General features: G+C 43.4%; 1 protein-coding gene, 1 non-coding gene and 1 pseudogene across 2 annotated transcripts; 2 read left to right on the forward strand and 1 right to left on the reverse strand.

Annotated features, from left to right (window-relative positions):
* Positions 1-14822: 14822 nt before the first annotated feature.
* On the reverse strand, positions 14823-16145 carry GCNT3 (glucosaminyl (N-acetyl) transferase 3, mucin type). Its single transcript, XM_056130732.1, has one exon. It carries the CDS (start codon positions 16143-16145, stop codon positions 14823-14825), a length of 1323 nt encoding a protein of 440 aa, XP_055986707.1.
* A 2741-nt stretch (positions 16146-18886) lies between these two features.
* On the forward strand, positions 18887-18988 carry LOC130039034 (small nucleolar RNA U13). The gene has a single exon (XR_008794830.1). It is a non-coding gene; the product is annotated as a small nucleolar RNA U13 (small nucleolar RNA).
* Positions 18989-29238: 10250 nt separating this feature from the next.
* On the forward strand, positions 29239-29745 carry LOC130038894 (RNA-binding protein 3-like; annotated as a pseudogene).
* Positions 29746-72089: the final 42344 nt, after the last annotated feature.

The raw sequence follows: 72089 nt of genomic DNA on the forward strand, positions 1-72089 counted from the left end.
AATTAAAAGAGCTTGTATTGGAATAAAGACAGATGCTCAGGTCAATGGAACACTGGTGGATAACACAGGGTTGTCCTTGGTCCTCCCGCAGGAGACCTAGGTTTATTGAACTACTTCCACAACAGTGCCCCTGAGGCATATCCAATTCCATCAAGCACTAATAATCCATATTGCCTTTCTCTTTCCTTTTTGTCATTTGCATGGTTTAGCAATGTTATTTTTGTGTAGACACAGGAAGACAGTTGATGCTGTGCTTTTGTAACATAGGAGTTCATTGACTCCAACTAATATTTACTCCTGGGCATCGATCATATTTACCTGACTTAAGCCTCAGTTGCCCTTGTTTCCTAACATCCCCAAAAGGTGTGTTTCCAAACACCTTGACAAAGGGACTGTATGGACCCAGGGCAAGCTGTAAGCTACCCTGGCATTGAAAGGGGACAAGCTAAGCACCATAAGTATAATAAGTTAAGAGCATGGTCACGGAACAAACTCTGTCGTGACCCAAAAAGAAGTAACTGAATAAGGACTCTGCTGGGGTTAGGAAAGACTAACCTGGCATGAGGACTGTGGTCTGGAATATATAGTGTGATGTCCCCAGGAAGAGCCAATCTTTAATCTTAATGTATCTTTCACTGTGTTCATACAAAATAACTAGAAATATTATAAGAAATAAATTCACTATGATTTTTTAAATGGATTACTAGCTGAGGAAAGGAGAAAGCAATACACCCTGGAAGGAATCCCACCCTTGAGCGGATCTCCTAGTAATCTGAAGTGTTGAAACCTCAGATGAGTTTTATCCTTCAGTTAATCTCCTAGAACTTCCCCTGAAGGAGTGGCTTTACATCTGTTTGTTGTTATGACAATGTTCAACCCCACCAATGTGTACCCCCACCCTTCATAATTTCTACATAACTATGCTGTAAGGGGAGAGTGGGGACTATGAAGAAGATGAGGACTAGACTACAACTATGATAAGGACTATGGAGATGAGGATGATGGAACTATGATGACTGGGACTATGATCAAAACTATGACTACAATTGTGCTATGAGGGGAGAGATTGAACTACGCTGGGGAAGAGAGAAAAACAAACTGACTATGGACCAGCCTGGGGCCTTGTTTCTCTTTTCCCCTGGTCCTTCATCGTCCCTCACTGTGGGCTGGGCAGGGGAAAGGTTCTCGACCACCAAACGCTCAAGGCTTGGGAATGGGAGGAACTAAGAGCGTCTTATCCCTATTATTCTCCTCCTCAACTGTCTTCCCCAAACCTGGAGAATAGAATTAACAGTCTCCCATGTAACCCAGATTTCCATGGGGATCTTAGTCCCTTAGATGCCATGTAGACACTTTCTTTAACTTCTTTCCAAATATTGGTCTCTAAAGTCCCTTCATCTGGGAACCATGGGTTTATTTTATAAACTACTTTAAAGCAGGCCAGGAGTTGGTCTCAGGAAATGCGGTTTTCCAGGTCCCCTATTTTGTGGGAGAGATACTGAATCAAATCAATAAATGGCTTGGCCCATTCAGTCTGACTCTGATACACTGGAAGAGCCTGGGGAGGCCCAGATTCTGTCCCATCTTGGGGGAGAGGGGTTTAGCTAAGATTGTAACTCAAACTCCCAGCACCCTGAAAAATCTCCCACTCCCCTCTGAGTGGGGGGATATAGCTAGGACTTTTAAGTCCCCAGTACCCCGACAAATTGTTCTCCCACTCACCTCTGTAAGTGGGCGTCCACCTATGCAGTCCTTACCTTTAGATGCCCACCAGTTGGTGGTTCAGGCACAGGCACAGGGATGCCAACTGTGAATTTCCAAGAAAGGTGTGGGGGCACATGGGACTTGAGCATTCAGTGGCCGAGAACGATTCCCCTGTGCAGCCCATCGTGATGGGTGGACAAAGGACTGGGAAATGGAGAAACAAGTCCCCAGGATGGTCGGTAATCAGCTTATTTCCCTTTCCTCCCTAGTGTAGTCTGATCTCTCCCCTTACAGCAATCATAGTGGTAGTCGTAGTTTTGATCACAATCCCAGTTTCATCATCCTCGTCTCCATAGTCCTCGACTTCCAGTCACAGTTGTCATCTATTCCGCTTTTACCCCTTGAATATCCTGACACTGACCCTCAAATATATGATCATTTAATCTTGGATAATGGAACAAGTAATATGAAGTGGAGCAAAATAAGCCTCTTCCACAAGTGGTTCTGAGAAAACTGGGCAGCTACATGTAAAAGAAAAAAGAAATGAACTCAGGCCTCTTTCTAATACCATGCACAAAAGTCAGATCAAAAACGATTAAAGATTTCAGTACCATACCTGAATCCATTAGGTACATAAAAGAAAATATAGGCAGCACTCTCTATGACATTGAAGCTACAGGCATCTTCAAAGATGAAATACTCCTGACCAAGCAAGTGGAAGCAAAGATAAATAAATAGAACCACATTAAACTAAGAAGCTTCTGCACCTCGAAAGAAACATGACCAATATACAAATACAATTCACGAAATGAAAAAATTACTTACCCCACACCCATCTGATGAGGGGTTAATACCAAAGATATTTAAGGCACTAATAGAACATTACAAAAAAAAATCCAACCATCAAAAATGTGGAGAAGGAATGAACAGAAACTTCCTCAAAGAAGAAACACAAATCGCCAAAAGGCACATAAACAAAATGCTCCACACCACTAATCATCAGGGAGATGCAAATCAAAACAACAATGAGACATCATCTCACACCACGTTAAAATCAAGAACAACCAGTGCTGGTACAGATGCAGGAAGAAAAGAACTCGCATTCATTGTTGGTGGGAATGCTGACTGATCCAGCCTTTTTGAAAAACAAATATGGTCATTCCTTAAAAACCTAGAAACTGAGCTTCCATACAACCTAGCAATTACTGCTTTTGGAAATAAACCCTAAGGGCCCAAAATACAATGCAAAAAAGCCATCCACACTGCTGTGTTCACTGCAGCACTATTCACAATTACCAGACTCTGTAATCAGCCCACATGCCCAAGAACAGATGAGTGGATAAAGAAACTATGTCACATCTACACAACGGAATACTACATGGCCTTTAGGAAAAATTAAGACATAAAATTTGCTTATACATGGATAGACAGATGGATGGATGGATGAATGGATAGATGGATGGATGGACGGACGGATGAACATGTTGAATGTCATGTTGAGTGACATGAGTCAAGGGGAGAGGGGCAGACATAGAATGATTGCATCGTTTTGGGGATATAATAATAATAATAATAATAATAATGATACCTAAAAACAGTAGAAACAAAGGCTGGGAAGACTGCTCCATGGTTAAAACTTGTCCCAAGTGGAGGGCAGGAAGGGCATTTAGGACAGAGAAGGGACCAATATGACAATGATAGTTGGAAATGATCCCTCTGGACAAGAAGTGAGTGCTGAAAGGAGGTGAAGGATTAACCTTTCTGCCCCTATAGTGCAAACTATAATGCCCAAAAGGATAAACAGAGAGAGAGAGAGAGAGAGAGAGAGAGAGAGAGAGAGAGAGAGAAAAGTATCTGTTATAGAGGCAGACTGGAGGGCAGGGGATAGACTGAGGACATTGAGGGTAGGAAATGTGCACTGTGGAGAGATGAGTGTTGAGATATTGTATGACTGAAACCCAATAATGAACAACTTTGAAACTGTATGCCTCATGTGATTCAGTAAAAATAAATTCATTAAATTAAATTTTAAAAGATGGTGGTTGGTGCAGACAATCAGTTGACATTTTCCTAAGAAGACACATATATCCAAGAAGCACGTGAAACATTACCAACCATCATAGAAATGCAAGTAAAATCACAGTAAGATTTCACCTCACAACTGTTGGAATGGTTCTTGTTAGAAAGACAAGAAATAATAAGTGTTGTTAAGGACGAAGAGAAAGAAAAATGCTTGTGTGTATTGGTCAGAAGGTGATTGATACAACCACCATGAAGATGAAATAAAAATGCCTCAAAAAATTAAAAATACAGTTTTCATATGATCAATATGAAGCAATTCCACTTCTGGCTATTTATCGAAGAAAACAAGAACTAACTCAGAAAAGACATGTGCAACTTCGTGTTCACTGCAGCACTATTTACAAGAGCCAGAATATGGAAACAATCTAGTGTCCATCAATGAATGAAAAACTTACCTCTACATGCATGCACACTCACCCAGAGGCACAGTGAAATATTATTTAGCCATAAAAGGAAAGAAATCTAGGAACCAGAGCAATAATACAGTGGGTAGGCCTTGTACATGGATGACCCAGGTTCAATTTCCAGCATTCCATATGGTCCTCTGAACCCCTAGGCACAGAACCAGGAGTAAGCTCTGTGCACACCAGATGTGCCCCCACTCCCCGAAAAGAAAAAAAAAAGAAACAAACTATTACATCATAAAGTTGTATACCTGGCCTGGATTTGATGTTGTATTCCAGCTGTATGTCAATTTGGAAGGAAGGGAAGGAAGGAGAGAAGGAGGGAGGAAGGGAAAGCAGTCAGGGCCTTTGAAGATCGGCCTTGCAACACATGGTCACAAGTTCAGGCCCTGGTGCCACTACATGTGTGAAGCTTGATGTTGACAGCTCTGTAGTTTGTGTCTGGTAGCTCTGTTGTGTGTGATCTCCAGCACTGCAAAAGAATCCCAGCAGCTCCAGCAGACCTGCAACCAGGTGTGTGCCCCCTGGTGAGCACTGTGCAATACCACAGATAACGGAGAGCAAGCTGTAGCAAGCACTGTGGCTTGCATCAGCGTCTACAGCCCAGGGAAGGGGGAGGTTATGAAAAATAAACATAAGTATGACAGCAAAAGACATTTAAAACTGATTTGGGACTGAATTAAATCAAAAGTAAAGTATGCATGGATCAATAAAGAACTAATATTTTCCAAGAATAAAGTAAAATAAAACTGGCTTCATAATTGATAAAGAAGTTATTGTTTATCTTGTCATATAATATTGCTGGTCATTTTTTATTTATAAAAACAACGAGGATGAAGAAAATAAATGAAACAGTGTGCAGTGATTTAAGGAAATGTTATTTACATCAAAACATAAGAGCAAAAAGCATATTTAATTCATTACCTTCAATACAACTGCTACTGGTTTGTCCTTGATTCTTTTTAAAAAAGTGGACAGAGTAGGGCCAGGGAGATAGTACAGTGGGTAGCTCATTTGCCTTGCAGGTGGCAAATCCACTTATGGCCCCTTGAACTCCACCAGGAGTGATTCCTGAGTACAGAACAGGAGTAAGCCCTTATAATCGCTGGATGTGGCCCCACAAGGAAAATCAATAAGTAAAATAAAAGTGGACATAGAATGTATTTGTGTGAAAATATATATGGAATCATACAAATATAAAAGTGCAACATAAGCATATAAAAGCACATCTAATCCTAAACTCTTTTTGTTGTTGTTGTTTTTTCTTCCATTTTTTATAATTTTATTTATTAAATCACCATGGGAGCAGTTACAAAGCTTTCGGTCTAAGTCTCGGTCATATAATGAAACACCCGTACCTCCACCAGTGCCCATTCTCCACCACCAAAACCCCCATATACGCCCATCCCACACCCTCCCCCTACCTATGGGGCATATGATTTCCACATTACTCTCTATTTTGATCACATTCAATATTTCGACACCAGACCCACCATTATTATTTGAGATTTTACCCCAATACTCAGATCTGCTGAAAAGGCAACAGTAGACAATTTGTGTTCTATTGCTGGTAATGAATAACATGTGATGTCGCGTGGCTGCAGTAGGGCCATGTGATTTTGAAATTCCAAAATTTTAACACTTAAATCTGGAGGGATTTCTGCCAAAAGCCACTGGGTTTCGAGATTTGCTCCTGAGTCTCTGGGATCATGACCATTGAGCAGCTTGATCAGGAGCCAGAGAGGCCGTTCATGGGCGATGACTTGGGGTCTCATTGGGATGGGGAGGCCAGGACTGGCTCCACCCCCATCCTGTGAGGCCGAACAAGTTTCGTCACTGCGGGCCCAGACCTGACTGTCCAGTGGCCTCTGGAGGATGACAGCCACCGAGCCACCAAGGGGGAGCAGGCGGAGTGACAACACCCTTTCCCCCTTGCGTGGCCCAGCAACAGTAACCTATTGCAGGGTCCGGACGCATTTCTGCCAAAAGCCACTGGGTTTCGAGATTTGTTTCTGAGTCTCTGGGATCATGACCATTAAGCAGCTTGATCAGGAGCCAGAGAGGCCGTTCGTGGGCAATGACTTGGGGTCTCGTTGGGGTGGGGAGGACAGGACCGGCTCCACCCCCATCCCGTGAGGCCCAACAAGTTTCGTCACTGCGGGCCCAGACCTGACTGTCCAGTGGCCTCTGAAGGATGACAACCACTGGGCCACCAGGGGGAACAGGCCAAGGCACGAAACCTATTCCCACCTGGGTTGGCCTAGCACCGGTAACCTACTGCAGGGACCAGATGCATTTCTGCCAAAAGCCCCTGGGTTTCAAGATTTGTTTCTGAGTCTCTGGGATCATGGCCATTAAGCAGTTCAATCAGGAACCAGAGAGGCCATGCCTCCAATTATATAGCTGAGCTGGAGGTGATTTGTGGGTGTTTCCTACATACCTAACTTTTGGCTGTTTACTTTATTGGTAAACTTTGCCCCAAGTTTTCAGGGTCTGGCCAAAGGCACAGAAGCAATTTTGGGGTATCTGGAAGTCTGAAGGCACATCACCTGCTGATGCACTCGCCTCACAGGTACAGATTGACCTGCTGGCGGCACCATACCCCCCTAATCCTAAATTCTTAATATAACACTACACTTGAATTTTTGCCCACTCTCATTCCATAGTTGCATGACTTTTCCTCCACAGTGAAAGCTGTGCTCTTAACAATATAGGCATGTGTAACTCACACAGAGTTTCACCATTTTGTTATAACAAAGAAATATATTGAAGAGTTAAAGACTTATTTGCAATTCTAGTAGACTATGGATAGAGTCAAATGTGAAATTCATTATTTCCCCTTCTTTATTACATGGAAGGTAATAAATTATATGCACATTTCCATTCCTGTATTTTGATGTAATAACATGTAAGTCACTACATACTGTTCCATTTATCCTCTCTGTCCTCATTGTTGTGTGTGGGGGGGGGGGGCGGGGGTTATTTTTTTTTAACTGAATCACTGATAGACCCGTACAAAGCTGTTCATGATTAGGCTTCAGTCATATAGTGTTCCAACATCTATTTCTCCACCAGTGTACATTTCCAGCACCAGTGTCCCCCCAGTTTCCCTATCTCCCTCTCTCTCTCCCTTTCTCTCTCCCTCTCTCCCTCTCCCCCCCCCCCTCTCTCCTCACTCCCCCCATACCTTACATTGTGGTTTGCAATACAGATACTGAAAGATATTCCTTTATCTACTTTTAACACTCGGTTCTTGTCCAGCATGATCATTTCCAGCAATTATTGTCATACTGGTCCCTTCTCTATCTTATATACCCTCCACCCCACACACACACTTGTGGTATATTACAACCATTGTGTTGGTCATTTTTTAAATGGTGCCTTTTACCTTTTAGCACACTGAAAAATAAGAAAAAAATTTAAAAATGTATTAATCAAACCAACAATCAAATATCAAGCAAAAAATAAGCAAATGGGACTTACTTCAAAATAGGCTAGGGGGTATGGTGCCACCAGCAGGTCAGTCTGTACCTGTGAGGTAATTGCATCAGCAGCCTGATGGCACCGTCAGACTTTCAGATACCCCAAAATTGATGCTGTGCCTTTTGCCAGACCCCAAAAACTTGGGGCAAAGTTTACCAAGAAAGTAAACGGTCAAAAGTTAGGTATGTGGGAGAAACACCCACAAACCACCTCCAGCTCAGCTACAAAATTAGAGGCACGGCCTCTCTGGTTTCTGATTGAACTGCTTAATGGCCATGATCCCAGAGACTCAGAAACGAATCTCGGAACCCAAAGGCTTTTGGCAGAAATGCGTCCTGTTCCTGCGGTAGGTTACTGGTGCTGGGCCACTCCAGGTGGGAATAGGTTTTGTGCCATGGCCTGTTCCCCCTGGCTGCCCGGTGACTGCCATCCTCCAGAGGCCATTGGACAGTCAGGTTTGGGCCTGCAGTGACGAGACACGCGGTGCCTCACCAGATGGGGGTGGAATTGGCCCTTTCCTCCCCATCCCAACGAGACTCTGAGTTGCCGCCTACAAACAGCTTCTCTGGCTCCTGATCAAGCTGATTAATGGCCATGATCCCAGAGACTCAGAAACAAACCTCGAAACCCAGTGGCTTTTGGCAGAAATGCATCTGGACCGCATACAAGGTGGCTACTGCCTCAGAGCTTATTGGAAAGCCAGGTATGAGCCAGTGGTGACGGGGCAACTGCAGTCTCATGGGAAGGGGGCCATTACTGGCTTGTCCATCATGCCCTACCGAGGTCACGAGTTGCCCCCCACGAGCGGCTCTTCAGCACGGCCATGGCTCCAGAGACAAAAGGACTTAATCCAGAGCCCAGCAGCTTGTGGCAGAAAAGTGAATGGACCATTCATTAAACTATGGCGCCATGCCTCCCCGGGAGGGAAAGGATGTTGCTCCCTTCCGCCTTTTTCTCCTCCAGCAGCAGGGTGCCTGCCGTCTCAGAGTTTATAGGAAAGCCAGGTATGAGCCAGCAGTGACAGGGCAACTGCAGTCTCATGGGAGGGGGTTGGTACCGGCTCATCCTTCACGCCCTACCGAGGTCATGAGTTGCCACTTTAGCAGCTCTCTGGCACAGCCATAACACCAGATGCATAGAAAGCAATCTCATAACTATCTGGCTCTTTGCAGAAATCCAAAATCACGTGGCCACTATTGCAGCTGCGCAACATTATGTGACTCTCATAACCAGCTATAGAAAACAAAGTATTTCACAATGCCTTTAAAGCAATTCTGATTGTTGGTGGGGGGGGGGGGATTCTAAACAATAATGGTGCATCTTTTGTCGAAATAATGAATGTAATCAATGTAGAGAAGAGTTAAGTGGAAATCATCTGCCTCACAGGCATTGGTAGGGGTGGTAGGGGGGTTATATTGTGGTTCTTGGTGGTGAAAAATGAGTACTGGTGAAGAGAAAGGTGTTTGATCATTGTAATACGAGACTTAAGCCTGAAATCTTAGTAATTTTTCCCACAGTGATTCAACAAATAAATATAAGAAGAAAAAAAATAAATACAATTATGAAAAAAAAAAGTAAGGTGGAGTTCATGCCCAATTCAATCAGCTAATCAGTGGGTGAATAAATAGCAGTACTCCTACATAAAAAAAAAAATAGGCTAGTTGGGGTTGCAATGCTTGGGTCTAGCTAAAGCAAATGGGTCAGGAATTGGCCTCATGAGTGCTAGGAGATGGGTGTGGAAGATTGACCTTCTCTCTGCACTGGTACGTGTTCTACATATTAAACTTCTTGTGTAATATCTCTGTTAAAAATCAGATCCTGGGGGCTGGTGTGATAGCACAGCGGGTAGGGCATTTGCCTTGCATACAACCAACCAGGGTTCGATTCCCAGCATCCCATATGGTGCCCCGAGCACCGCCAGGAGTAATTCCTGAGTGCAGAGCCAGGAGTAACCCCTGTGCATTGCCGGTTGTGACCCAAAAAGAAAAAAAAATCAGATCCTGGTTTTCCCCTAGAAACCTCTCACAGCGTTTCCCATCTAGCTTCCAGACAAATCCTTCAAGTCATCCTGAAATCCATGATTCCCTGAATCAGTCAGTAAGTGTTTGCACAAAACCTTCCAGACAACTCCGTAACCCAACCACTTTCCATATGTCCACAGTTGCTGTCCTGATCGCAGCCCCCGGGTCAAGTTTAGTGTTTGGATTTTACCTCCAAAAAAAAAAAAACAGCTGCCTCCCTGCTTCTGCATTCACCTCCCAACACTTTTATTTTGACACAGCAGCTAGAGGCAACTGACAAAGGTGCTGGTGAGATGGTGTCAGTCCTGTGTTCAAAACTTCCCAGAGGTTTGCCATCTCTGAACCACAGGTATGAAGACATGTCCACATAAAGGCTTCCATGGGCCTCCTCAACATACTCTCTTCTCCCAGGTCAGTGCTTGTCTCCCATCTGCTTACACAAGCATCTTGCTTTCCACTGCATGGCAGACATCTATCATATTCTAGGACTTAAAAATCTTTCCCCTTGGCCAGGAGTGCTTTCCCCTCATATCCCTCCTAGATCATGCTTTCACCTCCTTCAATCACATATCAGCTTTACCTGGAAACTCTCCTGATCACGTACCTAAAATTCTATTTCCAATCTTTCCACCCCTCACTCTCCTCAGAACCGTAGCTCTTATCTCAATCTAATATACATAAATATTGTTTATTCACAGTGGCTTCCCACAACGAGGCAAACAACATGAGTAGAGAATTTTGTCCATATGTAGACAGCTATATTCCCAAGCAACAAGAACAATGCCTGGTAAAAGAGTTTACTATGTAGAGAAAGAATGAGTTATTTCATTGTTTACATTTCATGCAAGCGTCACAGAAATAAAGACATCATCATAATCTTTGTAATGAATGACTAAATGGAAGAAAACAGACCAAATCTTCACTTCAATCAGGTTCTGAAGGTAGGCATATATTTCACTGTAACCTCTACTTAATCTCTTACTCCTTGATCTTTCCCCAAATAAATTGTTATCTGTTTCCATACAGAGTTATCAACTACCTTTTTTCCTTTCTTTAAAAGAAATACTTTTACTCAGCTGAGAGAAAATATTACAATGAATTGAGTGTGCAACAACAACAAAAAGAGTTATAAGAATAATACACTCTAATGGTCTACAAAAAAAACTAACCAGGAAATTTAAACTGTAAGAGGTAAAACAAACAAAGTTGCTCAATGCATTCACGCAGTTTTCCTTTTAATAGAAAGGTTAAAGAAAGAGATATGGGGCTGGGGAGATAACTTAAAGGATTGGAGCTCTTACATAACGTGAGGTCCCAAATACTTTGTGTTTCCCTGAGCACCACCAGCTGGGGTATGGTGAACCTCAGTACCTCTTATCTTATAAGTGGGCCCAAGGAGTACCACATTGTTGGGCTGAATATACCTGGGAGTATCCCCAATTCCCCCACTTCTCCAGCACTGCTTGTATGGGTCCTACCCTCCAAGCCTACCCATGTCTCCCTCCCTTCTCCTCCCCACACACACATGCAGAGATTTAACTCCAGGAAAGGAAACTTCAATGAATGTGTTAGTTTAATTGTATGAATTCTAAAATAAACTAATGAGAGAAATTTGAGTCTTACATTATTACTCTGGGGTACTTCCTAGTTACCTCAAAAGATTTCTAGAGAAAATATCAAGATGTCTTCAACTCGTTCCCCCCCCCAAATTACACAACCACATTTTAGCTATTTTTTTTAGTTTCTGTAATTTATTTAGCTTATTCTTTCTATTTTATAAAAATTACTTGTTATTTCACACTAAACTATGTAAAGGAAATTGACTGTGAAGCCAACGCCCCAAAACCTTTGCTCAGAATTTGCACTTTTTCAAATTTTGCACCTTTGCACTCAGGGAAGCTTTCCTGCCTGGCCATAGGTCAGTTTACAATCAATAATGCCGGGAGCAGATCTTCCCGGACTCGGCTGTCCACCATTGCTCATTCATCTCAGGTGCTGGATGCAGTGAGTGGAGCCAAGAGGACTCAGTACTACAAGGCAGGAAAATTGGTGGTGGCCGTGCCCATCTCCATGGTAGTGTGATCGTTTAAACACTTTATTTTATTAAAGCACTGTTATTTATAAAGATAGTCATAATTGCACCAATAGAATAATACAAGAAAAAACCTCCAACCCCATCAAAAACATGGGGAGAAGAAATGAACAGAAACTTCCTAAAAAAAGAAATACAAATGGCCAAACGGCACATGAAAAAAATGCTCCAACATTGCTAGTCATCAGGGAGATGCAGATCAAAACAACAATGAGATATCATTTCACACCTCAGAGACTGGCACACATTCAAAAGAACAAAAGCAACCAGTGCTGGTGTGGATGTGGGAAGAAAGAGACGCTCTTTAATTGTTGGTCGGAATACCAACTGATCCAGCCTTTTTGGAAAACAATATGAACAGTCCTTCAAAAACTAGAAATTGAGCTCTCATACGACCCTGCAATACAACTTCTGGGAATATATCCCTAGGATGCAAAAAAGCACAGCTAGAAATGGCATCTGCACCTGTATGTTTATTGCAGCACTACTCACAATAGCCAGAAACTGGAAACAACCAGAGTGCCTGAGAACAGACGATTGGTTAAAGAAACTTTGGTACATCTACACACTGGAATACTATGCAGCTGTTAGGAGGGATGAAGTCATGAAATTTGCTTATAAGTGGATAGACATGAAGAGTATCATGCTAAGTGAAGTGAGTCAGAAAGAGAGGGCCAGATATAGAAGGACTGCACTCATTTGTGGAGTATAAAATAACACGAGACTGACACCCAAGGACGGTAGATACAAGGACCAGGAAGATTGCTCCATAGCTGTAAGCCTGCCTCAGAGGTGGGGGAAAGGGGGGGAGGGGAAGAAGGCAGCTGAAAGAGAAGGGATTGCTAAGAAAATGATGGCTGGAGGAATCAGTTGGGATGGGAGATGTGTGCTGAAAGTAGATAAAGGAGCAAGCATGATAACCTCTCAGTGTCTGTATTGCAAACCATAATGCCCAAAAGTAGAGAGAGAGTTCGGGGAATATTGTTTGCCATGGAGGCAAGGGGAGGTTGGGAAAGGGGGGGTATACTGGGGACATTGGTGGTGGGGAATGTGCACTGGTGGAGGGATGGGTGTTTGATCATTGTGTGACTGTAACTCAAACATGAAAGCTTGTAACTGTATCTCACAGTGATTCAATAAAAAAATAAATTTTAAAGAAAAGATAGTCATAATTGGGTTTAAGATATATAATGTTCCAGCACCGATCCAGCCACCAGTGTCAACTTCCCTCCACCAGTGTTCCCAAGTTCCCTCTCCTACCCAGCACTCCAGACTTCCGTCTTGACTGGAACCTTTCTAAGTTTGGTTTTTAAAATTTAGGTCTTATGATTTAAATGTTATTGACTCAGTGTTATTGACTCACTGTAATTACTTGATGAACTAAGTAGCTAAACCAGCAATGTGACTTTATAAAAAAAACAACTGTTCATAAACGGAAAATCCTCTATCAGTCAAAGTGTTATCAGGTCCTAACATGTATTCTGACCTGATATGTTAGGTTGACTATGAGTTGGAGTTTGATCAATTGAATCACAATCAGAAGAGACACAGTAATGATACCATAACACAGATGAAATTTGAAAAATCAATTTGTATTCTTTTATAGAGCATAATGTATGGAGGAGGGCATCATAACATATACAAAGAACACTGCATTGGAGCCCAAGAGATGACAGTGAGTAGGGCATTTGTTTTGCACATTTCTGACCCAGGTTCAATTCCCTACACCTGGTATGGTCTCTGCACCTGCCAGGAGACAGCCCTGAGTATAGAGCTAAGAGTAAGCCCTAAGCATGGTTGGATGTCTCCTCAAACAAACAAACAACAACAACCAATAAAAGTGCTGCCTTTTTATTTATGATTCCTTGCTCATTATAATAAACTGTGACTAGTGACCAGTTAGTTACCTTCCAATTGTCTGAAAATCATTTTTGAAATTTCAGAAAGAAAACTGTCCTGCTGGATAACACTGGGAAGAAACACATACACATGCACACATATACACACATACACACTTGTCTTCCCATGGGAAATGTCTTAAGTCACAAAGTCACAAATGCATGTCTATTCCATTCACATGCTTAATTAAATAAACAGAGTTTTCAACCAGACCTCCTGGTTTAGCTTAATAGTAGTAGTTTATTTTACTACTTCCCCCAATTTGTTTCCCTACAGCCAGCACCACCCTCCTACACACACACACACACACTAAAACATGTTAGATAAGAAATGAATGATGATAAGAGATGTTGTTTAGACAAGATATTACATGGTGACCTTTCCTAAATGGCTACTATAGGACTTTAAGCTTTGGCTTTGAAGCTGGAAAATTAATACTACAGTTTCCCCACAGCACATAGTAAAATTGAACAAATCCCTCTACCTTTTTCTTTAGACAGAAGTCATGAATTTAATAATGTGGCAGGTTTTCAAAATCAAAAGTTCTTTTGGACTTGTTTTTCATGCAGCCAGCTAAGGCCACTGTGATATAATGGGAGGATTATCTTGCCAGCCAGAAGGATTTTAAATGTCACCAACAGTTATGAGACAAGGCCACACTGTTCAAAACCAACTTTATTAGACAAAAAAGTAGAGGTAGGATTTTTAATCTGGCCAGTTATTTTTAAGTTAATAATACAAAAGAAAGGCTCTCTTTCCATCAAAATTCCCCTACCTACCACCAAGCTTATAATTCTTTGGAATGGCGACTCCATCAAGTGGTAAAACCGGGAGCAAGCAAGAAATTAAAATCCCAGATTCCCAGACATCCACGCCTCTCCCCAGATTTGAAGTTCATTCTGAGAAAAAGCCAGTGGCAAGAAGTGTTGGGGAGGAACAGTCAACTGTTAACCCAGGGCAGCGACATGAAGACAGTAAGTTACTTACCCACACGCTGAGAGCAGCCCCCAACCTTGGGGGTTGCTGTGGATCCCAGAGCCCTGGCTTCCCACCTTCACCCCACCCCTAACAGTCCCAGCCCATCAGGGGCATATGTTCCCTTCTTCCTGACTTACAGAGTACCATTCTTTCATTGTCTTAAAGATCAGTTCTGTAGATAGCCTTATGCCGTAGGTACTCTTCTAAACACTGAAGAGCATTATCATCCACCTTTGGGTCAAACTTGTTGGCGAACAGGTGATGGTTCTGGAGCATCCAGTGCAGGTCCCCAGCCCCATAAATACAAATGGCGCGCTGATGGATTCCAGAGCAAGGTTCATAAGGTGCCCCCATGCTGATGTTGCCTTCATGGTTCTGCCACTTAACCAGCCGGGCAATCGCAGCCATGTCTGAGATGTGAAACTTGGAGTGATAGGGGACAGAGCCAGGCATCCAGGGTGCACGCTGAAGGGTAGCCCAGAGGTGTTCATCAGGGCTGTACGTGTCTTTTGCCCATTCAATTAGTCTTCGGGATTTAGGGTTCTCTAAGACTTGTTGGACAAAGGCCCGAGAAGCCACCATATAAGCATTCCCTGTAAACATGGGCAAATTTTCAGGGGGTGGGTCCTTCAGCTTGTTGGTTTGGTACAAGCTGTCTGTCACCTCAAAGTGATATCTCCAGCGATTTTTTTTGTACTCACTAGGTATTTCTGACTCCATGCTGTTCTTCCCTTTCAATATCTTGAGGGCCAGGACCATCTCTGCGTTGGTCTTTATAGGAAAGTCTGTCCCACATGTGTTCAGGAAGTACTTCCATGGCACGGGGCTCTTCAGCAAGTCTTCCATACAATTCAAGTCAGCCTGTACCCTGGACCAGGAGGCGTAAACCACCCGAACTAACTTACTGGCCAAGAAGACATTGGGGAAGCAAGAAATTATTGCTTTGACTGCCTGTTTGTAGGTTTCTGATGACTTCTCATCCACGTGCACACAATATATGTTCTGCGGGACATACACAGCTCGCAGCAGCCTTTCAAAGTTCTCAATCTTCTCATGGATCACCATAGAATATGCAATAGGGAAGTCTAACTCTTCTTTGCTCAGTGGGAACTCCATGAACTTCCTGTTGGCCTTAAATTGCTTACAATCTTTGGTCATGTTGATGTAATCAGTGTCTGTAAGAGGCACCCGCTTCTTCTTCATCTCCAGGTTGTTCAGAAGAGCTTCGATCACTGCATCCTGGTCTCCTCGGATAATTCTAGAACAGTTAATAGATCTTTGTGCTGGCAGTTTCAAGGAGTTGTACAAGCTGTCCCTACAGTATCGGCTTTGAAAGCCTGTGGAGTCCAGGTCCAGGGAACTAAAGTCACATTTCAATCGTAGAGTGAGTTTTAGAGTAACAATGGCCAGCAGAACATAGCAGCACAGGGCCCACAGATAATGCTGCCGGCAGACTTTCTTCTTCCACCAAATCATCTTCATGGAGTGAGTTTGGCCTTGGAATAGGAGGAGGAGGGTGGAATCCTTGAATAGAACAAAACACCTTCAATTACAAAAAGTCTCCAAAAAAGCTCCAAGGAACATCGGATTCAGCTCCAACATGATGACAACATATTTCTTCTCTAAACAATATCTTTTTCAAAACTGACTTAAGGGCTCCCCTATACCTGGTTTTCAGATAGAAGCCTATAAACTGACCCTGCAAACTAGCTGATAACGTCTGGGTGAACAGTTTCACCTCCACTGTAGCAGAAGGACAAGAAAGCCTGCTGACATAGAGGAGTAATAACTCTGAGGAAGTCCCACCCTTCCTCATTCTTTCCTCCACCCCTTACCACTGTGTTTCAAACATAGCTCTTATCTGGGCCATAGAAATTTCGATTGACTTAAAGAAGAAAAAAAAAATCCTTCGTATCCACACTCCCTGCATCGGTTCCAGAAATCCAAAGGTCCTTTTAAAAGAAAGATTTCTTGTTCTTACTTTGAACGTTACTAGGGTGTTTACACTACATATAGTCATTGGTTAGGTGTGATATGTAGCTTCCTTTCATAAAAGTAAAATCCTTCAGGACTTGGAAGGGAGGAGGCTCAGTGAGAGAGTATGTGTTTTGCATGTATGAGGCTCTGGATTCAATCTTTGAAAACACTTAACCCATCTCAAATAAATTATAAAAGGATTTTTAAATTACTGAAAAGGAGGAAAGAAAAAATGTACTGTAATATTTCATATAGAGAACTTCTGGTCTCTATAAATGTAATCTACACACAGTGGACTGGAGAGATAGTACAGGGGTGACGTACTTGCCTTGCATGCAGCCGACCTGCGTTCGGCATCTCTATGGTCCCCAACCCCTGCCAGGTGTAAATGTAGATCCAGGAGTAACTCCCTGAGCATTGCCGGGTGTGACCAAAACTTAAAAAAAATTTAAAAAGGAAAAAAGGATAAGAAACACACAAGAGCCCAGTTTATACAATAATGGGTGCATTCTCTGTACTGGAAGTATTTCCTCATATTGTCTTTTTAATCTGCACAGATTAACAAGAAATGAGCTTTTCCCTTTAGAAAAACAAAAACGAAATAACTTGCCAATTATCATATAGGTTATAAGAAGAAAACCTGGGACTCCTCACTCTTCTCCTTCATTCTGTAAGCCTAGAAACTTGTCCCTAAAGAGAACGGAGAGATAGTACCAGTAGGTAGGGAAGGCATCTTGCATGCAGCCCACCCGGATTCAATCCTCGACATCCCATATGGCCAGGAGTAAGTCCTGAACAACACACCCAGTGTGGCCCAAAAACCAAAAAAAGAAAAAAGAAGAGACTTATCCCCCCAAACCACAATTACACAGCTATACAATACAGAGTATCAAAAACCATAAGAGAAAAACAACCCTGAAAGAAGAGAAACAAAATGTGAGCCAGCTGTCCTCTTTCTAAGCATCTGTCTCCTGGGTGACAATCCTCATAGGAATTTAAAGGAAAGGGGGGAATGAAGGAAATTCTCACCTTTGTTTCTTTCCTGATTATGGAAAAGGTCCTATTAAGATGTGATTCTCTTTCCAAGGGAAGACTGAGTGGGTTCCAAGGAAGCAAATATGATCACCATATCCCCTGATATCCTTTTAGTCCTTCCGAAATAGGATTTCTGAGAGGCACAAGGCATCCATTTAGGGCTCAGAGCACAGACTCAGGCTCCTCCAAAGTCACTTCAGAGCAGAGAGCAGCAGTGGCTGTTGTTCACCTTTGGTTTCTTGCCCTTGGTGAAGCGGACAAGCTTTGATGTCTCCTGCAGAAGGAAAGTCTAAAGGATGCTGAGTGAGGCAGGAAAAACTGCAGTCAACGGAGAAGGCAGAAGCAACCCAGGCCCTCCACTGTGTTTGTCACCCTGCTCTTCTGATCCAAACCAATCACAAAGTCAGGCACATCAGGTCTGCCCCACCAGGTGGAGTATCTCTGGGGTGTGGCCCAGGAGCCTTTCAGTACTGACTGCAGACTATTTAAAGAAAAACAAGGAAACAAATGAACCAAAAAAAAAAAAAAAGAAAGAACGAAAGAAAGAAAGAAAGAAACAGTCAATGCTCATCCAAGAACCAAAAAGTTCCTCCGCTTAACCAGGAACCATAGGAACTCACAGCTGTGTTCCTCCATGCTTCATTCCTCTTATTCTTCCTGATGATCACAAAAGCAAACTGATGCAAAATACACTTTAAGGACACCTATATTAATAGTATATATTAATATATGATAATATATTGATTATGTATATAATTACAGGGCCAGTAAGAGGGTATAGTAGCTAAGGAGCTTGCCTTGCACATGACTGACCTGGGTTTAATCCCCAGCACCTATATGGTCCCCCAAGCACTGCCAGGGTGATCCCTGTTTTAGGAGCAAGTCCTGAGCATCATCAGGTGTGGCCCCAAAATTTTATATATGCCCCAAATTTATATATATATATGATTATTTTTTGGTTTATAACCATGAACTGGGCTGGAGCGATAGCACAGCGGGTTGGATGTTTGCCTTGCACGCCTCAGACCCAGGTTCAATTTTTTCGTCCATCTTGGAGAGCCCGGCAAGCTACCGAGAGATCCCGCCGCACAGCAGAGCCTGGCAAGATCCCCATGGTGTATTCAATATGCCAAAAACAGTAGCAACAAGTCTCACAATGGAGACATTACTGGTACCCACTTAAACAACGGGAGGACTGTGCTACAGTGACAGTGCTACAGTGCTTATAAGCATGATGTTAGGTGTTTGCACATATGTGCGACATGTTCCTCCCTTAAATCTTGTTATACACTTGATACATTAACGACCTGACATGAAAAAAAACCATAGGGCTGGAGCGATAGCACAGCGGGTAGGGCGTCTGCCTTACACGCAGCCAACATGGCCGACCCAAGTTCGATTCCTCTGCCCCTCTCGGAGAGCCCGGCAAGCTACCGAGAGTATTCGATATGCCAGACACAGTAACAACAAAGTCTCCAATGGAGACGTTACTGGGCCCGGTGGAGCAAATCGATGATCAATGGGAGGGCCTCGAGCAAATATATATACATACACACACCATAGAGTCATATGTTCCCTATAAATAATATATTTATGCAGATTAGCATAGAAAATTTTAATACAAAGCTGGGTTTGTTTTGCAAATAGCAACTGCTGGGGGTGACTCACCTGCCTGTCCTTCGATGACTGGTATCACCTACATATTGTACATTTCGGTGGGTTTGCAGGCTGACCGCCCCCTCACAAGTCAGTGGCTGAAAGTGAATGGGGAGCTCTCAGGGCAGCAAGACCTTGAGAGTCCAGGGGTGATGTTGGCAGCACAGGGGAGGAGGCAGATCTGCAGAGCAGCTGCCAGCCCACCCCAGGGACTCTCCCCAGCTGCCGCTGGCCCGGGAGCAGCATTCCTGGCGGCCGGGTGGTGGAGGAACCACGTGTTTGATGCAGAGACGAGACCGAGAGGTTAAGTGAACAGCTGGGAAGGGGTAGGGATGACAAGGAGAAGGGTGCACAGTGTTGCTTGGTGAAGGAGCAGTTGTGGGAAGGAACCAGAGGTCTGGGGTGGGGATGCCCAGAGAGTCGAGAGTCACAGAGTTCGTGATTGGGAGGGGGTGCATGCACTGATCGCACACCTGAGAAACGGCAGCACTCTGCTCAACTGCCGCAGGGTCTCCCTGGAGGCAGGGAGGACCCCCACCCTGACCTACGCTGGCAGTCAGCCCTCTCCAGAGGCCTCGGAGTCAGCCTGGCAGCCCGACTGCACTAAGCACACTCAACTTGCGTTGACATGGCAATGCCCTGGCAGGAAGTCGATGGAAAGCCACAGGAAGTCCCGCCTCCAGCCCTGAGCTGAAGCTCTCTGTAGTGCCCCCTGTCGGGAGGGCGTGGTAGTAACAGTTAGGCTTGCAGAGACCCGAGAGCTGAAGAGAGGGCTTCAATCCCAAGGTGTAACATCATTACAGAGCTGAGCTGGGGAAAGAGAGGGTGGGTTCCTCCACCAGTTGTTCACAGGGTCCCCCATACAGCGCAAGGATTTCAGGTCACTGCTACCTGACACTTGCTCTGCCTGTTGCTAAATTCGGTGGTGGCAGGTCAAGGGAAGGGATGGTGGAAGGGGCGGAGGAAGGGCATGTGTCCATGTCCACTTCGTCTGATTCCATTCCACCACCTTGGTCTTCCACCAGTTCCAGCCCATCACATCTGAGTGACGTTTGAGCTGTGATGTTATGAAACTTATTTTGAATAGAGACTAAACATGCATGTGCATGAATCTGGAGAAAACTCCAATTTCTTGAAATCTGACTTTTGTTTGATGATTCCCTCGAAGTCCTGTTTTTGATTTTAAAAAAAATGACAAATGCACATCTGGGTCTCACGGTAAAGGGAACGCATTTTGAATATTTTTAAAGTGATTGGAACAGCCATCCACTATGATGAAATATATGCCAATATGCTTTTAAGAAATTATGGATATATTTTGTTAATAAGTATTAAAGACCAGAGCCATAGTGCAGCAGGTAGGGCACATACTTTGACAGTGGGGTGGGGGTGGGAGGGAGAGACAGACTCTTCTGTGCCTCTGTCATGCAACTAAAGGTCAGGGGAGTTGCTGCAAGTCTTGGAAACTTTAAAAAGGCAGGTTATTTTAAGTTGGGAGAAGTTCTAGAGGCTGAAAAAGAACTCCTACTTGTATCTGAGTCATTTGCACATTTCCTAACCAAAGAAGAATCACTGCTCCCTCTATTTATTTTATGACCGAAGAGTATAATTTAGGGGTTATAGTCCATTCATATACTGCTTATCAATGAATTTGTCCTCCCTTTCTGAGAAATTGAAACTGTCCTCCCGTTGTTCATCGATTTGCTCTGTCCTCCCATCGTTCATCGATTTGCTCGAGCGGGCACCAGTAACATCTCACAACAAAATGTGAGACTTGTTGTTATTGTTTTTGGCATATTGAATACCTCACGAGTAGCTTGCCAGGCTTTGCCCTATGGGCAAGATACTCTTGGTAGCTTGCCGGGCTCTCCGAGCGGTGCGGAGTAATCCAACTCAGGTCGGCCATGTTGGTTGCATGCAAGGCAAATGCCCTACCCGCTGTGCTATCACTCCAGCCCTTCACTATGAGTAAACTGTTAAAATGCTATATCCACCATATACAGGAGATCTTCCCCTACTCCCTTCTTAAGGCCTCAGTTTCTTTAGCACAGGAAAAAATATTGCAGATCCACCATATTTATAAATATCTGTGAAATTGGTAGCCATGCAAATTCTCCATGTTATTGATCTGTTTTTCTTTTTTTTCCTGCCTTATAGCTTTATTCTTTATGTTCATTTTTTATTAGATGATTTTTTTTGCTAGTTTGTGGATGCCTTTTTTAAACTACCCTTTAAGCCTAAAAAGAATCCAAGAGAGCGAAGAATTTTGCCCCTGCACCTATTATGTGAAGGAGTCAGGATTTATACTGTCTTTAGGGCTATAAGAACTTTCCATTCAAGGGCTGCAGGGATAGCACAAGAGCCAAGGTTCTTGCTTTGCTGGAATCTCTGGGAGAGACCCCTGAGTACAGAGCCAGAAGCAGCACCTGAGCATCACTGGGCTTGACTCAAACACTGTTTCCCTATCCCTACGCCATCCCTTCCATTTTGTACATTTCCTTGTGAAGACTTTCTACTTGCAAGATGCCATTATAGTCAGATAGACAGGGGAGCTGGTAACAATTTAGGAAAGTTTAGGAAATAATTAAACTAAGAAGAAATTGCTTACCCTGAAGTAGTCCAAAGGCATGAAAGGCACATCCTTTGAGATGCAAATAAACTAAACTTGACATAGATGGAGAAACTGAGGCACAACCTAGAGAACTGTGGGCATTTTCAAAAAAGGAAAAGCCACAGAAGACTGCAAAGGTTGGGATAAGAATATGAAAGGAACATCAAGTCCAAGACTTGTCCCTGTGAAAACACCCAGATTAGCATTTTTTTAATTTGTTTTTGGACCATACCTAGTGATGCTCTGGGGTTACTCCTGGCTCTGCACTCAGGAATTATTCCTGTGAGGAGTCAGAAGATCATATGGGATGCTAGGGATCGAACCTGGGTCATGTGCATGCAAGACAAATGCCCTACATGCTGTACTACCTCTTCAGACCCCAGATTAACTTTTATGTATGTAGAGAACTCCATACCAAGATAATTTGAATAAATTGTTTCTAACCTTCTCCCAAAAGCAATTCTAGGATTTTTTCACTCTGGAGAAGCCTATATTCTCTCTCTTTAAATGTAGGAGTACTTCTATTTATTCAGTCACTGATTAAGCTGATTGAAGCAGGCATGAACTCCGCATTACTTTTTAAAAAGTTTTAAAAATTTTTCATAAAGTTGTTCACAATAATTGTTTACATTAAATTTTTCAACATTCAATAAAGACTAGTAAGAAGAAGCTGCTAAAATCTGAGGGCTGGGAAGAATAGAGACATTACTGGTGCTGGCTTGAGTAAATCAATGAACAACAGGATGACAGTGATACAGTGAAATATTTCAACACCATTCCATCACGATTGCACCTTTTCACCACCACTACTTTGAATCTTCCTACCACCATGCCAGCCTGCCCTTAGGAAGATGCTGAATAATTTATTTTGTATTGTTTACCATGAATAGTATGAGGTGTCACGCAGCCATGAAAGTGGCTGCGCATTCTTGGAATCCTAAAATTTTTAAATATTTGGGGTATGGAGGTATTTCTGTGACATGCTGCTCTCTTCCAAGAGGGCATTTGTTAGTCTCTGAATCATGGCTGTTAATGAGCTTAAATGGCACCCAGAGACAGTTTTTGGGTGAAACTGCCAGGAAACCGGGAGGGTGGGGAGACGGAGGGGAGGTCAGGTCACCTATCCTTGACTCCGTAAAACCTGGAGCTTTCAGTGACAGGTCTCATATACCTGGGATTTTTTACCTGTCCAGATTTTATACCTGTCCAGATCCAAAAAGTAACAACTAGATTAGCACCCTGATAGGATTAAGAAAGATTAAACTGCCTGAGCACTGTAGTCTGAGATCTATAGTGAGATGTACCCAGGAGAGTCACCCTTCAAGCTTACTGTGTCCATACAAAATAACTAATATTAAGAAGTAGAATTAAGATGTTAATTAAGATGTTAATTAAGTTATTGGACTAAGGAAAGGAGAAAAAACCCTTAAGTGTCATTTAACCCTTGGGTTGATCCCCTAGCTGCAGGGGGTCAGGAAGGGCTTTCATATGTTGATTGTGCTACCACCAAGGTGGGAAGTTGGTGAGAGAGGAGAGAGAGACTAAGGTAGTGAGTGGGGGCGCAGAGAATTGAGCGAGGGAGATGGTGTGAGACTGGAATGGGGGGCTTAGTGAGACTGGAACATTGTGAGCATGGGGAGAATAGAATAAACGGCAACTGATCACTAACCAGTTTGGCCCGTGTTTCCTCCTTCATCCACCCATGGCATCAACCATCCAGGGTGGAGAAGTGGCCCGAGACCACCGAACACAGGCAGTGAGAGAGAGAGAGAGACACAGGATTCCTAGTTGTTTAATGATTACACATTCTATGTCTGTCCCTTCCCTCTGACTCATTTCACTCAGCATGATACTCCATGTCCATCCATGTAAATGCAAATTTCACTATCACTATCACTATCACCCTGTTGTTCATTGATTTGCTCAAGAGGGCACTAGTAACATCTCCATTTGTCCCTGTCATGTGCCAGTGTAGCCCGATGGCATATTGGGGGCTCTTTCAGGGTCAGGGGAATGAGGACCATCATTGTTACTGTTTTTGGCATATCGAATACACCATGGGTAGCTTGCCAGGCTCTGCCATGCGGGCAGGATACTCTCGGTAGCTTGCCGGGCTCTCCAAGAGGGATGAGGCCTTTGTGGCAGCCTCTAATCACCTTTACAGGTGTTCCCAGTCAGGTATATATGCGGGCAAGATACTCTCAGTAGCTTGCCTGGTTCTCTGAGAGTGAGAACTAGAGAATAAGAGGTCTATTATAATAAGAATAAGAGGTCTATTATAATAATAAGCTTCCAGGAGCTTGGTTTTATAGTCTCTGCATCCTGGCCATTGATGGGGTTACAAGGCAGTTGGTGGGTGTAACTGTCTAGCTACTGGAAGATGGGGGATCTGGGAGGAGGAGGCCCAGTCCTGAACGGAGCAGGCTTGAAGATCTCAGCCACGAGTTCCACACACCTGGGTTCCTCTGCCGGTTCCTTCATGCGTGAGGCTCATCTGAGCGTGTGGAGAGTGGTCTCAGCATGGCTGTGGCTAGGTCCCGGAGGTCTTCAGCTGCTGGGTCTCTGCTCAGGGCAGAGAGGGAAACAACCTGCCCTCATCCAAGGGGCCCCAGTGAGGACAGCCAGGTGTGGAGGCAGGAGACTCTGTATAAATGCAAATTTATACATAGATAAATTTGTAGTAACACTAATAACTGTGTAGTATTCCATTGGGTAGATGTACCATTGTTTCTTTATCTGGTCATCTGTTCTCAGGCACTCAGGTTGTTTCCAGATTCTGGTAATTGTGAATAGTGCTGGTTAAAGAAACTCTGGTACATTTACACAATGGAGTACTATGTAGCTGTTAGAAAAGATGAAGTCATGAAATTTACATACAAGTGGTACTACATGGAAAGCATCATGCTAAGCGAAATGAGTCAGAAAGAGAGGGATAGACATAGAAAGATTGCATTCATCTGGGGAACATAAAGAAACAAAATAGTAGACTAACACCCAAGAATAGCCGAGATAAGTACCGGGAAGTTTACTCCTTGGTTTGGAGGTCAGTCACACACGCTAGGGGAAAAGGCAGCTCAGATAGAGAAGGGAGCACCAAATAAAGGGTGTTGGGAAGATCCTCCCAGGATGGGAGAAGCATGCTGAAAGTAAACTATAGACTGAACATGATTGCCATTCAATGCCTCTTTTGCAAACCACAGCACCCAAAGTAGAGAGAACAAAAGGGAATGCCCTGCCACAGAGGCAGGGTGGGATGGGGGGGTAGGGGGTGGGAGGAATACTGGGATTTGTGGTGGTGGAGAATGGGCACTGGTGGAGGGATGAGTACTTAATCATTGTATAATTTTAAAAAAAGAATGTGTTTCCACTTCCACTGGTTCTCTTATTTCTTGAAGTAGTATTTTCTAGTTTTCTTTGTTTAGGTCTTTCACCTCTTTAGTTAAATTTATTCTGAGGTATTTGATTTTCTGAGGCACAGTTGTGAACAAGATTCTTTTTAATATCTTTTTATTCTCTTTCATTATTTGTATATTGGAATGATGTTGGATATTAACCCTAAGTGTTTTAGGCTTCATCAGTGAATTGCCCCTTTTCCTCCTCCCAGAGAATCTTACTATGCTCTTTCTAGCATCCCTAATTTAATTAAAGTTTATTTTCAACCTTTCCTTTGTATTTTACCTTTCGTTTTCTCAGTTACCCAAGTCAGTCTTGATTACTTATAAGCCCAACTTTCTGATAATTTTGGACTTATTTGTAGTGATTTATATTTGAAGTGCTATGTATTTGTACTTGCTTTTCTGTTTCCTTATAGTCTTTTAATATTTTACTATAGAGCAGTGTTCTTTGGTTAAACACAGAAAGATTCCATTAATGCTATGCTCCTAATATTTGGGAGTTGATTAACTCTAAAATATCTCTACTCCTGGGTTGGTCATAATTACTTGACAGGTTTCAGTTACTGTAGTTCTTAGCACCCCAAAAGAGACGTCCCGCCATGGAACTGGAATGAATCTGGGCCAGTGGCAAAGCTATACTAGCATTGAAATGGAACAGTCTAGAAAGCATAAATGCATGTTTTTTTTTCTTTTTGGGTCACACCCGGCGATGCACAGGGGTTATTCCAGGCTCATGCACTCAGGAATTACTACGGGCAGGCTTGGGAGACCATATAAGATGGTGGAAATCGAAACCGGGTCAGCCGTGTGCAAGGCAAACGCCCTACCCTTTATGCTATCGCTCCAGACCCTAAATGCTTGATGCATTTTGATTGCATCTTGATGCAAGCTGTTATGACTTAAAAGACATTCCCTCATAGGGAAGGACAAGCTGAACTGGCCTGAGGAGACTTAGTCTGGGATTTATGGTAAAAGCCTTGCTCGCTCTCAGAGCCCATAGAACTGAGTATTGGGATTTGTCTCTTATGGTGTTTATCCAAACAACTGCAAGTATTGATAACATATACAACTAGAGGGAAAGATAAAAGCAATATAGATGTCCCTGGGAGACAGTGTGTCTTCTTGAGTTAATTTCCCCAAGATAATTTCCTCTGCCAAATGTTTTGCCATTAATATTTCCAATAGAATTTCCTTGACAAATGTTTTATCTATATAAATGATCAATCACACCTAGGTCTATACCTCAACTCCCTCAGATGTTCTATAAGTATGCTTGCATTAAACAAGCTATTTCCCCATCAGGCTGTGGTCCCCAGTCTCTCTGGCTCTCTGCTGGGGAGGCCTGGGGACATGGGGGGTGGTTCTCAGGCATACGTCCTCACATCACCCACATACTTTGTGAACTCACAGAATGCCATAGACTTTTGCTTATTAATTTTGTAGGCTGACACTTTGCTATACAGATCTATTGTTTCTAGGTCCCTTTTTTGTAGTCTTTAGGATTTTTAAGTCTACAACTGTACCTCATGGTGTTTCACTAATAAAAATAAATACATATAGTATCACGACATCAGGAAATAGTGAAAGCCTAACTTCTTCTTTTCCTATCTGGATGCCCTAGATATCTTTTTCCTGTCTAATTGCTATAGTGAGTCTTTCCAGTACTATATTGAATAGGTGTGGCAAGAATGGGCAACATCATCTTGTTCCTGATCTTAGAGGGATGGGTTTTAGTTTTTCTCATTGAGTGTAATGTTCGTTGTGGGCTTGTGATAAGTGGCTTTGACTATATTGAGGAAATTCCCTTCAATTCCCATTTTATTGAGATTTTTTTTTATCATGAATGGGTTCCTCTGCATCCATTGGCATGATCAAATGTTTTCTCTGCATCTATTGATATGATCATCACTGTCACTGTCACTGTCCTCCTATTGTTCATCAGTTTGCTCGAGCGGGCTCAGTAAACGTCTCCATTTTTTGAGACTTGTTGTTACTGTGTTTGGCATATTGAATACATCACGGATAGCTTTCCATGCTTTGCCGTGCAGGCGACATACTCTCGGTAGCTTGCCAGGCTCTCCGAGAAGGGCAGAGGAATCAAACCCAGTTTGACCAGGTTGGCTGCGCGCAAGGCAAATGCCCTACCACTCTGCTATGATTTTAATTTTTTTCTTTTATTAATATGGTTATTATGTTGATTGACTTGTATATGTTAAACCTCCTTTTCATCTCCTGGATGAATACTTCTTGGTCATTGTATATGATTTTTTGGTGAATTGGATTCTATTTGCTAGCTTTTTAAAATATCTTTGCATCCATATTAATCAAGGATATCAGCCTGTAATTCTCATTTTTGGTTGTGTCTCTGTCTGCTTTTGGTATCATAGTGTTGTTTGGGGATATTTGTGTTTCTTCAGTTTCCTAGAAGAGCGTGAAAACGATTGGCAGTAGGTTTCCTTTAAAATTTTGAAGTAACTCACTAGTGAGTCCATCTGGGCCCAGGCTTTTATTTTGGAGAAGACTTTTGATTACCATTTCAATTTTCTCAATAGTGATAGATCTGTTCAGGTGCTTCATATTATCTTAGTTTAGCCTTGGAGGTTTATAAGATCAGGAATTTATCCACTTTTTCTAGGTTCTCTTGCATAAAGATTATAAGGATCCTTTGAATTTCTGTAGTTTCTGTTGTGATGTCCCCCTATTCATTTTAATTTATTAGGCTTCTCTCTCTTTTTCTCTTTCTTTGTGAGTCTTTCTAGTGGTTTATCAGTCTTGTTTATTTCTTCAATAAAGAAGAAGCTTTTGATTTCATTGATAGTTTGTTTTTTAAATTCCATTTCATTAATTTCTGCCCTAAGTTTCATTGTTTCCTTCCTCCTGCCTGCTTTGAGCTCCTTTTGTTGGTCATTTTCCCTTTCATTAAGTTGTGAAATCAAGTTATTTATGTGGGCACTTTCTTTCTTCCTGATGATGCTCGTATAACTATGAGCTTTCCTCTTAACACTGCTTTTGCTGTATCCCACAAGTTCTGGTAGGTAGTATCCTCATTCTCATTTGTTTCCATGAATATTTTGATTTTCTCTTTGAATTCCTTTCTGACCACTTGTTATTCACTTACAAGCTATTTAATTTCCAGGTGTTTTAGTTGTTCCTCCATTTGTGTTTGTGACTAACTTCTGTTTTCAGTGCATCATGGTTTCAGTAAGTAGTTGATCTGATTTCTATGCTCTTCACTTTGTGGATATATGTCTTGTGTCCAAACATGTGGTCATCTTGAGAATGTTCCAGGTGCATTGGAAAATATGTTCTTGGATTTTTGAGGCTGATATAAAACCTCTGTCTTTTATTACTTCCTTCAAAGCAAATATATCCTTACTGAACTTCAATCCAGTTCATCTATCAAGAGGTGACAGAGCGACGTTGAATTTTCCAACTACTACTGTCACTGTCACTGTCCTTCCATTGTTCATCGATTTGCTCAAGCCAACCCAGTAACATTGTGAGACTTGTTACTGTGTTTGGCATATCGAATATGTCACGGATAGCTTGCCAGGCTCTGCTGTGTCGGGGAGATACTCTCAGTAGCTTGCCAGGCTCTCTGAGAGGGGCAGAGAAATAAAACTCAGGTCGGCTGTTTTGGCCACGTGCAAGCCAAACACCCTACCCGCTGTGCTATCGCTACTACTGTATTGCTATCAATGTCTTTCTTCAGTCTATTAACAGTTGTTTCAAGTATTTTGCGAGTACACTATTAGATAGATATATGTTTAGGAGTGTGAGTCCTTCCTGATGTATATATCCCTTGATCATTAAGAAATGACCTTCGCCCTACTCTTTCACCTTGACGGCTCCAGTCCATGCAGATTTTTCTCCTCATTTTCAGGACTCTTAAGTCACCAGCATGTCTTCGGAAGACAGAAAGCTCTTCGTGGGAGGGCTCAACTTCAATACCGATGAGCAAGCGCTAGAAGACCACTTCAGCAGCTTTGAACCCATCTCTGAGGTGATCATAGTCAAGGACCGGGAGACTCAGCATTCCCAGGGTTCTGGCTTCATCACCTTCACCAATCCAGTGCATGCCTTTGATTCCATGTGTGCCATGAACGGAGAGTCTTTGGATGGCCGCCAGATTTGTGTGGACCATGCAGGCAAGTCTACTCAGGGAACCTGAGGGGGTGCCTTTAGGGCCCATGGGCATGGTTGCAGCTACTCCAGAGGTGGTGGGGATCAGGGCTATGGGAGTGGCAGGTATGACAGCTGTCCCGGAGGATATGGCTATGGATATGGAAGGTCCCAAGACTATGGAGGCAGAAGCCAGGGTGGTTGTGACCACTACTCAGGAGGAAATTACAGAGATAATTACGAGATGAAGCATGCACACCTAATGAATAACACACACAAGGAATAAAACTTCTGAGCTAGAACCATCCTTTCAAATGGCTGTATCAATAAGGATATTTGGAGCTGCACTGAAACAACTTTTAGTATGTCAACTTATATTTTTGAATTGAGCTCCCAAGGTAGGTTGTTAAACCTTTTTAGTAAGCTCCACATTTTCAAGCAATTTTTCCCATTGCAAATTAACAAATTTGGGGACATTTTTAGACTGGGTGTTTTTCCTTTCACTAGTTTTTTTTTTTTGTTTGGACTCAGGATTATTGGTTCTGGCAAAGAAAATATGGCCAGATAGGTAAAGGTAAAGGTAAAGGCCCTCCCGTTGATCGTCGATTTGCTCGAGCGGGCCCAGTAACGTCTCCATTGGAGACTTTGTTGTTACTGTGTCTGGCATATCGAGAGATAGCACAGCGGGTAGGGCGTTCGCCTTACAAGCGGCCGACATGGCCGACCCGAGTTCGATTCCTCCGCCCCTCTCGGAGAGCCTGGCAAGCTACCGAGAGTATTCGATATGCCAGACACAGTAACAACAAAGTCTCCAATGGAGACGTTACTGGGCCCGCTCGAGCATGGCCAGATATTTTTTTAAATATCTGATACGTTTACAGACATTTTTAAAAACCCATATACAATGCTTATACTTGGGAAGCAATTTCTGAATTTAACCACAAGAAATCTGCATCAAGATCATGATAACTTGAGGGTTTTTTTAAACTCAAGATCACACCACTCTGGTGGAAAATGGGCACTGGTGGGGGGATGGATGTTTGATCATTGTACAATTGAAACCCAAGCACAAAAATTTGTAAATCTACAACTGTACCTCATGGTGTTTCACTAACAAAAATTGAAAAAATGTAAGTGATGGAGAATGGGCACTGGTGGAGGGATGGGTACTGGATCATTGTATAACTGAAACCCAAGCACAAAAATTCGCAAGTCTACAACTGTACCTCATGGCGTTTCACTAATAAAAATTTAAAAAAAAAATCACAGCACTCAAATTATATAGAAGTTTCTTAAAATATTTGTGAATATCATTTTTTAAATATTAGAAGAAAAAAATATTCTGTTGTGTTTTATGTGGCACTTAGGATGTCCTTCAAGGAACTGATTAAAAAGTTGAAACCTGAAAAAAAAAAAGAAAAAAGAAATGACCTTCACTGTCAATAAACTTTTTCAGTCCTGAAGTCTATGTGGTCTGATACTAGTATGGCCACCCTGGCCTTTTGACGAGTTGTTTGCTTGAAGGGTTGTCTTACAACCTTTGACTATGAGTCAGTGTTTTCTCTGACTATTCAAATGTGTTTCTTGTAGGTCAGAAAATGTTTAGATTAGATTAGAAAATGTTCAATTTTCTAATCCATCCTGCCACTGTGTCTTTTAGTTGATGCATTTACCCCCTTGAAATTGAAACAGATTACTATTATGGAGTTCTGTGCCATCTTTCTACAGAAATTTGGCCAGTTTGTGGGACACATCTTGTCTAAAAGTATCCCCTTTAGTTCTCTCATAAAGATGGTTTTGAGTCTATGAAGTTCCTGAGTGTTGTTTCTCTGTGAAGTTGTGTATTGTTCCTTCAAATATGAATGGGAGTCTAACTGGGTAAAGTATTCTTGGGTAAACTCGCTGAGTTTTTTTCACCATATCCCACCACTCTCTTAGGGTCCAGAGAGTTTCCTTTGATAAACCTGTAGTAAATCTTAAGGATGTTCCTTTGTATATAATTTCCTTTCTTGATTTTATTGCTTTCAGTATTTTTTCTTTATCTATGGTTTCCATCATTCTGATTAAGATGTATCTTGGAATTTTTAATTGGATTTCTTTTAGCTAGTACCCTTCAGGCCTCCTTGGTCTGGGTATGTGTACCATCAGCTCTGGGAACTTTTCAGCAATGATTTTGACTGTTGCTTCTTCATCGTTGTTGCCTGCATAGCCCTCTAAAATGCTAATGATTCTTTTCTAACTTTTTAATTTTTTAATTTTTATGGTGTTCAAAATAATTTATTACATTCAATATTTCAACACCAATCCCACCACCATTATTTTGAATTTTCCCACCGTGACCGAAGCCTGACCGAAAGGCAGATCCTAAATAATTTATTTTATATTGCTTATTAAAGGTAAAGGTAAAGGCCCTCCCGCTGTTCATCGATTTGCTCGAGCGGACCCAGTAACGTCTCCATTGGAGATTTTGTTGTTACTATATTTGGTATATCGAATACATCACGGGTGGCTTGCCAGGCTCTGCCGTGTGGGCGAGATACTCTCAGTAGCTTGCCGGGCTCTCTGAGAGGGGCGGAGAAATCAAACTCGGGTTGGCCATTGTTGGCAGCGTGTAAGGCAAATGCCCAAAAAGTTTTCCTTAGAGGAAAGTATCTGAAGATTGTTGAATCTTACTCTGGAGAAATTAAGCTCTTGTATAAAAGATTACTAACATGTTGTTACAGGTTGAGCCTGTGAGTTTCAAAAGAAAAAGCATGGGTGCACAGGACTCTAGCGTTCAGTGGCCACAAGCCGAGTCATTCCCCTTCCCTGCCCATGGTGACAGATGGACGAAGGACTGGGGGAATGGAGAAACAAGGCCCCAGGCTGGTCATTAGTCAGATTGTTTCTCTCTCCTTCCCAGCATAGTTCAATCTCTCCCTTTACAGCACTTTTAGTCGTGATCCTAGTCATCATAGTTCCCTCATCCTAGTCTCCTCATAGATCTCAAAGTCCTCTCTCCGCATACCCCTTACAGAATATTTTTAATAATTATATATAGTTATATTTTATATAGTTAATAGTTTATATATTAAATTATATATAGTTAATAGTTATATATTTATAGTTATATATAAAGCAAGAAGGGTAAAGGTACACATAAGTGGGGTTGAACATTGTCATAACAACAAACAGAGATAAAGCCACTACTTCAGGGGGAAGTTCTAGGAAATTAACTCAAGGACAAATCTCTTCTGAGGTTTCAGCACTTCAGTGTTGCCTCCTGGCACAAAATGGATGCCTGATCCGCTGCCTCCCCCACACTCACATTATGGGCAACCTCTTGGTATCAACAGCACGGCCTCAGTTTTGGGAAATATCCCAGCTTGTAAATGTTTATCTAGAGCATACCCTCGGTTTAGCACATCCTCTATGGTTATGTCTAAAACTGATGTGGCAGCCACTACATTGAGACACATGTAAAGGTTAGGAGGTCTTGGGGGCTATCAGCCGACTGACAGTACGTGACTCATCCCACGCCCCTGCTTGCCCCTTCCCCTTTCCTGCCTGACTTGGAGGGGGGATAAATACTTGTGAGGTGAAACAATAAACAGAGATCCTTCACCATCTCCTGCATGACGGAGCCCTGTGTGTCTCGAGTGTTGCTTTCACCCTGATGGCCTTCCCCTGGCTCGGCCCCGCAGCGCCGGACGCAGCAAGTGGAGGTCCCACTGAGATCAGGTACGAGGGAATACCCGACAGGGCTCACCCGCGTATAGGCGGGGGGAGGATTGATAAGAATTAAGGGAATTTAGGTGCACCATGGGTAACTCTAGTTCAAAGACTCAGCTGGCCACCAAGCTAACTGAACTCCTTAAAAAACAAGGAACTGCTATTAAGTGTAGTACCACACTCGAGTTCATCACAGTGATAGGGGACGTTAGTCCTTGGTTCTTGACAGGGGGCGAGTTCAGAATTTGTGACTGGGAACAGATTAAAATCGACTTCCAAAAGGCCCTCCGGGACAAGGGACCAGATAGTATTCCCGTGGCCACCTTCTCCCTCTGGAGATTGGTGAAGGATGCCCTCTCAACTACTCATGTTAGGGTCCAGGAGCAACTCTGCAACCTTCAGAGGGGTTTTGGGGAAATTCAGGAGAAGGAAATGGAGAGGTCCCTACAAGGAGACCCCAATAGTGACCCCATTGAGCCCGAATATGCTGAAGTTCCAGAATCCCCTAAGACCAAGAACCCGAAGCATATCATTTATAGTTGATAGCTCAGCTCATTTATAGCTCAGCCTCTCCCTCCAGGACCGCAATTCCCTACCCTACCTTAATCTCTCAGTTGTTACGGAAGGCCAGGACCATAGATCGAGCCCTCTTTGCCAAGGATATGGACATCCTGGCCCTTCCCTATTCTAGAGACATGATTGGTAATCTGGTACAATATGACGATTCTTGGTGCTTATTCATTTGCTCCTTCAGGGGCCAAGTGACCCAAGCTTATCCCAAGCACAAAATTTTACAGAGCTTTAAGCTCTGTCCCATAATCTTCCCTAGGATAGTTAGAACAGTCCCCATTGTGTCTGCTCGAGTACTTTTTACAGATGGCTCTTGCCACGTCCGGCGCTGCGAGGCCGAGCCAGGGGAAGGCCGTCAGGGCAGGCGCCTCTTCTGGGGGAACGACTCAGGGCCAGAAGAGGCGCCTGCGAGAACAACAAGGCTGGTATGAAAATTGGTTCTCGCAATCCCCCTGGCTTACAACCTTGATCTCCACTGTTGCTGGTCCCCTGATTATTCTGCTCCTCCTGCTCTCATTTGGGCCCTGTATTTTGAACCGGCTTGTCACCTTTGTCAGGGACCAAATAGCCGGGTAGATAGGCAAATCACCCAGATTCATTACACCCAGCTCTGGGAAGTTGGCCCAGGGCCGGGTGGTCACTGGTAATACAGGCAATTGTCCGGAAAGAGACAGGAGGCGCCTGGAGGTGGCCAGGCGATGTGACCAAAACCACGCCCATGGCTGAGACTATATCCCATCCCCAGAGGTTGGTGGGAAGGTCAGGGACAATGTAGGGCTGGAAATGGCCTTTATGCCCCTCAGCGTCCTCCCAGGTTGGGCGCTACGACTGGGGCGGACTTGACCAAGGCCTTCTAGGACAGCAGTGGCCACTGTGCTGGGCCATGCAGCAGGCCAGTATTTACTTGATATCACGGAGACATCCGCGCCGGTATCCAATATACCGGAGAACTCTTTGGAGTTGATTCTAAGAGCCAAGCGAGGGCGGGAAGCCATATGGGCGACCTAAAACACCTGGGCTGGATTGGGGGAGTTGTTTTCCCTTACTGGGTCCTGAGCTGGGAGTGCCGGGGTGGTACCTTGCCACGCTGGGAGAAGAAGCAGGCGAGCGATCGGTTGTCCCTTCTCGACAACCACCGTGCCTTGGTGGGAATCTGCCAAAACATAGATTTGCCCCATGTAGTCCTCTTTAATGAACCCGGGATAAACCTGTAACCCCTGCGAGAGGGCTTCTTCAGACCCAAGGACGAGACCGACTGTTCCAGGGGGCAGAGGACCATACATTCCTGTCTCTAGAATTTGAGGTCCCAAAGATGGGGTCAATACGGCCCGGGAGGAGGCGTGGAGGTCCAGACCTATGCTGGCGAATAGGAGGTCCCTGATGTGGACAGGGAGGCCATGAGGAGTGGCTGGACTCCACCACTCCTCTGGTGGCTCTGATTGAGTGCCCCGTGCATGGCAACTTTCGGGGCCCAGGGCGGGCCCCTCACCTCATTTCCCTGCATCAGTGGATTGCCCAGGTTATCTCTCTGTGACCGGCACTCGGCTGCCCAGTCATTACCCCTTTTGCATTTGGGGCAGAGTCCCAGCGTCCCCCCCCCCTTATTAGAAGCATTTTGAGGACAGTCCCTTTTATAATGGCCTGGCTGTCCACACTGGTAGCAGCCCTTTGGTCTACCTGCTGGGTGCCCCTGGGCCGCCTGAAAGCCCTGTCTAATAGTGGCAGCCATAACTTGGCCCTGAATGTGATTAGCATCAATCTCCCTGCAGGCCCGAAGCATATCATTTATAGTTCCATGTAGGCTGTTCCGAAGGGCCTCCTGACAGAACTTGTTGGCATTCTCATATGCAAGCTGTTTAACTATGGGCAGGGATTGCTCCATATTTCCAAAAATTCTTCCTGCCAGTTGCAGGAGCCTGGAGACAAAGTCCGCATAAGGCTCGGACCGTCCTTGGAGGACTTTAGAGATCTGTTCCCCTGCATTCCCTGAGGGGAGATGTTTCCAAGCCTTAAGCGCTGCGGCAGCGATCTGTGCATAGGTGCTGCCCTCATAATTGATCTGAGCATCTATGGGGGCATACTGGCCAGAGCCGGTCAGCATCTCTAAACTATGCTGAGGCCTCCCTGCTTGAGCATTAAGTCTCGCTGTTTCCGCGCAGCATTCATGAAACTCGCTGTGCCACAGAAGATAATCACCTCCCATTAAGAATGCACGGCATAGTTGTTGCCAATCACTAGGCGTCAACCACTCAACTTGGAAAGACTCTATCAAAGAGAGAGTAAAATTTTATTTATTGAATTACCGTGAGAGCACTTACAAAGCTTTTGGGTTTAAGGCTTGGTCATACAATGAAACACCCATACCTTCACAAGCGCCCATTCTCCACCACCAAAAACCCCAGTATACCCCCATCCCACACCCTCCCTCTACCTGTAGGGCAGATGATTTCCAAATTACTCTCCCTCTACTTTGATTCCATTCAATATTTTGATAACAGATCCACCATTATTATTTGGGATTTTTATTATTTCAGAACTGCCCAAAAGGCAAGAGTAGACTATTTGTTTTCTATTGCTGGTTATGAATAACATATGATGTCGCATGGTTGCAGTAGTGGCCACGTGATTTTGAAATTCCAAAATTTTAATAATGAAATATGGAAGGATTTCTTGCCAAAACCTGCTGGGTTCCTAGATTTGTTCCTGAGTCTCTGGGATCATGGCCATTAAGTAGCTTCATCAGGAGCCAGAGAGGCTGTTTGTGGGCGGTGACTCGGGGTCTTGTTGGGACGGGAGGAAAGGGCGGGCTCCACCCCCATCCCGTGAGGTCCCAAGTGTCTTGTCACTGCAGGCCCAAGCCTGACTGTCCAGTAAACTCTGGTGGATGGTGGTCACTGAGCCGCCAAGGGGGAGCAGGCGGAAGGACAGCACCCTTTCCCCCCTGGGGTGGCCCAGTAACCTACTGTGTAGTCCAGATGCATTTTTGCCAAAAGGCACTGGGTTTTGAGATTTGTTCCTGAGTCTCTGGGATCATGGCCGTTAAGTAGCTTGATCAGGAGCCAGAGAGGCCATCTGTGGGCAGCAACTCAGGGAGGAAAGGGCCGGCTCCACCCCCATTCCGTGAGACCCCGAGTGTCTCATCATCGTGGGCCCAAACCTGACTGTCTCATCACTGTGGGCCCAAACCTGACTGTTCATTGGCCTCTGGAAGATGATGCCATTGGGTTTCAAGATTTGCTTCTGAGTGTATGGGATCATGGCCGTTAAGCAGTTCGATCAGGAAACAGAGAGGCCTTGCCTCCAATTATATAGCTGAGCCAGAGGTGGTTTGTGGATGTGTCTCCCACATACCTAACTTTTGGCCATTTACTTTATTGGTAAACTTTGCCCCAAGTTTTTAGGGTCTGGCCAAAGGCACAGCAGCAATTTGGGGGTATCTGAAAGTCTGAAGGCGCCATCAGGCTGCTGATACACTCGCCTCACAGGTACAGACTGACCTGTTGGCTTGCACCATACCCCCATTAAATTTACTTCTTAATAATATTTCTGGTCATTTTTTATGGACACAGTAAGAGATTTATTAACCTTAAAGGGTGGCTCTCCTGGGAACATCTCACTATATAACCCAGACTACAGTCCTCAGGCCAGTTTAGTCTTTCCTAACCTTAGCAGGGTCCTTATTTAGTTACTTCTTTTTGGGTCATGACAGATTTTGTCCATGATCATGCTCCTAACTTACATGTTTTATGGTTCTTGGCCTGTCCCTTTTTGATGCCAGGGTAGCTTACAGGTTTTCCCTTTTCAATGTCTGGATAGCTCACAGCTTGCCCTGGGTCCATCCAAGCCCTCATCGGGACACACCTTTTGAGATGTTAGGAACTAAGGGCAACTGAGGCTTAAGTTGAGTAAATATGACAGATTCCCACGAACAAATACTATCCAGAGTCAATTAACTCCCAAGTTACAAAAGCATAGCATTAACTGTCTTCCCGTGTCTATACAAAAAGGATATTGCTCTAAAGTAAACTATGAAAAAGACATAAGGAAAGAGAAAAGCAATATTTTACTTGCATATGTAAAGTCCAGGGTCCTCACTTAATCACTTAACTTCCCGTTAGTCATCGATTTGCTCGAGCGGGCGCCAGTAACGTCTCCATTTGTCCCTGTCGCGTGCTAGTGTAGCCCAATGGCATCTGTTCGCCCTGGGAACATGAAGAGCCTCAAACCGATCGTTCATGATCTTGATGAAGAAGTCTGACCATCTGGTAGGTGGGCGGTCCTCACGATTCCCAAAAAATTAGAAATTGAGCTCCCATTTGACCCAGCAATACTACTCCTGGGAATATATCCCAGAGAGGCAAAAATGTATAGTCAAAGTGACTTCTGCACTTGTTTGTTCATTGCAGCACTCTTTACTATAGCCATAATCTGGAAAAAACCTGAGTGCCCAAGAACAGATGACTGGTTAAAGAAACTTTGGTACATCTACACAATGGAGTACTATGTAGCTGTTAGAAAAGATGAAGTCATGAAATTTACATACAAGTGGTACTACATGAAAAGTAGCATGTTAAGCGAAATGAGTCAGAAAGAGAGGGATAGACATAGAAAGATTGCATTCATCTGGGGAACATAAAAAGAGGAGACTAACACCCAAGTGCGGCCGAGATTAGTACCAGGAATTTTGCTCCATGACTTGGAGGCCAGCCACACGTGCTAGGCTAAAAGGGAGCTCAGATAGAGAAAGGAGCACCAAATAAAGGGTGTTGTGAGGATCCTCCCAGGGTGGGAGAAGCATGCTGAAAGTAGACTACAGACCGAACATGATTGCCACTCAATGCCTCTTTTGCAAACCACAACACCCAAAAGGAGAGAGAGAACAAAAGGGAATGCCCTGCCCCAGAGGCAGGGTGGGAAGGGGGAGTGGGGGGTGAGAGGGATACTGGGACCTGTGGTGGTGGAAAATGGGCACTGGTGGAGGGATGGGTGTTTGATCATTGTATAATTGAAACCCAAGCACAAAAATTTGTAAATCTACAACTGTACCTCATGGTGCTTCACTAATAAAAATCAAATAAATAAATAAATAAATAAATCCAGAGTCCTCAGAAGAATCTAACTTTAAAGTTCAGGGTCCAATTTGGGGAAATAAGATTGAAAAATAGGGGAAACAGAGCACAAAAGAGAAGTGAAAGTAAAACACAGAGGAATGGGAGTGCCTCTGGAGCATGTGATGGGTGTTACTCAATAAACCTAAGCTCCCTGCAAGGGGGCGGGGGGTGTGGGGAAGCAGGGGTGGGGGGTGAGAAAGGACAAACCAATGTTATCCAACAAACATCCTTAACAATTCTCTAAATTTCTTATCAGAGAGGTTATATTGCTACCAAGGGCTGGAGCGATAGCACAGTGGGTAGGTGTTTGCCTTGCATGTGGCCGACATGGCCAACCTGGGTTCGATTCCTCCGCTCCTCTTGGAAAGCCTGGCAAGTTACCGAGAGTATCTCACCCGCAAGGCAAAGCCTGGCAAGCTCCCCGTGACGTATTCAATATGACAATAACAGTAACAACAAGTCTCACAATTTGTTGTGAGAAGTTACTGGTGCCCGCTCGAGCAAACTCGATGAACAACGGGAGGACAGTGCTACAGATAACTACCAGCAGGATTGTTTATACACTCATAGTGAATTATGGAGAGGTGAAGAAATGTGCAGTCACAGAGCATAACATTACCTACTGCTGCTGTGTTTGCCTCATTGTCCTGGATTGGAGCTGGCCAGGGTCAAGCTGGGGTGACTAGCAGTCTTCCCCTTCCTTTTACACCTGGTGGGTGGATAAATGACCTGGGGAGTCAAGGTGGTGATGTTAAGTACCAAGCTGACTCCCTCTCACACCCAGATGCTGCTGCACTCACATCAGAGTCCAGGTGAATTTTTATAAGCACTAGCATACCAACTAATGTATGAAAATTTAAACATGCTAGTAAATGATTGACTAAAAAATGATACATTTTAGTTCTGTTTCCTATCTCTTAATAAAAAAATACTGACTTTTCATAACTCTTTTTCCCCTGCTACCAAATGACAGTATCCCTCCCCCACATGCTGTCATCGCTCATAAAATCCTAGTGATGGTAGATTTTGAACTCACAGAAAGATCCACGTGTGTGGCCATGAGTCTGGCCAACTTTGGGGCCAGGATCATTGGAATAGGCTACTGGGTCCAGGGAGAATGGCTACCTTCCTCAGTGGGGAAGAAGGGAAGCTGGGGAGATTACAGGCCTGTAGGAACCAGCAGGAGTCTCTGAATTCTCTTCCACAGAGGAAGTCAGACAGTAGATTCCTGAGCAGGTGGGAGGTCAGCATGAATTTGGTGCTTGGAACTGCCCAGCCTTCCAACTCTGGAGTTGCAACTCAGCAGAATGAGCTTTGCTTTAACCCATGTTTCCTGCTGCAGCTGAGGCCCACAGCTGTCTGTATTTCCTTCAAATAACGGAAAGAGGGCTAGAGTAGAGGGTAGGATGGCTATTGAACTTGAATGCCAAGGAAATCGAGCTCCCTTTGTCCTTAAGAGGCTCTGGGTCCTCTTGTTTACTCTGTTTTCTGTGAATAGAGTTGAACAGAGGGTGTACACTGGTTAACAAATGCCTCCAAGCTGACAGTTTAATAGGCAAGGACAGCAAAAAGGCAGGGTCAATACAGTGTGAGATTACTGAGACCTCTGGAAGCCACCTAAAATTAGCCTCAAGAAAAGCAAAAATCCTGGAAATCTTTGAGAGAGGACAATATTGTGGCTATTACAAATGGGTAAACAGATCAGGCAATCAGATAGTAAATAAACAGGAAAGAGTTGGGTGAAGGTACATCGATGTTACATTACCTTCAAAATCACAATGCCAGGCCTTGCCCCAGAGCGTGGGTTCTCCTGCTTTTCATTTCTTTCAGTTATTGGAAATCAATGTGTACACTATTACTTCTGGGTTTTGACTCCAGTTACTCTCTCAATCAAGAGGAAACACATCCTCTAAATCTTGGTTTCCTCTGCACGGGTGCCTCCCATCCTGCAGCCTATGGAGGAAGCCCCTCTTCTTCCTCTAATAACATGCGGAGTCATTTCTTCACCGTGTTTTCCACACTAAGGCTGGGGATATGGCTTGTATGTGGGGAAACCCTAGATATGATTCCCAGCATTACCTCCCCTCAAAATAAATATTTCTCGTATCTTGATTTTTTTTACTGGGTTGGAAATTTATTTAGTATAAAATGCTTTTTTGACCATATTTTAGTTCCCCAAGCAATATGTAGTGAATCTAACCACATGCACATTATAAGCAGTTCAGCCATTCCCTCATTGTCTTCAGTCATGATGGGTGTTTGGGAAATGAGAGAAGCAGTAGGTGGTTGTCTGGATGAACCTGGCCCAGTTCTGAAAAAGCAATGGGATGGGATCTATGAGATTAATCCAGCACTCCTGGGACTAAATCATTGCCTTTCTAGGAAACTTCTGGAGGAATGCAGTCAAATTGTATTATTCTGTTGCAGCATTTCAATTGTGGGGTTTTTCTTTTCTGTGTATTTTTGCCTGAACATACCTAGGTACTTAGTCTGGCCTAAGATATAGTTATTGAGACTCAAATGACTCCAAAACTGATTCATAGTTCATGTCAAAACCAAAGGTTGCATGATCACTAGTGGTCCTTTTGGGGGCCAAGGTGTTTAAGGGGATTTATTTTAATGGAATCACTGTGATATACACAATTACAAAGTTGTTCATGGTTTGGTTTCAGTCATACAATGTTCCATCATCCATCCCTCCACCAGTGTACATTTGCCACCACCACTGTCCCTAGTTTCCTCCCTCCCTCCACTTTCATCCCTTCGCAAGCCTGCCTCTATGACAGGAACTTTTCTTCTTTCTCTCTCTCCTTTTGGGCACTATAGTTTGTGTAGGTTATCATGTGTGTACCTTTACCTATTTTCGGTCCACAATTCTTATCCAGAATGATCATTTCCAACTATCATTGTCATAGTGGTCCCTTTTCTATCTCAACTGACTTCTCCTAAGAGAATTTTTTTTTGGCTGGTCGGCACTTAATAACCTCAATTCCTCTGGCAGTGATACTAAGTGAGAGTAAGAAAACTCACTGATCCCCCAACTCCAAGGGAAGTTCCAAAATTGATCTTTCACTCAATAAAGGGGTTTGAGTCATTGATGAAGCCGTTGTTTTTCCTCTGAAATGTAATCATGGATTGCCAAGAATGCTGGGGTGTCCTTGGAAAGTGACTTGATAAATGCAGTGTCAGATCACACGTTTTAAACACTACCAAGGCAACTGCAAAAGATGTCTGGGGCCACTTGCTGCAGCTCAACTGCAGGTCACTCATTACAATGAAAAATTAATTATATTGACTCTTTGAATTATTTTGAATAGTTATCAAGGGGCTTGCCCTCCATGTGACTAACCCTGGTTTGATTCCCCAGCACTTTAATGAACTAATATACTATCCAAGGCTTTAATTTATTTGAATAAGTCAGTGAAGTTCATTGTCCCATATGCTGGAATGAGATCCTGCTGAGATGCTCTCTACCTGCTAACCATAAAACTATGTAAGTGAACAGCTTTGTAACTGTATGTCTCACAGTGATGCAATTTTTAAAAAAGCATGGAAGAAGTACGTTTACAGGGAATCAACCATTGTCTTGATATCTCACATCATGGACACTGGGGACACCCAGGCCTAGGCTCTCTGGGAAATGTATACTCTGCCAGAAAGTCCTGCCATAAAATCAAGTGTCCTTACAACTCCATGAGGTGACATAATTGCCAGAATCTGGAAACAACCCAAGTGCCTGAGAACAGATGACTGGATAAAGAAACTAAAGTTCATAAAGTAAAGTAAGTAAAGTAAAGTAAAGGCCCTCCCGTTGATCATCGATTTGCTCGAGCGGGCCCAGTAACGTCTCCATTGGAGACTTTGTTGTTACTGTGTTTGGCATATAGAATACTCTCGTAGCTTGCCGGGCTCTAGATCATGTACACAATAAAATACTATGCAGCTGTAAGGAAAAATGAAGTCATGAAATTTGCTTACACATGGATGAACATGGAAAGTACCATGCTGAGTGAAATAAGTCAGAGGAATAGGATCAGACATAAAATGATCGCACTCAAGTGCAGTTAGGACAGAGAAGGGACAATAGTAGCTGGAAATTATCACTCTGGACAAGAACTGAGTGCTGAAAGGAGGTAAAGTGATATATATAATAATGAGAGAGAGAGAGAAGAAAAGTGTCTGCCATAGAGATAGTCTGTGGGGCTTGGTGGGCAGGAGGGAAACTGGGGAAATTGGTGGTGGGAAAAATACACTGGTGAAGGAACGGGTGTTTGACCATTGTATGACCGAAACCCAATCATGAACAACTTTGTAACTGTGTATCTCACAATGATTCAATAAAAGCAAAAATAAACAAAACAAACAGTGGAACTACTAAAACCTTGTGATCTTAATGCAAGGTGGACCTGTTAAAACCCACTCTGTGTAGAATGGAACGTGCACTATTGAAAGAGAGGGAATATGGGAATCCTTTCTGCCCTCACCCACCTCCTTATGCCTCCCCATCTCATACAAGTGTCATGCATAATCAGGTCCAATCCCCAGTGTACAACCGTTCCAGCATCTAGGGGCTATGTGATTAGAGTTATTCTTACAGAAGAAAAGAAGGAGAAAATTTCCTGCCCATATAAAAAAAAATTTCAAGTTTAGTCTTCTTCTGCCCCTGCAGTCTCCTGTCAGGGCACTGGTACCTGACAGAATCCCCATCCACAGTGGGGCCAGTCCCAGAGAGGAGAGATTCAGTTGTTGATGTGTGAGTGGCTGTCACTCTGGCTGTCTCTCTGGCTCGTCAGGACTCCATGCTGAGCATTGCTGCTACAGAGGCTGGAGATGTAGGAAAGGAGTTCAGCCTCTTGCCCTGCATCAAGCCAACCCAGGGCACTGCCTTGGGTCCTCTGAACCTCACCAGGAGTGACCCCTGTGCACAGAACCAAAAGTAAGCCCTGGGAATAACCAGGCACGGTCTAACCACACTGCCCACCACCCGCCCCCGACACTACCACCCAAAAAGTGTCACTACTTCATGGAGAATTGAAAGACCGTAAATCAGTTTTTAAGGAGAAGCAAGCTCAGAGAGTATACTTAACCCACATGATGTTATCAACACTGATCCAGAAAAATGCTCAGTGCAACAGGCTCTGGAATCCTTTTTCCATCAAACATTTCAGGTCAAACTGATTACTAGGAAGATTCCTTGATGACCACAAGTACAACCATAAGTGGCTCAGTTCAGAGTTAGGATGGATTTATGTGATCTACTCCAAGTAACAAGCATTTGCATCACCAGGCTCTCCTATGCTTGGAACAGAAATTTCCAAGTCCAAACAGAACCAAATCACTTTTTTAAAATTAGTTAAACACCATGAGGTACAGTTGTAGACTTGCAAACTTTCGTGCTTGTGTTTCACTTATACAATGATCGAGTACCTATCCCTCCACCAACGCCCATTCTCTACCACCAAAGATCCTAGTAGCCTTCCCACCCCCACACCCCATCCCCCCAATACCACCCCACTTCTGTGGCAGGGCATTCCCTTTTGCTCACTCTTTCCTTCAGGGTCTTGTAGTTTGCAATAGAGGTATTGAGAGAAACAAATCACTTCTAAAAGGAATGTAGGATGGATACCTGGGTCTGTTGAGGTATTCTGTCCTATTAAAAGAGAATGACTGTGTTAATACTACTCACCCCTACCTTTCCTCCTGCCCTCTGTGTAGAATTTTGATTTCTCATTATACCTGGGGCATGACCCAATACTAGAACCAAATAACAATGCTTTGAACTAAACTATGCTTGTAATATTTGGGCTTTGTACTTCAAGAAAATGTAATACAAATGAAATATGGCAAGAACGAGAAGCATAAGGAAACAGAAGTACTTTAAAGAGGAGGTAACACCCAGTTTCAAAAACACACTTGTCAAGTGGTGGTTTGGAAAAATCCACACAATGACATTGGTTTACAGGGGTAACAAAAATCTAATCTATAAGGAAGAAGAAATCAAACAAACCAAATCTTAGCTGATCTTACAGAGGCGGATTTGTCACCTTTATTAGAACATCCTAGTCTTGGCTACACTTGGCTGAGTCCACATAACACTAGTGCTATTTAAACGAGCTACTCCTGAGCCACACATCACAAGCACTTATGATACTCGTTTGTGCACTCAAGGACAGAGATACACGTGAGAGGATACATGTTCTAAAAAACTAACTCACTTTTGTTTTTGTGGTAAAACCAAAAAAAATAGAGAGGTACATGCAGGAAGAAGAGCATGCAGCAAGAGTGAGAGGAGAGGAGAAACACTGGGAACAGTAAAAAGACTTAATTAGAAGAATCGCTGTGAAAAATCCACCCCCCGGTCGAACGAAATTATGAATACAAGAGAATACAATAGTCTGGCATTTCTGTACTGCAAACAGGGAGGATGCTAATGCCAAAGGGAAGCTGGTCAGGACCGGACTAGGATGTGTGGACGGAGGCCAGCAAAGCTTAGGTTAACTGGCAATCCTTCCTTATGCCCGCCAATGGAATGTTTTCTTTTCTGGGCTTGCCAATGGAAATGAAGGAGAGAGCAGGATAATGTTTAATTTATGCCAAGAGTTAAATTTCTAAAGACTGCCAGGATACAATCGACTGATTTCTGATCTCTAAAATAGTCCATCTTTACAAAACTGATAAAGAGAAGTGGTCACTCTGGACAAGGACTAGGTGCTGAAACAAGAGTAGTGCCCTGCATAATGCCCTCAGTAACAGTATTGTAAATCAAAGTGCCTAAAAGAGAAAAAAGGAAACAAACAAACAAAGTGTTTGCCATAAAGGCAGGCTGCTGGGGGGTGCGAGTTGGGGGGTGCAGCAGAGAAACCAAGGATATTGGTGGAAGTAAGTGGACAATGGTGAAGGGATTTGCATTGGAACATTGTATGCCTGAAACTAAACCATGAATAATTTTGTAATTCATAGTGATTCAATTTAAAAAAAAATCCATCCCTTGGGGGCTGGAGAGATATGGGAGCTTGCATATACGGGAGCCTGAAAACACTGCCTGGAATGATCCCTGAGCACAGAGCCAGGAGTGATCTCTGAGTACCACCTAGTGTAGTTAATCTACACTAGGTACTCCCCTGAACCCAAAATATTCCCTTTCCTCACTGTATGATTTTTAATTTGTGGTGTAGAGTTCTGGGCTCCAGAGTCTTTGTTGCAAGGAACCTCTAATCCAAACCCATATATCCTGAAATTCTAACTGAGAGACCACTCTCTCAGTGGGGGAAGTCTATGATGGTGTCCCTGACTTCTTTGTCAGGAGAGCAAAACTTTACAGCCTTGGTTCAAGAACTTATTTGGGACTTTAAAGATAATACAGTAGTAAAGGTATTTTCCTTCATGGCAGCCAACCCCTGGTAACACATGCTCTCTTGAACACTCCTGGGTGCAACTCCCAAGTACTATCAGGCATGGCCTCTAAACCCAAAATAAAACAAAGCAAAAACCAAAAATCACTTTTTGGGATGGTCAAGCTCACCAGGGAGAGAAGGGAGCTGAAGTGTGGCAGGGAGGAGGCCAGCCTGGAAGTGAGTGTTGGGGTCTCAGCAGCCAGCCTAAGACTTTGACCAAATCCTCTGCCCCTGAAAGCAAGAGCTGGCCCTATTTACAGGGGTTCAGGGGTATGCTCCAGCACTCCACATGCGTAGGCACTCTGGTTGAGGATGAAGGATGTGACAGCACCTATCTGTCCTGATACTGGCCTTATGAGTGGGATATGTAGATCATTAACTGACATCTGTACTGAGCCCAATGAGGTGGACGTGCTGTACTTGTGGAATGCCCCCTGAATGTCTATATAAAAACCCCTGTGTGAGAACCAACAAACGGAGAGCTGCTTGACCTCCAGCTTCACCCCACTCTGCGTGGTTCTTTCTCAGTGGCGGCAGGAACCCGCAGTGTGTAGAGGGGCAGGGCAGGGGCTTCTCCCCTTCCCACTCCTTTTCCTCTAGGGAGTAAGTCCGGTGGCTTGGGGGATCATTCTCCAGTGTGCCGGGGTTGACTGGCCAGGACCTTGACATCTGGTGCCCAAATAGGGACAGCATGAATGTGGACAGCGTGGACATTGCTGGAGCAAGGTATGACCCCCTGACCGCCCTGAATCCATCCAGTAAAATAGGCGACTGTATTGGAGATACCAGGCTGGTAATTCAGGAAGGGGAAATGAACGGGAGCTCAAGCTCTGCCCCCTAATAGTGAGATAAACTATCTGAAGAGCCCTCCTTGAGACATGACAGTTTCGGTCATTTTCCACTTCTGTTTCGCTTCTTCCCCCCACCCCACTCTGCCAATGGGGTGCCTGGCATCTATTCTGTCATCTTCATCATCTTTATTCTCTGAACGGTGTTTCCTCTAGCTCCATAGCGACCACCTTTCTCCCCACAGCCACAGTCAAGCACTTAAATGCCATTAGGGCGCCTGCCCTCTGAAGACTCCTGTGACAGGATAAGGAGAGTCACAGCCAGAAGTCCCAGATAAACTCACGTCCCTCACAGAAGAAAAACTGCAACTGGCAGGAGCTCATTGACAAGCATTCCACCCGTTACCTTTTAATGCAGACGTTGCTGAGCCTCTCCTCTGTATTCTTTCCGTTGCATTGGTGGTATCCAGGAGGCTACCACCCCAGACCCTTATCGAGACCAGGTTCGCATCCTAGCATTATCAGCCTGGCTGCGCTTGAGTAGGGTCCCACTGAGGATACCCCAGGTGGAATGTGACAAAAGATAGGGGAAGACCTCCCAACTTTTGTTGACAGGGTCCAAAAGAGCATTGAGTGCAAGTCTCCCCCAGGGAAGCTGAGAGATCAGTTTATCAAACAGTTGGTATGGGATGGCATGACTACAGAGCATAGGACCGCCTGCGTGCACATGAAAATCGGCTCCATGGATAATTGGACATATGCTACTCAGGAATTTGGGTCACCTACACAGCAGACTCAGGTGCCGCAACCTTACAGAATCAGAATGAACTACAGGAGGGGCCACCCCCAGGCCTGTTAACAAAAAGGGGGAAACCCAATGTGCACTGGAGCATCCCCATTGTCAGGGGGGTACCACCTAAGATAACTGTGCTGCAGGATGGCAAGGAGTTTGAAGGCTGCTAGACACAGCAGCAGATAGGACTATGATTGGGATTGAGGAGCCCCCCCCCCCAACCAATGAAATCTGAGAGCAGGGCCAGGAGTCAGAGGGATAGGAGGAGAACAGCTGAGACTACTGACTTGGTCCAGTGGGTAGATCCCCAATTGGAACATGGAGTTTATCCGTCCACAGATGGTTTGAGGATTAGAGACCAACCTCATAGGCCTTGACATCTTGCCTGGTGCTCGGGTTATCAGATCTCCAGAGTGATGGCGGCCTTATCATCAGCAACCCCAATTCTAAAGGCCACTGCTCCCCAGGTCCCAAAAATTACATGACTCCCAGGACCTCCAGTATGGGTAGAACAGTGGCCGCTAAATTTAGAGAAGTTGAAGGCATTAAGGAAGTTTGTTAATGAACAACTAGCTCAGGGGCATCTCAGGCAGTCTGCTAGCCCCTAGAACACCGCTGTGTTTAAAAGATGTTTTTTTCCCATCCCCTTGCACCCGAATGATTGCGAAAAATTTACCTTTTCAATCCCTAGCACTAAATTTTTAGGTCCAGACAAGAGATATAAGTAGATGGTACTGCCTCAAGGCATGGCAAACAATCCTTCCTTCTGCCAACAATATGCACTTGGGCCCATAGAAAAGGCTGTGATAGATGATGTTCAGAAGGCTCTAGACAGGACTTCTCTTAAAATTAAAATTTACAAAAACAAAACTAGAAGCCCTACTGAGGTCACGAGTTGCCCCCCACGAGTGGCTCTCTGGCACGGCCATGGTTCTAGAGGCACAAGGACTTAATGCAGAGCCCAGCAGCTTGCTGCAGAAAAGTGAATGGACTATGCGTTAATCTACAGCGCCATGCCTCCCCGGGAGGAAAAGAGTGTTGCTCCCTTCCGCCATTTTCCTCCCTGGCAGCAAGGTGGCCACCGCCTTAGAGCTTATTGAAAAGCCAGTCTACAGAATGGAAAAGGATATTCACCGAATACACATCCGATAAGGGGTTGATATCAAGGATATACAAGATACTGGTTGAACTCCACAAGAAGAAAACATCCAACCCCATCAAAAAATGGGGCAATGAAATAAACAGAAACTTTCTCAAAGAAGAAATCCGAATGGCTAAAAGGCACATGAGAAAATGCTCTACATCATTAATCATCAGGGAGATGCAGATCGAAACAACAATGAGATATCATTCCACACCACAGAGACTGGCCCACATCCAAAAGAACAAAAGCAACCGGTGCTGGCACGGATGTGGCGAGAAAGGGACCCTCCTTCACTGCTGGTGGGAATGCTGACTGGTTAAACCCTTTTGGAAAACAATATGGACGATTCTCAAAAAATTAGAAATTGAGCTCCCATTTGACCCAGCAATACCACTCCTGGGAATATATCCCAGAGAGGCAAAAAAAAGTGTAGTAGAAGTGACATCTGCACTTGTTTGTTCATTGCAGCACTCTTTACAATAGCCAGAATCTGGAAAAAAACTGAGTGCCCGAGAACAGCTGACTGGTTAAAGAAACTTTGGTACATTTACACAATGGAGTACTATGTAGCTGTTAGAAAAGATGAAATCATGAGATTTACATGCAAGTGGTACTACATGGAAAGTATCATGTTAAGCGAAATGAGTCAGGAAGAGCGGATAGACACCGAAAGATTGCATTCATCTGGGGAACATAAAGTAACAAAATAGGAGACTAACACCCAAGTGTGGCCGATATTAGTACCAGGAATTTTGCTCCATGACTTTGAGGCCAGCCACACGTACTAGGGGAAAAGGGAGCCCAGATGGAAAGGACAGTCTGGGGCAAGAGGACGGGTAATTTTCACCTAGACTGGAGGCATTTCCAGGACTGGTGGGTTCCTTGTTCAGTAATTTGAAAAGACATGTGGGGCTGGGCTTCAAGTCAAAGGGAACACACACCCGAGAATGGGGAAATGGGTTCCCTCTAGTAGAGTTCAGGGGATGGAGAGGATGAAAGGGAATTTAAAATGCAGCCATGGGAGGGAGCGATCGGACAGCAGGTAGAGGACTTGCCTTGCATATAGTCAACTAGGATTCAATCCTGGCAGCCAATATGGGCCTTGGAGCCTGCCCAGAGTGATTCCTGAGTGCAGAGTCAGTAGTAAGCCTTGAACATCAATGGGTGTAACCCCAAAACTGACTAAGTAAAATGCAGCTGAGAAGTGATGGGTGTGGATGCATGAGTGGCCAGCTAGACAGCACAGTCTGGGAGAAGAGGAGGGATTATTTCCACCTCATCTGAAGGCCCAGACGGTCGGGTAGGGAAACTTTCAGGGTTGGTGTTACTTACTCTGTGATGTGAGAAGACACGACAGAGCTGGACTTAGGGAACCTTGAGTTATTTTTCCTTGTCAAAGGGAACACACACCCTGGAATGGGGAAATTGTTGTTTGACTTCCTGCCAGGCTAACAGCCCTGAGGCCTTATCCCAGTCTGAAATTGCATCTTCATTAATGCTCTGGGGTAATAAAGCAGATTACCAGTGATAGCATAATAAAACAATAAGGACTCTAATCATTTGAAGAAATGCCTGAATATGCCAGCCTGGAATTGGGTATGAGAAGTGATCCTGCCTTGATCTTTGGAGAGGCAGAAAGCTGGTCCTGAGTGAGAGGCTTCCCATGAGGCACGTGGCTGCAAGGAAGCGAAGGAAAACAACTTCCAAACCTGGGAGAGCGAGAGCAGGAGGAAGGGTCAATCACAGAACATGGAGCCGCTTCCAGGGTCCAGTTGAAGGCCGGTGACAGAGCTCTGCAGGGAAGCCCAGCCTCCCAGGCGAGCCTTTCTTCAGCCCGCGTTCTTCAGACTGCTGTGTGCACATGCTTTGGAAATGTGCGACCAGTCGACTTGAGATGCGAAGGGAATTCCGCTTCCAAAATCAAAAAACAAAAAAGACCAGCTTGGCTACATTCAGAGTGGATATCACTTCCCTCTTCTGAATGTGCTGATAGGTTACCTGTGGGTGTCAAGAGTCTCCTTCAAGAGAGAGAACAGAGGGGAATGCCCTGCCATAGAGGAAGGGTGGGGTGGGGTGCTGGGGGATGGGAGAGATACTGGGATCCGTGGTGGTGGTGGTGGGAAATGGGCACTGGTGGAGGGATGGTATTTGATCATTTCATTTTTCATTTCATCATCCTGTTATTCGTCGATTGCCTCGAGCAGGCCCCAGTAACGTCTCTTTCATCCTAGCCCTGAGATTATATCCAAGGCTCTTTAGGAGAATGAGACCCATCATTGTTACTGGTATTTGGCATATTTGGTACGCCATGGGTGAGTTTGCCAGACTCTGCCCTGTGGGCAGGCTACATTCGATAGCCTGCAAGTTTGTCCAAAGTAGGAATGAAACAATAAAATGTCATAAAAAAAAGTTCTGATAAGATGTCACGCGGCCGCGAATGTGGCCGCGCGGTTCCGGGATCTGGATTTTATAGTCTCTGAGTCTTGGCCGCTGATGGGATTACACGGTGCCAGGGGGCCAGGTGGTGGGTGTGACCCCCGCCTACTGGAATTTGGAGGATCTGGGTGGAAGATGCTCGACTCCAATCCGAGTAGGCTTGGAGGTCTCGGCCCCGGAACCCGCGTGGCTTTGATCATTGTATAATCATTGTAAAAAAAAACCCGGAACCCGGTATTTGATCATTGTATAATTAAAACCCAAACACAAAATTTGTAAGTCTACAACTGTACCTCATGGTGTCTCACAAATAAATAAATAAATAAATAAATAAATAAATAAAAGAGTCTCCTTCATAGTAGAGAATTCAGGGAAGCACAGTGACCATCACACAAAATTTATTTAGTTCCATGTTGAAAACATTGATTTTTCAATTATCTAAGAGCACTATAACAGGAGTATAGATACTAGAACAATTCTGCAGATATACTTTAAAGAGTCTTTACAACAATATAATTTGATTACGGTTTCTTTTCCTCAAAACACAACCTCAAACTTCTTTTACATTCATTATGTCATGTAACTTTTCCACTTCAAAACCAACTACACTTAGACAGAATTGCTTTCCTACTTCTCACTGATGCTATCTCCATTCATTGTCTTTCTGACTTAAGACATACATCTATATTCCTTATAGTCATCCCACAAGTTTATTATTTATTTATTTATTTATTTTTTATTAGTGAAACACCATGAGGTACAGTTGTAGACTTACAAATTTTTGTGCTTGGGTTTCAATTATACAATGATCAAGTACCCATCCATCCACCAGTGCCCATTTTCCACCACCACGGGTTCCAGTGTCCCTCCCACCCCCCACCCCCCCCATCCCACCATGCCTCTGTGGCAGGGCGTTCTCCTGCCCTGGGTCCTATGGACAGTTTCCTCCATCTGGATCCTTCCTGCCCAGTTCATCGTCCCTTGGTGGTGTCAGCCATCCTCCCTTCCCTAACCATGAGTGCAGAGACTGCTTTACTTCTGCTGTATCTGCAGTGTCCTTCCCAGAACAGGAACTCAAATAAAATTCTGTTGAATAATAGCATTATTTCGCTTCACTTGAGTCAAAATAAAGACATTTATTTATCCAGGATATTTATAGTTCATGGCTGATAATAAAACACAACTCTTGGCTTTTATTTTTTATACACCCTTCCAGCTTAATACATCATCTTCCATGAAGCATTTTAACAAACATCCTTTTCAAATGTACTAATGTGATATTTTTCTAGAATCAAGACTCTTTATGAACTTTTGTGAATGCTTGTGAAGAATACCACAGCAATATGACTCACATTTTCTCCTTTTTAAAGTTGTAGTAACAGGGCTTTATGTTATGTATGTTTCAGATATGCATCACAGAAAAAAATATAAATATATATAGAAGCTGGAGAGATAATATAGCAGGTAAGTTGCTTTCCTTGCAGACAGCTGACCCAGTTTTTAATTCCTGGCACCCTATATGCTTTCCTTTTCCCACCAGGAGTGATTCTCTGAGCACAGAAACAGGAATTAGCTCTGAGCATTACTGGTTCTGGCCCCCAAACAATATATATATATATACATATATATGTACATCTATACATATATGTATAAGCACAAGAAGAATGTGATTCATTCTTTTTCCCTCTGATCAATAAATAGTTGTTAGTATAGAAACTTTTACCATGTAGGGACAGGGAAAATAGGTCAAGTTTAGAGTGTACCCCCTGCCATGCACACATTCTAAACTCAGTGCTTTGAGGCAGGAGAGTCCTGAGATTTCCCAGAAATAGTCCCCAAACAAATGCACAAACAAAACTAGCCAGGAACTCCATTTAATAAATATACAAATCACACTGTAACATTTTATTCCAAGATAATTGCAGGATAATGAGGCATTTTCTTATACATATATGCACTAATTTCTACTAAAATCTTGAAGTTATTCTGCTCTGTCTCTGGAGTCACTAGCTATGACAATATGGGTAAGACTCATTCTGCAGCTGGTTCCAGTAGGTTCTCCATCAAGATCACATTCAATGTGTCATTGATCTGGGAGAAAAATGAACACTCTACACATCATCTGGTCCCAGGTTGGAATTAGGTGACACAAGATAAAAATTGATCCTAAATGTCGTATTCAAGAAGTTGGAACATAACAGAAGTCACCAGTGAAGAAATGAGCCTCTTCTGAAAGAAAGGAAGAAATGCCAATGAAAGGCTCAACACGGTGTGGAAATGCAGGGAGGGGGAAAGGAGCAAAGCTGCTTTATTGTTGAAGATTAAAGAGATTTGGGTTACATCTAGTAGAGTTCAGGGGATCGGGAAGAATTTAAAATGTAGTCAAGGAGGGGTGGATTTGGAAGCCCAGTGATCGGATGGAAAGGACAGTCTGGGGCAAGAGGACGGGTAATTTTCACCTAGACTGGAGGCATTTCCAGGACTGGTGGGTTCCTTGTTCAGTAATTTGAAAAGACATGTGGGGCTGGGCTTCAAGTCAAAGGGAACACACACCCGAGAATGGGGAAATGGGTTCCCTCTAGTAGAGTTCAGGGGATGGAGAGGACGAAAGGGAATTTAAAATGCAGCCATGGGAGGGAGCGATCGGACAGCAGGTAGAGGACTTGTCTTGCATATGGTCGACTAGGGTTCAATCCTTGGCAGCCAATATGGGCCTTGGAGCCTGCCCAGAGTGATTCCTGAGTGCAGAGTCAGTAGTAAGCCTTGAACATCAATGGGTGTAACCCCAAAACTGACTAAGTAAAATGCAGCTGAGAAGTGATGGGTGTGGATGCATGAGTGGCCAGCTAGACAGCACAGTCTGGGAGAAGAGGAGGGATTATTTCCACCTCATCTGAAGGCCCAGACGGTCGGGTAGGGAAACTTTCAGGGTTGGTGTTACTTACTCTGTGATGTGAGAAGACACGACAGAGCTGGACTTAGGGAACCTTGAGTTATTTTTCCTTGTCAAAGGAAACACACACCCTGGAATGGGGAAATTGTTCTGTTTGACTTCCTGCCAGGCTAACAGCCCTGAGGCCTTATCCCAGTCTGAAATTGCATCTTCATTAATGCTCTGGGGTAATAAAGCAGATTACCAGTGATAGCATAATAAAACAATAAGGACTCTAATCATTTGAAGAAATGCCTGAATATGCCAGCCTGGAATTGGGTATGGGAAGTGATCCTGCCTTGATCTTTGGAGAGGCAGAAAGCTGGTCCTGAGTGAGAGGCTTCCCATGAGGCACGTGGCTGCAAGGAAGCGAAGGAAAACAACTTCCAAACCTGGGAGAGCGAGAGCAGGAGGAAGGGTCAATCACAGAACATGGAGCCACTTCCAGGGTCCAGTTGAAGGCCGGTGACAGAGCTCTGCAGGGAAGCCCAGCCTCCCGGGCGAGCCTTTCTTCAGCCCGCGTTCTTCGGACTGCTGTGTGCACATGCTTGGGAAATGTGCGACCAGTCGACTTGAGATGCGAAGGGAATTCCGCTTCTGAAATCAAAATCACGTTTGAGCAGAAGGAAGTTTCTGAGGGCAGATGGCTTGCGAAACTCGGTCAGTGTAAGAGAGAAGCAAATGAAGCCAGTGGAGCCTGAGACCAGGAAAGAATAAGGAAGCGCTGAGAGACTGGGCAGGATAAGGAGGAACTGTGAAGGGGGAAGGTGGGCTCTACTGCCAAGCACGCACGAGGAGTAGAACGAAGGAGGAGCTGCACTGCAGAAAGGCGCATAGGGCCGCGAGTCCTGGTTCTGAGGGGCCCCTCCAGGCAGGTGGAGAGGGCTAGACCACGGTGCAGCCATGAAGGTGTGAGTGCGCCCCGGGCCCCGTGTCCAGGAGGAGCTCGGAGACTCAGGCACCTGGAGGGGCCCTGGGGCCTGAGCAGCTGCAGTGTGGCTGCCTGGTGTGGCAAAGGGCCATGACCTCGCAGTCCCAGAGCAGAAATGCAAGGCCGAGTGGTGGGTGGAACCGGCCTCCTGCGTGCAGGACCAGGAGGGTGTGTGGAAGGAGGTTGTGAAGCAGGGAGGGGAGCCTGGGTCCCAGGAGTGAGGAACAGAAACAGCAGTGGACTCTCGGGGAAGGGGCGGGCAGAGGCGTGGCTGAGGGCCAGACCTCTCCATGGAGCCTGGGCTGGAGCACCTCTGTGCTCAGATTCCTCCCTGCCTCCTTGGCCCCAGCCTAGATCCCCCGAGCTCCTGTTGCACCCTGTGCCTCTCCTTAGCTCTACATCTCAGACTGACGTCATGCTGTCGTGGGAGGCACTCCCGTGCTTCCTTTCGCAAACACAGTGATAAACGTCACACCAAAGGAAGAACTTGCCAGCTGTGTGATTAGGTATGGACACACCATCAGTGCTCATTGGAGGGGCTACTACTACTACTCGTTATCAGCTACTCCTCTGCTGGCTAACAGGAAATGGTTCTTCATAAATTAATGGTGAACGCAGAAATGATAAGGAAAATACTTACACGTATTTCTGGTTCGTGTTTCTGCCCCCTACCACCCTCAGCTGGGTGCCCATCACTGAGGGTTCCCATGATGGTAGTTAAGGAGCTATAGGCTGCCAGGGCTGTGCTGGGGTTGTGGAGAAACATTAATTCTGGTCCTAGGGATCTCGTGTTTTTATCTCTGCTAGTTCTCCATTGTTCCATGTATTTTTAAATTTTGGATCACACCTAGCAGTGCTCAGGCATCACTCCCAGCAATGATAGAGGAATCATGTGGTGAAGGGAATCAAAACGGGGGCCCTGCATACAAAGTATGCTCTCAACCCTTTGAACCATATCTATGACTTGCTCCTCAGTTCTTGAGTATATTTGTGTGTGTATGTTTGTGTACTTGTTTATTTATTCATATTTCCTAGTGCAGTGAATGAAACTTTGAGTCTTACACATGAATCACATGCTCTATCACTGAACCACAATGTTTCCCCTAAAGCACATGATTGCTTTTTGGTTTTGTATCTGTACCCCTCACGTCATGATGATGCTATTAATTTTATGGAAGGTTTTTGTGCCTATTGGGTAAAATGATCTGGATCCTAGTGATTAGTAAATGCTAGGTATTAGCTAATTTAGTCCATTCATATCAAAGTTCTTCATATTCCAATATACACATTCAATATTGAGATGTATCTAACCTGCATCTATGTCTCCCATAGCAGGTCATCAGCGAATGAACACTCAGTGATTCTCCAGGGTCATATTCCTAGCCATGGACATTCAGGGATGAGAAAAATGTGGTTTTTCTCTTTCTTGTCTATGGATATTGAAAAATCACATTTTCACCATTCACTCTACTTCTCTCTCAGTTGGGAGAGGGAGCGAGACCAACTCTGCTTCCCCTGCAGACTCAGGTCTCTAAGTTCACCTACTACCTGCTACCTGATCTCCAGACCAATCCTTTCCACCTCCTGCTTCCCAAGTCCCATGACTCCTTTGTGAAACGCCTGTGGTCACCACTGTTTCTCCCCCAAGTTTTTCTCTCCTGTTAGCCTTTTCACCCCGCCAACTTCTGGCCATTCTCTCATTTTTCCTTTCTCACCAAATGAGTCCACCACAGTTTCTTCCCACACTGTTCTGTATCTTCCCTTTCTGACTCTTTTATATCTGTTTTCTCAAGTCCACCAATAACAAATTTTCCCACCTGCTGACCATGTCTGGCATCATTGTGGTGTCCCAAGGTCAGACATAGTGTTTCTTTTCTCACACACTTGGTTGTGATGCTCACACATGGGGCTGCAGTGAGCTGGAGACCACACACTGGTTGTGTTCCAGCGGGATCTCAACAGTAGAGTCACAGGAAATGTGCTTGGAGCTCGGGCAATAGCAGGGATGGAACTTGCACTCTTATGCCTGTCAGAAAGAAGTTCAACCACTGAGTCACTCACTGAGGTAAGACACTTCCTTTGAAGAATTTACCAACAGAGTCAGAGAAATAGTGTAGTGGGTAGAGGACTTGGCTTGCATGTGGTGACTCTGGTTTGATTCCCGGCACTTTTTATGGTCATCTGAGTCCCTCCATGAGTGATCCCTGAGTGAAGAGCTAAGAGTAAGCCCTAAGAACTTCTGGGTGTGTCCAAAAACAAAAATGAAAACAAAAGAAACTCAAAAAATACAGTAACCTTACATGTTTCTTTGGAGGCAGAAATTACTAGGAACAAAATAACCATAGGAGATGGAATCATAATGCAAATGCATGATCTATGTAAACTTGGTGTAAACATGAACCTTGATTTCCTATCTAGGATGATGTAATCAGAACGTGAGTAAAACATCTGTTCTTTATTCTAGTTTCATAATAGTCAGTCCAGAAAGAACCAGAGTTCGCTATTTTGAGCGGTTTTGCTATTTTTTATTATTGAGTGTGTGTGTTTCTGTGCGCAGTCACCACTACATTATGGTTCCATCTTTCCTGGACAAGTTATTGACTAAACTGATTACCTTCTTTTAGTTACGAAAGCAGGAATCACGAGATAAGCACACATCATTACTCTTTATTGGTTTTACTTTAGATAAGATTTCATATCACATTGAGAGGCCATTATAGTACTTTCTGGTAAGTCTTTCAACATACTCATTGTAGAGTAACGTTCAGTGACTTCTGTTGCTGAACTAAATAGATATCACCTTTTTTTTTTGGTTTGGTTGTTTGCTTTTTGGGTCACATCAACCAAAAGACACACTCCTGGCTCTGTGCTCAGGGATAACTCTTGGTTCTGTGCTCACGGATATCTCCTGGCAATGCTTGGGGGACCATACGTGATGCAAGGTATTGAACCCAGGTTGGCTGTGTGCAAGACAAGTGCCCTACCCACTATTACTTTCGCTCAGGTCCAGTACTTGATTTTTTAAAATACATTTTTTAATTCTCTTTTATACTTCATTGTTTATATATAGAAATGCTATAGATTTCTTTATATTGGTTATCCAGTCTTTATGCACTTTACTATAAAGACTTATTGTTTCTAGGGGATTTGTATATTTGTGTGTTAAGGGTTTTCTGAGTACAATGTGCCATTTGTGAACTGATAATTTAACTTACACTTCCTTGTTTTTTGGGGGTGTTTTTTGCCGGGGGGGGGGAATAGTCTGGGGGTGGGGTGGGGAGGTTACATCCAGTGGCACTCAGGGACTATTCCTGGTTCTGTGCTTAAGAGTGACCTCTGGCAGTTCTCAGAACAGCATATATGGTGCTGGGGATTTGAACTAAAGTCAGTGGGTCAAATAAGCTTCATGAAAAGCAAGTACCTTACATCCTGTGCAACCTCTCTGGCTCCAGTTTGACTTGGTTTTCTCCCAATTTGAATCTCTTTAATATCTCCTTCTTGCCTAAATGCTGCTAGTAGAACTTTAAAAACTATATTGAATAATAGCTGTGAGAGTGGACATCCTTCTTTTCTAATCTTAGTGGAAAGGATTTCAGTTTTTCAACATTATTGTTTGTTTTGTTGTTTTTGATCTACACCCGGCATGGCTCAGGTGTTACTCCTGACTGTACTCAGAAATTACTCCTGGTGGTGCTTGAGGGAATCATATGGGTGCTGGGGAATTGAACCCCAGGTATGCTGCATACAAGGTAAGTGCCCTGTCTGCTGTATTATCTGGTCCCTTAACCAATATGTTGATGTTAGCTTAGGTCTTTGGTAAGTGACCTTCATTAGACTGAGGAAAGTGCCTTCTATCCCCATTTTTGTTAAGAGTTTTGGAGTTTGGAGCAGGGGGTATGTCAGGGATTGGGGTTTACTCTGGTGTTGTGCTCAGGGACTGAATAAAAATGGGACATACGGGAGGCAAATGCTTAATCCCTGTACTATCTCTTGAGCCTCTGTTGAGTTTTTACCATAAGTGGGTGTTGAATTTGATCAAACGTTTTCTTTGCATCTGTTGATATGGTCATACAATTTTTATCTTTCCTTATATGAACACTATATGCCATTTACTTGCATATATTAAATTATCTTTGCATACCTGGGATAAATCTCACTTGATCGTGGTGTGTAATCCCCTTAAGGTACTGCTGGATTTAGTTCCCTAATATATTAAGGATATTTGCATTTATGTTCATCAGGGAAAATGGTCTGTCATTTTCCTATATGCAGTCCCTGCTTTTGGTTTCAAGGGAGTACTGACCTTAAAAAACTGCCCTGGAGGATTTCTGCTTGACTTTCTGGAAAAGCCTGAGCAGAATAGAAAGTATGTCTTCTTCAAAGTTTGGAACTCAAGAGTGAACCCATCTTGGCCTGGAATTTTGTGTTGAGGGGACACTTTTGGTTAAAGTTCAATTTTTGTGCTAGTAATTATTTAATGTTCCAGTTTTCTGCTTCTTCCTCATTCAGTCTTGGGAGGCTATAGAATGCCAAAAATCTGTACATATTTTTCTAGGTTCTCCAATTTTGTGGTCTAATATTTTTCATAGTTATCTCAGATTATCATTTGAATTTCTGTAATACCTGTAACTTCTCTCATTTCTGAAGTTCTGCCTGTAGTTTCCTCATTTCAGTTCATACTTTCTTGTGCTTTGCTGACTATCTATGCTATCATTTCTCTGATCTCATTAGGCATCCTCACCATGGTGCCACTAATCCTCAGTCTTTCTCTGAGGATTTACAGAGATTGGTGCTGGTTGAGGCTTTCATGTCACTGTTTTTGTTCATTGAACTTGGTAGACTTCTATCACAATTCTCCTATTGAGTCTGCAGTGTTCTGGCTGTGCTAAGGATGAATCCTTGGAATTAGCTCTCCTTGGAGACTTAGGGATTAGGCTTGGAGTTGCTCTTTTCCTTCCCTGTGTTTCTTCACCCAGAGATCAGAAATGTAACTATGAACACTGTGAAATTTAATGAGTAGAGCTGTCACTTCAGGAAATGTAGAACTGGGCCTGTTGATACAGCAAAGGCTGGGCATGAGGTTGCTGGGACTGAGACTGAAATAAAGACCATCTGCCTCCAGTTCTGAGAGGGCTGTAATGTGACAGCTGGAGATTAATCTCGCCTTGAAAGTGAGGCCCTGGAAGGGGAGGAGGCAAGCAGAGAATCCTCTTCACTTCTTGCTGTTTGTTTCGTTTTTGCTTTGTTTTGTTTGTTTGTTTGAGATGACTGAGATCCAACCCAGGTTGGCCACATGCAAAGCAAGCACCTTACCAGCTGTGCTATCACTCTGCCCCTCCTCTTCACTTCTTGTCTACTGCACATTGAGGGCTGTGGGCAAGAGGATAGTTTTGAGCCAGTCTAACTAGCAATCTAAGGTTTTCAGTCATCAGTTCATCCCTGAGTCTTTGCAACCGTATTGATTTTGCATCTGGCTGTTGCTGAAACTTTTCAGTAGAAATCAGCCACGGGTTCCCGTGGCCACATTTCCCAGTGCCCCACCTGTCATAGTTGCTTTAGTCCTGAGGTTTGGGTGGCTGGCACACCAGTACCAACCTTCTTTTTTTCTGAAGCAACTCATCCTTAGATGGCTGCCCTGAGATGGGCTTTGGGGAAAGAGCATGGTGTTTGTATTTGCCTAGAGCCATCTAAGACTCTATCCCCACTGTCTCCACCTGAAGTGCTGGCTAATTTCTTTCCTGCCTGTGGCGGCAACTGTGATCTCTGGTGGGCTGTGGACACTCTCCTCTTGGGCCTTATGAGGGTGGGAATGACAGGGCTCTGAGTAAGCTCAGAAGCTCCCAGTTTCCCAGAAGCACCCTTGTGGCTCTCCCGTGGTCTTCACTCCACCCAGCTCCGCTGGTGGATCCTCAGTTGCCCCTGTTTCTGGATGTGTGTTCTTGCATTGAAAGTCTTCAGGGCTGTTCACTGGTTGGTTGCTGGTTACATGCACCTCTGTAGGACTCCTCAAGGAATCCTTGTTTGCTTTTATTCTGTTACATCTCTCACCTGTCACAGAGGACAGAGCACAGGGTTTCTTTTTCTGTCCCCCAAATGGTTGTTTCAAGAACAGTAATGTGTAGAAGATGCTGTCAGGAAGAATCCAAAGGAGACCCACCACCACGTCTGCGCCTGCAGACTCACCACCGTCCCTGCCCAAAAGGGCCGACTGGTCTCCTGGAGGTGCACCGAGCAGCTAACCCTTACAGAATTGCCAGACCACTGCTGAAGACCTCAGAGCACCGACGGCGCAGGGGCGAGTTCCTGCCCCACCAGGGCCCTGGAAGCACCCATGCCCGCCTCTGCAGCAGCACCCAGGGCTCAACTCTGCCACTCCGCGAGTATTCTCTGCAGACACCAGTTTCCAATCATCTCAGGTAACTGCTACCCTGAGGCCTCGGGGTTTTCTCCCACCCCCCACGTGTTCTGGCACCCAGCCGGCCTGCACACCCCACAGGCCCACCGCCTTGACAGCTCTTCTCCTGAGCCATAAATCTACAACTGTTTGATACTTCCTGAAGCAATAAAAATCTTAATAAACTTTTTGATAAAGACGTATCAATTCTGCAATCAGATATAACAGTGTTCACATAAATTGATTTTCTAGATCTGTTGAGGGCTGGAGCAATAGCACAGCGGGTTGGGCGGTCTTGCATGGGGCCAACCCGGTTTTATTCCTCTGTCCTTCTCAGAGAGCCTGGCAAGCTACCGAGAGTATCCCGCCTGCATGGCAGAGCCTGGCAAGCTCCCCTGGCATATTCAATATGCCAAACACAGTAACAACAGGTCTCACAATGAAGACCTTACTGGTGCCTGCTCGAGCAAATCCATGAACTACAGGAGGACAGTGCTCCAGATCTGTTGATTTTAATATTGCAATGTTGTTACCTAATCAATTTTTATCCTAGAATTGTATCAACAGTTGCTGCTTTTATCCACATTAAATAATATTTTTTAAAGAAAAAAAAAGAACCAAAAAGAAAGATAGAAGACTCTTTGCTCACCTCAACTTTCCCTCATTCGTAGAGGATAAGTCCCTCTCAACAGTCCATGAAAATATCAGCTAGCACAAAAAAACATGTAATTTACATCCCCACCTAAATGGGATTTTTACAGTACATTTACCCATATATTTTATTCTCTTTAGTTTACCAATCCACCTCGGAACTTATTCCACAACAGGAACTGGCCCTAATCTTAATATTTGTAGAGAATGACGAAGTCCATCGTATTAAATAAAATGAAAAAATTCCAAGAGATAGGGAGATTTATCAGATACCCATCTTATAAATGAGGAAACTCTGGTTTAAAGGTAAAGTGACTGGTCTTATGTTTTGCAATTAGTCAAAGAGTTAGGCGCCGGATCTTCTGACTCACTTCCTTATAACTTCTACTCAGGAGAGGAGGAAGGGTGGACATTTACAGGAAGAGGGACAAATCCACCTATGTCTAGATTGTGTGTGGGGAGGAATGCTCAGACTATTTAACCACTGAGCACACGTACAGGACACTGTCTCCCTGAAGCCCTCCCATGTTTGTTTGCGATCCTCAGATTGCTGTCAGAAGGAAACAACAGTTTCTTTATCTCCTTGCTCTGGTTACAATCCAGAAAAGGCAAGTAATTAAACTCTCAGGCTTGAGATTACCTGGAGGATGGATTAACATATACCTGAGTCACTCTGTTTGCATTTCAGTTATTTCCTCAGAAGCTAGGATGTGCCAGGAACCATAAACTTTCTTCACAGGGGTCCCTGGCAAATGATTTCTCATGCATGTCTGTACCTATAAAACAGAAAATCAAAGTTTTACATTTAACATTCTCAGTGCTGTAAATCACAGTTAACTGTTTTGATGTTTTTCCACTTCTTTTGGTGTCATGCATACATAAGTTATATGTAAGTATATAACAATGGACTGTGGGATTCATACTCCCTTGTGCCTGTTACCACTAATAACATGTCATGGTGATTTTTCTTATGCCATATCATTCTTTCTATGCTATATTTTGCAAGGAAGGCAAAGTTCCCAAGTAGTTCTAGGATGCCCAGGACCTATTCTGGGCTGAACCAACCAGGCTATAGAGCTAAGTCCTAGGAGGCAGTGCTACACCCAGCAGAACTCTGAACCTCCAGGACTATATACCGTGGTACCATGTGATGCTAGGATTCAAATTCAGGTCCAGGACATACAAAGCATGCACCTTAACCACTCAGCTATTTCCCTGGTCCTCAGACTCATTTTTTAAAAAAGATTCCAAATAACCCTATTAAGGTGTTTTTAATTATTTTATAACCCTTCATAGTTGGAAAGTATCATAATGTATTCATGGGCATTTTGGTTCTTTTCATTTTTTTCACTCTTAAAAGTAGACTCTTAATAAGCAAACATGCACACATTTTCAAAACTCAATTACTCAAGTCAGCACAAGAGGAAGAACAGATCACTTGGAAGCTAGAAGTCAGAAGAGTCATTTATCATGTAGGTTTCCTTCCCAGTTCTTCTACCTTAGGAATGTCCTTGACCAGCTAAGTGATCATAGACCTAGTCCTCTCCGTTTTGGACCTTTTCTTTTCAACCCCATCCCACAGCCCTCCCCCTACCCCCACCCCCAAAGATTTAACTCACAAACAGTGTCAGTGGCAGTGTTATCCAACCCAAGCTTAAGTTTCTGCTCAAGATTGAGAGACATGGGCTGATGCAAAAGAATAGTTTTATTCAAGTGTTATCCACCGGTAGACTTCTTGTACACCCAAAATCTACCTCACTCTCAGACTGGGATGAGTAACTTATATATGGTTGTTTGGGAAATAATAATAAGAAATTTGTGATTGTGGCCAAAGTATAAGGGAGTCCTATTGTAAGTCAGTTTGGACTGGTATCAGTGAATCCTGGCAGATAAAGTTCTTGCTCCTTGTAAAATGTTATCATAACTGGTTTAAACAACACACGTTACCAACATCAGCTTAATAACTTCCAGCGTCTTTCCCGGAGGCCTGGTGTTCACTCTTCTCCTCCATCCATAGCTAGACCTGACTTAAATTAAACACAAAATGTGTGAGAACTTCTCTTAGGATTGTGAGGTAGAGTGAAAACTAAGGGAAATGAGAGCTTATAAGAAGCACATATGTGAGGAGCAAGATATACAAATGGAGTCTTAATGCTTACTCTCTTTCTTTCTTTCTTTCTTTCTTTTTATTATTATTTATTTTTATTGAATCACTGTGAGATAGAAAGTTACAAAGTTGTTCATAATTGAGTTTCAGTCATACAATGTTCCAACATACATTCCACTACCAATGCACATTTCCCACCAATGTGCCCAGTTTTCCTCCTGCCTCTCCTCCCCCAGACTGCCTTAATGGCAGACATTCTCTCTCTCTCTCTCTCTCTCTCTCTCTCTCTCTCTCTCTCTCTCTCTCTCTCTCAGCATTATGGTTTGCAATACAGTACTGAGAGGTTTTCATGTTTGTTCCTTTACCTATTTTTCAGCACACAGTTCTTTTTTTAAATTATCATTATTGATTTATTGAATCACCGTGAGAACAGCTACAAAGCTTTCAGGTTTAACTCTTGGTCATACAATGATCAAATACCCGTCCCTTCAGCAGTGCACATTTTCCACAACCAAGAACCCCAGTATACCCCCGTCCCACCACTCTCCCTGCCTCTGAGGCAGATAATTTCCACTTAACTCTCTCTCTATTTTGATTACATTCATTATTTCTACAAAAGATGTACCATTATTATTTGGAATTTTCCCCCAGCAATCAGACCTGCTGAAAGGGCATCGTTAGATAATTTGTTTTCTATTGCTGATTATAAAGAGCATATGATGTTGCACAGCTGCAATAGCAGCTGCACAATTTTGGATTTCTGATATTTTAGTAATTAAGTCTGGAGGGATGTCTGCCAAAAGGCGCTGGGTTCCAAGATTAGTTTGTGTGCCTCTGGGATCATGGTCATTCCGGAGCCTGAGAGCCGCTCATGGGAGGCAACTCTCAGCACAAGTTCTTTTTTTTTAAATTTTTATTAGTGAAACACCATGAGGTACAATTGTAGACTTACGAATTTTTGTTCTTGGGTTTTAATCATACAATGATCAAGTACCCACCCCTCTACCAGTGCCCATTCTCCACCACCAATGATTCCAGTATCCCTCCCACCCCTCCCCCTTTCCCCCATTTCACCCTGCCTCTGTGGCAGGGCATTTCCTTTTGTTCTCTCTCTCCTTTTGGGTTAAGCACACAGTTCTTATCCAGAGTGATCATTTCCAACTATCATTGTCATAGTGGTTCCTTCTCTATCTCAACTGCCTTCTCTCCCCACCACTTGAGGCAAGCTTCCAACTGTGGACCAATCCTCCTGGCCCTTTTTTCTACTATCCTTGGATATTAGTCTCATACTGTGTTTTTTTTATATTCCACAAATGAATGTGATCATTCTGTTTGCCCCTCTCCTTCTGATTAATTTCATTTAACATGATACTCTCCATGTCCATCCATTTATAAGCAAAGTTCATGACTTCATTTTCCCTGGTGGCTGCATAATATTCCATTGTATAGATGTACCATAGTTGTTTTTTGTTTGTTTGTTTGTTTGTTTCAATCTAGTTATCTGTTCTCGGGCACTCAGGTTGTTTCTAGATTCTGACTTTGTGAATAGGGCTGGAGCGAAAGCACAGTGGGTAGGGTGTTTGTTTTGCAAGTGGCCGAACTGGTCAACCTGATAACCTGGGTTCGATTCCTCCACCCCTCTTTAAGAGCCCAACAAGCTACCGAGAGTATCTCACCTGCACGGCAAAGCCTAGCAAGCTATCCATGATGTATTCTATAAGCCAAACACAGCAACAACAAATCTCACAATGGATACATTACTGGTCCCACTCAAGCAAATCGATGAACAACGGGAGGACAGTGACAGTGACAGTGACTATTGTGAATAGTACTGCAATGGAACATAGTAACACGGATTTTTTTTCCTGTGGTGTTTTGGGGGCCCTGAGTATATTCCCAGAAGTGGTATTTCTGGATCATATGGAAGCTCAATTTCTAGCTTTTTAAGGAATGCCCATATTGTTTTCCACTCACTATAAACTCTTCTAAAAGGAAATAAGATCTTTGTCTTTAATGTCTCTGATGTTTTAAAACATGAGATTCATGTCTGCCTGGGGGTGCATGGCAGAAATGATTTTTTATGTATGTAAAAAAATGTTGATCATATGTACAAGGACAATGCCAAGAATATTATTCAAGGGACCAGAGAATACAGCTGTTAGGGCATTTGCCTTCCATGCTGCTGACCCGGGTTCTATCTGAAGCATCTCCATTTGATTCCCTGAGCACTGTTAGGAGTGATCCCTGACTGAAGAGCCAGGGGTATGGCCCCCAAAATTACTGGTTTTTTGAGATTTAGAAAACACTAAAATCAAGCAGTGTTAAGGTAGAAGCTGGCAACCCAGAGCAGTGAAAGCGTTTAGTAAAAAGCAAGAAAGGGGACAAGTAGATAATAGCACAATTAAGCTTCTAGAAAAACATTAACAGAGGGAACCTAAAGCAAGTAAAAAGAAAGAAATAATAGAAATTAGAGTAGAAATCAATGAAATGAAAAATAAAAAAATGAAATAATAAAAGACCAATGAAACCAAGCGCTGGTTCTTTGAAAGAATAAAAAAATCAATTATTAGTTAGACTCCTAATAAATCTACTCAGAAATGAAATTGGAGACATCACAATAGATACTGCAGGAGTTCAAAGAATCATTGGAGATTACTATAAAAATCTCTCCACCACAAAACTTAGATAATTTACAGGGAAATTATACATTTTTGGAGCTTACAACCTTCCAATGCCTATCCAAAAGAAAACTGAGCACCTGAATGGAAAATTACTATTAAAGAAACTGAAATAGTTTCAAAAGTCTTTCCAAATACAAAAGTCCAGGCCTAGAGGGATTTACTGGTGAGTTCTTTCAAATCTTTTTTACTTAAAAAGGAGCTCCTCTCAATCCCTTTCAAGATCTTCCAAAAAGTCAAAGAAATAGAAATATTCCAAAACAGTTCTAGGAGGCAATATTAAAAGTAGATAAGAAAACCACTGAAAAAAGAAGACCTATATTCCTGATTAATATAGATGTGAAGATCCTTGGCTACATATTAGCAAACTGAACCCAACAATAATCAAAAATATTATACACTATGACCAAGTGAGATTTATCTTAGGAATGCAAGGGTTGTTTGATATACACAAGCTAGTCAATGAGATACCAATGTACGATATCAATACCAGGAAAAACAAATAATACAATCATATCAACAGATGCACAGAAAGCATTTGACAAGAACCAACACCCATCCATGATTTTAAAGAAACTTTCAATAAAATGGGGATAGAAGGAACTTTTCTCAAAATAATTAGAGCCACTTACCACAAGCTCATAGCTAATCTTACTCAGTAGTGAAAAACTGAAAGCCTTTGCCCTAAGACCAGACACAGTAAGAGGCCCTCTCTCACAATTATTATTGAATAAAATGTTAGAAATCCTGGCCATAGATAATTTGGCAAAAAGGGAGATATTAAGGACATCCAGATTGGAAAAGAAGTCAAACTGTCCCTATTCACAAATGACATGATACTATATCAAGAAAACCCTAAACACTATGAAAAAAAATAAAAATCCCCCTAAAAATAACAACCCTGTACAGTAATGCATGAGGCTAAAATTACATGCAAACATCTATGGTATTCTTGTATGCAAACAATGAAATAAAAGAGAGCAGAAAGAAATAATTCCCTTCACAATACACCTCAAAAATAAATTTAAAAAAATAAATCAGATACCTGGGAATCTGTTCAACAAAAAAGGTGAAAGACTTAAATAAAGAAAACTACAAAGCACTTCTAAAAATATAAAAGAAGACACAGGGAAATGGAAAATGTCCTCTGTTCATAGATTGAAAACATTGGCATTGTCAAAATGACAATTCTGCCCAAAGACAGATACGGATTCAATGCAGTTCCTATAAAAATACCCATAACATTTTTAAAAGACATACACCAAATATTTGAAATTTATATGGAGTAATAAACCCCGCTAAATAGCCAAAGCAAGCCAAAACAATCCTAGGGGGTAAATGGAAAGGTTTTTATTTTTCCAACTTTAAATTACACTATGGGATGGAGCAATAGCACAGTGGGTAGGGCATCTGCCTTGCAACGGCTGACCCGGGTTTGATTCCTCTGTCCCACTCGGAGAGCCCGGCAAGCTACCAAGAGTATCTAGCACACATGGCAAAGCCTGGCAAGCTACCTGTGATGTATTCAATATGTCAAAAAAAAAGTAACAAGTCTCACAATGGAAATGTTACTGGTGCCCACTCTAGCAAATTGAACAACGGAGGAGAGTGCTACAGTGGCAGTGCTACTATACAGTGCTACAACGGGAGGACAGTGCTACAGTCACAGTGCTACTATACATATATATAGTGGAATACTCCTTGACTATTTAAAAAAAAAGTGAACTTAAACAATTTGTCTGTATGTGAGTGAAATTGGAGAGTCGCATGTGGGAAATGTTCTGCTAAAACAAGGCAAAACAAGTTCACTATGGGAAGATAAAATTGGGCACCAGAGGTGCAAACATGTGACAAAGCAGAAAATACCCAGCTAGGAATATGTAGTATAGGAAGATTAGTTTGCCAAGGAACATCCCTAATGCAAACATGCATCAAAACTGCACATGTGCAGCAAGCAGAAGTCCAGCTCAGGATGTGGAGTTTTAAGTAGGCTTTCCAGAACCATAAGTCATGTGATCATGCAGGGAGTATTCTTCTAGGAAACACAAGATAACCCCTTGCCTTTAAGATTCTACAGGTTCTTGAGGGGTCCCCTGAGACAATGGAGGAAAGGGGACCCTGAGGTGGTGGGAGGTGCTCAAATATTGAGGGTATAAAACCCTAACATCAACAGTATTGTAAACCATGGAGGTTAATTTATTTATTTTTTTATTAGTGAAACACCATGAGGTACAGTTATAGACTTACAAATTTTTGTGCTTGGGTTTCCGTTGTACAATGATCGAGTGCCCATCCCTTCACCAGTGCCCATTCTCCACCTCCACTAATCCCAGTATCCCTCCCACCCCCCTCATCCCCCACATCCCCCACATCTATTTTATGGATCTCAGGACTTGCCATAATCCTGTTTTGGGTGTGCAATTTCATATGTGGCAGGGCATTCCCTTTTGTTCATGGAGATTAATTTTTTAAAACTAAGTAATAAAAGTAAAATCTCCCAGGCCTAAAATAAAATTAATTAATTTTGTTAAATTGATTTAGTTTAAGTGATGGTGGTGGTGAGTGTAAAGAAAACAGAGAACAATGATTTCGTCACTATAATCAACAATGATTACAAAGCTAACAAGAATTCCAGGAGATATGAGTCATGTAGCTTCTGCTAATATCATAAAGGGCTTCTAGATATCAAACACCATTTGGAGTTACAACCCTTTGTGAGGGAAATGAAAGGAAGTATTCTTTTTGCAATGCTGAACACAAAATTAATATAAGTATTAAAATAAATACATATTCATGACAATGCAGGTTAGGGGGCTAGAGAGATAGCACTGTGGGCCAGAGCTTGCCTTGCATGCACCTGACCCAGGTTGAATCCCCAGTAACCGATAGAATACCCTGAGCACAACCAGGAGTAATTCCTGCGTGATGAGCTAGGAGTAACCCCTGAGCATTTCCAGGTGTGGCCCCAAAGCCAAAAATAATAATACTAATGCAGGTTAGCATTTACTTGGTTTTATAATATATACATTAGCAGATCATGGAGGTTGGGAGTTACTGGGGCTGACTATCAGTAGAAAGAGTCAGACTAGAAGCAACATTCACCTCCTCTGATAACTCCCCTGTGATTCTAGATCCCCCCAGAAGGGCTCTCAGCTTTGAGATAGACACTCAGGTAAGAGGAACCTTTGCAGTACATGTCAGGAAACCATAAGCCAAGAACTACTGGGGAAGAAATGTGTTCTGCAATGGAGTTATCCTGTCTCCAAAGGCCATAGCCATTGCAGAAAAAGTTCCCAGGCAAATGCCCTGCCAAGACTCAATTAAAGGACCACCAGAATTCAAAGCTCTTTTCCTTGAAAACACCCTGGAAATAACTCTTACCTGAACTCAGTTCAAGAGAAGGTAGACAGAAAAGATCCTTACATAAGCAGTTTCCCAACACAAACGAAGGCTTTCTTTAGTTGTTGACGCCTGTAGCTCCCTTTTGGTACATACTTTCTTTCTCCTATTTTATGGATCTCAGGACTTGCCATAATCCTGTTTTGGGTGTGCAATTTCATATCATTATTTTGGGCTCTCTCTCTGTCTCTCTCTCTCTCTCTTTCTCTTTTCCCCCTCCCCTACCCCACCCATGGTCTTTCTTGAATGTGTATAATCTTCCCTTAAATCTACATTTTTGTCAAATTATTAGTCTGAAAATCTGGTCTGTGATGAGAGAAAGCATCCTGGACTGAAGTGGAGGCTGAAACTGACTTTCTTTTCCATGAAGAACTTAAGCATTTCATTCTCCCTGTATACTTGATTGGCAAGTTTCTCAACCATGCTTACTCAGCTCATGGGCCAGGCTTGTGATTGCACTTGTTCATAAACAGAAAGGCTTTGAGAAGTGGACATTTAGTACAGCAGGTAAGGCTCTTGCTTTGCCTGTGACTGACCTAGATTCAATATTCACACCCTTTAAATGGGTCTTATACTTCTCCTGCTTGTTGTGATTAATCTTAAATTCTAAAGTAGTATTGCCTCTGGCAGTCCAGAAAGAAATCTAAGAATGATAAGAAGTTCTCAAATGATCTATTTTGAATATAAAGCTGTCTTTCTTATTCTGTTTGTGCAGACAAGACATTGCCATGATGGAGTATAAAAATATACTAAAGGTGTTAAGAAGACAGAAAAGTGTGTTTCAGTTCTGCTTACAAGATATTATTTACCAGGATTTTCCATTCAGAATTTATTCTGATTACATTTAATACTGTTAGAGTCCGGAGTTGACCACTCCTGAAGGACTGAGAACAGAGCCGATAATGCCAATCACGTAGCGAGGTTTATTGTTCCAGCTAGCTGGGGTCCAAGTATCTACCTGACACAGCGGGCTTCAACAAGGGCCCCAGCACTAGGTTCAGCAAGTTCTTATACTTTCATTTTGGCAAGTAAGCATTACTCAGCAATCTTCTATTACCTACAGAGTACATATATTTTTGTTGTTGTTTTGTCTCCCAACATCCAGCCCACCTCCCTGACAGTTCGATTCCGGAGATCTAATCTTATTCAGGGGATGTCATCTTTGACAAAAGCATCTGGTTTTTCTGCTTTTCTTGTTCCTGGAAGGGCCTAAGTTACTTGGATCCTGTCATGGCAGTTCTCTGGCTAAGTGGGTCCTAACAATACATGTAGAAAATCTTGATCTCCTGCAATTGTCAAATTTCCATGATAAATCTATACTTTTGAGTATCTGTCTAAAACTTTCTCCCCAACAGACTTCTCTAAACAAGACAATAGAACAATTCTATAAATGGCAAAATGTGTTAGCATGCTCATAATTAAAGAATCTTAAAGCAAAATTGGCCGGTGGGTCCATCTGTGTGCACCCGTCCCATCCTGCCCTGCGCTCCTGATCCCCTGCCACCCAGACAGCTTCCTGAAGGCACCCACCAGAGTTCCACCACGATCGTGCTCACCCAGTCCTGGTCTTTCCTGTGCACAGGTGGTCCAT

The sequence above is a fragment of the Sorex fumeus genome, unplaced genomic scaffold, assembly GCF_029834395.1.
Source record: "Sorex fumeus unplaced genomic scaffold, SorFum_2.1 ptg000081l, whole genome shotgun sequence".
Taxonomy (NCBI): Eukaryota; Metazoa; Chordata; class Mammalia; order Eulipotyphla; family Soricidae; genus Sorex; species Sorex fumeus.

Bases quoted from the DNA above. Each gene is read 5' to 3' on its own strand.
- GCNT3 (XM_056130732.1), bottom strand. From the start codon at position 16,145: ATGAAGATGATTTGGTGGAAGAAGAAAGTCTGCCGGCAGCATTATCTG.